The sequence below is a fragment of the Varanus komodoensis genome, unplaced genomic scaffold (genome assembly GCF_004798865.1).
Source record: "Varanus komodoensis strain SLA01 unplaced genomic scaffold, ASM479886v1 scaffold4, whole genome shotgun sequence".
Classification (NCBI taxonomy): Eukaryota; Metazoa; Chordata; class Lepidosauria; order Squamata; family Varanidae; genus Varanus; species Varanus komodoensis.
This window is the reverse complement of record NW_025335941.1, coordinates 53,515,558-53,587,646: the sequence shown is the minus strand read 5'-3', so window position 1 is coordinate 53,587,646 and position 72,089 is coordinate 53,515,558. Positions and strand designations below refer to the sequence as shown.

At 43.1% G+C, this 72,089-nt stretch overlaps 2 protein-coding genes across 2 annotated transcripts in view; one reads left to right on the top strand and one right to left on the bottom strand.

Moving 5' to 3' along the window:
• ARHGAP42 (Rho GTPase activating protein 42) overlaps positions 1–189 on the top strand; it is a 117,544-nt gene extending 117,355 nt beyond the window's left edge. The window contains exon 23 of the mRNA XM_044441823.1: positions 1–189. This exon is cut by the window's left edge and continues 3,019 nt beyond it. The gene's annotated coding sequence lies outside the window, so the exon portion shown is untranslated.
• Positions 190–14,164: 13,975 nt separating this feature from the next.
• On the bottom strand, positions 14,165–68,706 carry PGR (progesterone receptor). The gene is made up of 7 exons (XM_044442175.1): positions 68,297–68,706; positions 52,165–52,281; positions 23,773–24,078; positions 21,269–21,413; positions 18,135–18,265; positions 16,765–16,922; positions 14,165–15,033 (listed from the first exon to the last, which is right to left on the bottom strand). Exons 1-7 carry the CDS (start codon positions 68,475–68,477, stop codon positions 14,878–14,880), a joined length of 1,194 nt encoding a protein of 397 aa, XP_044298110.1. The 5' UTR covers positions 68,478–68,706; the 3' UTR covers positions 14,165–14,877.
• Between the last annotated feature and the right edge of the window lie 3,383 nt (positions 68,707–72,089).

Below are 72,089 nucleotides of genomic sequence, written 5' to 3'. Positions count from 1 at the left end.
TTTTGTTTATTTTGTAGTGTGCCTTTTTGTTAATTCTCTGCACTCTGTACATACGTATATGTAAATAATAACCATCATGTAATTCCTGGAACATTTTGCTACTACTATTATCTGTGTCATAATTTTACATTAAGAATATAAGAAGTATTTAAATGAATTAAAAATACCTATTGTCTTTTTGATGTTGCATTCATGTGTTCTATTATTTCATTGCAGAAAACAAGAACTGCTCATAGTTTATTCAGGATGAGACCCTCTCTTTGGACTAACAGGCAGGATGGTTTTGATTCAAATCAAATTGATTTAAATTACTAGTCAGTAAGACTAGATGTAATCGCGATTTTCTACATAATCTGCATGCATGCATGCCTTACCCATAGGTAGAGGAACTTCACTGAAGTATTCCCAAACTGGGCATCTTTTATCACCTGCTGCCCTTATGTTTTCTCCTCCAGGGAAAGAACAATATGATAAACCTCAAAAAGATCCAAAGACTTGTACAGTATTCTTAAAGGTTTCACTTTTATTTTTACTGCTTGCCCCTCCTCCTTACATTTCTTGTGCAGATCTGTTCCACTCCCAACAATCTTCTTCTATACATTGAATTTTTTGAAACTTAGCACTTAAAAAGTAGATTCTGTGTACATAGATTTGCAAAGAAGCAATGGAATTAACTCTGTATAATTATTTTGTAACATTTTTGCTAGAAGAAGAGGCGTATTATCTCTGTAGACACGGCAATTCACAGTTTTGAGAACTGTAAAACCAAGCATCTGCAATAATATCTTCTAGACAAAAAAAATGCCCAGAAACCCCTGGATGAGCATGACTTTGTGAATGAATTAATGGAATTCATTTACCAAAATATATAAAGATGGCATGAATATACAGCCTCATCTTACATAATTAAAAACTAATCCTTATTTCAGTGATGATTAACCTTTTGACTATAGTGTATCTTAAACAGATTTTCCCCCAAAAAAGCATTTTACTAAAAAATCCTATTAGGATCAAAAACATCTGTTCTATTTTTTAATCAGATTTTATTTTTTAATTAGATTTTTATCTACCCTGCTGACCGGTTTTCTCTAATAATTACTAAAGCAGCTTTGCAGGCCCAAACGTTCCAGATCTTAAGACTGCCTCCAGGTCTTAGACTAGCACCAGGTCGAATGTTTTAACATAGAAAGAGATGTTAATGCAAGAGTGCAGACCCTTTTAGCATGAGGGCCAAATTCCATTTTGGAAAAGCTCTCAGGACAGGCAAATGGTGCAAGGCTAAAATAGCAAATATACCAGCATATTTAAGTTACTGTCAATTATGAAACCTTGGGAGAGGCATTTCAGCCTTTGAGACTGGGAAACAATAGCACAAAGCCAGGGAAATCTCCAAGCAATGTACCAGGCAAACAGGCCAGCTCTAAACTTGGACTGTGCTTCTGCACCTCCATGCTAAATGTACACAGGGTCCAGCCCCAGATCATCTGGAACCTTACAGACTCCAAACCAGCCCAGCAATTAATAGGTAGCCAATGCTAAGTCAGAACAAATTAAATGCAGTATAACCAGCAACTTAGACCTGCTGCAAAATAGGTTGCTGTGTTATAGAATCATCAGATCATAGAATGGTAGAGTTGGAAGAGCTCATCAGGTCTAACCCCTGGTCAGTGCAGCGCTCCCAAGTTAAACCAGCCCTCTCAGCTGTCCAGCTTCATCCTGAATGCTTCTGGTGTGGGGGAGCCGCAGCCTCCCTAGACCTTTGGTTCAATTGTCGAACTGCTCTAACTTCCTTCTGAACCTCCTGAAGTTCTCGAATAGGAACTCTGAATAAAGTGCATTCCAATAGTCGCGCTGCAGAGTTATGGAGGAATGAGCCTCATCCCCACAAACAGCCACTGCCGGTTGGGTTGCAGCCATCTACCTAATATAGCTATGACAGAACAAGCCTTTGACAAATTATGGTGAGGTGTTGTCTGGAAGAATTCCCAGAGTGCAAGCCTGCGGGGATATACAAATGTTACAAATGTTATACACTTGGATATACAAATGTTACACACTTGGTTGCTCTCCAGAGGTAATATTATCTATGCCAATTCTACTGATCACCCATGTCCCATCCTAGAATTGCTCTTCAGATCACCAAAGGGAATGCAGAGAAGCCACCAGGACTGACTACCTCAGGCACCTGGCATGATGTCTCTTGTTTTTCCTGCAGCAGCTACCAAAATAAGTAGATCAGCACTTGGATTCTACATGGAATGAATGAAATGAACCCGATTTCACTGCTTTGTTTCACTTCCATATAAGTAGAGGGCTTATTGTGTGGATGATCTATAAACAGGAGTAAAAAAAATACAAATGCTTTGAGTTGCTTTGTAGCTCATTCAAGGAACTAAGGAGAGGAATGCATACAGAATTTCCCCCCCAAAATAAAACAAATTAGTCACACCAGTTACTTTTCAGCCTTATTTGGAGGACCAGCATCGGCTGTACTGATAACATACTGTAGAATGTAGCACTTGGAAGGGTTTCTTTTAAGAAAATCTAGAATATTTGGTTGAGTGAAAGGCTGCATAACACCAAGGCTACAAGTATTAAATTATTACCTTTGGTTGAGATGAAGATTAAACCTGCTGATGCTGAAAGCAGACAACGTAACAGCTGTAGCTGTGTTACAGTGGGTGTGCTTTTTTATGCAATCTAGCACGATCCTCATCCTCAGTTAAAAAGTTCTGTGGTAACACCTAATGTGAAGGGCATCTCACAATACTGACTAAATGAACAAATAGTCTGATCTAGTAAAAGGGCAGCTTGCTATGATCCTACACTAGAAACACCTAAAAGTTCTCTATAAATAACTGAAGGCTTATTCTAGCCTTTCACTAGAGTTGGGTGGGCTCAAATAGCTTCTGGTTACATACTAGAGTTAGAAGGAGAGTGGAATCTCTCCCTTACCCTAAAATGACTTTTGGAGGAGTTCTGATCATACTCTGTAAACAACTTTGTACACTTCTATTGTCCTTAATGTTAACCCTGCTGGTTGGGACTTGTGGAAGCTGTAATCCAAAACATCTTGGGGGACTTGGTTTGGAAAGGCAACTGGGTAAGTTAAGGAATGGACCTACATTGAAAAGCAGTGCTGCTTGGGTCCCTCCCTGTCAACATGTTGCCCAGACAAATGACATGAATTTGTTCCACTATCTAGTAGAGAAAGGGGGAACCTTATGTATCCCACTAAAGGTAGGGATACAACACCGTCTCCCAACCTTGTGACTTTCAAATTGGCTGGTGTTGATGGGAGCTGAAGTCCAAGGCATCTGGAGGTCATCAGGTTGGGGATACTGTGCAAAAGGACCCTAACCAATATAGAGGGTTGAAATAGCTTGTTGCCCTAGGACTTTGAAGAGCGTGCCTTGCAGCATTTGGAAACTCTCCTCCGCCTTTGTGCTCATCTATACATGGATCCAGTAATACAAATGGTAGCTTGACTGTCTTTGCACTGAAAACAATGTTTTAAATTATTTTGTGCTAGCGTCAAGAAACTGCCTCTCTGTTGTCCATACAGCAGCATATTCAGATCTGTAACAGACTTAGCAGGAGACCCTTTGCTAAAGATCATGGTGTACTTTTTACTATAAACAGTAAATGATTCTGGGGAGCCTTCTGTGACCTTTGCTGTCTGTACAGAAAGGAATATATTTTTAATTCTCTTTGGAAGCTTTTTGGGGGCTGAGAAAATCTGCCAGTAGAACCAAGAAGTTAATTAGTTTGATTTACACAGTTGGAGTATATTTCTCATGCCATTATCTGCAATGTATTTGGTGTCTCCTTATAAGGAACTAGAGTTCAGCATGGGAAAAAGAAAAATACATCTATTTCTGCTGTTCATATGTCCTTGCTTTTTGTTCTGTAAGAAAGAGCCTCTTACAATAGATCCACAATTGAAAATACTATATCTTGTCTTGGAATCCTTTCCAGGAAGGAAGTTCCAAGTAAATAGATGTTGTACATGCTGGTTTTTGTTTATTCTTAGAAATTATTAGCAACATAAACAAATTTAAGCAAAGACCACAGCCAATATAAGGAGTGCAATGGATTTAGTTTCTCAACTAGGAAGTGATCATGCAGAAAACATTGTTTTGAGTAAATCCATCTGTCTTTCATAGGGTGGCATTTAAAAATTTCTGCAGTAGGTCAGCCATCACATATTTATTGTAAGAGTACATTTTTATTATGAGAGGAACATGCTTGATAAATAACCACATCATCTGGTGTCACATGAATTGAAATGTTCTGACTTGACTTGCATGATAATAAACCAGCTTGGAGAGGTCGTTAACTTGCAGAGTAATGTGAAGGGAACCTGCCATCCCTGGATAGATAACAGTGAGGTGCAGTGATAAAAAGCAACAACTTACCATTTGGTAGACTGATGCAGAAGATTGAGATAAGCAGAGAGTTTGCAGTCATAGAGGAAGCCCTCTGTGTGGGTCCAGTTTGGATGTTTCTGTGACTTATGGATAACCAAGCCACTTAATGAGAAAGTGCATAATACGGGGAATTAATTTGTATGGGGTTAGCCGTATGAGGTGAGACTGAGGGAACTGGGTCTTTTCAGCCTGGAGAAGAAGAGACTCTGAAAGAATCTGTTGGTGACATACAGGTATGTGAGGGGATGTCACAGAGGTGGGTAAAGACCTGCTCTCCCCTGCAGAGGAAGGCAGGAGGTGCTCCAGCAGAGCCAAGCTCAATGAACCAAGGTTCAATTTGGATGCCAGAAAGTACTTCCTGATGGTCAGGACCCCAAGGGCTTCCACAGGAAGTGGTTGAGGTCCCATCAATGAGGGTGTTCAAGGATAGGCTAGACATGCACATGGTAGGCATATCGTGAGTGGAGCTGGCTAGAGCTGGGGGTCAGACTAGATGGCCCGGGAGTCCTCTTCTGACTCACTCTGTTTCTGTGTTTCATTGCAAGCCCTTGCCGTAGCCCAAGAATAGCTGAGGGTTCAGGACTGGAAGAGTGAAAAGAAAATGCATCCAAGCAAAAGTCTATCTACACCCCAGATTCAGTGATTATTTCCTCCCTACCCTCTTCCCTGCAGACATCTATCTCACTGACTTTCATTTATTTTTGGACGCAGTTGATTCATCCTTGAAAATGATCTTCAGTTCTTGTTTCCATGGTTGCTCAAATGGGAACCCATAACAAATATCCCCAAAATGTTATGCTGGGAGCAGTAGGATCCATGTGCAGCTAGGGCCACATATGTGGGTCAATTTGCAAGATTTAATACTCACCTCATGTGCTACTTTTATTGTTATTTTTTGTGGAATAGAAGGAGCACACAGCTCTGTCACGTACAGGTAGTTATAAACAGGGTACAGTGATCCAATTGCTGCATATGCTGTCTCATAGGGATGAGAGCAGATCAGTCCAGTTCATGAAGGTCTGTCAAAGAGGTCTTCATGCCAGACTTCCCAAAAACATCTGGATAGATGGAACTTCAGTCTGATCTACCAGGGTTTTCTTACTGAGAGGAGTGTGGATTCAGGACCAGAGATGGGGCTTGTTGGAGAAGGAATGGTTCTAGGCCAGGCAGTTTAGTTTTTCAGGCAATCTTGGGACTAAGAATGGCTTTTGGTTGGAAATGAACCATCCCTTAAACAAGTTAAGGGAGTGGCTGTGTGTTTGCTTTTATGGCTTTCCCATGACTGAAGTATGACAAGTAGAACTTTCTTTAACACCGAACTGGTGTCCTGGGGAAAGATTCCCTAGCTCTGTTCCTATATCAGTGTAAAAGTCTGAACAACTCAGCCAGCAAAAATTTGGCCCTTCTTCCTGCAGCCCTAACTCAGGGACGGGTCTCTCGAAAGATCACATAGCTTACAAGTGGCACCTGTAACAAAAGGTTGCACTATAAAGAGCTACTGCTCACAGTTCTAGATAGCAGGCTGTGTGTTTCCCCAGGATATTCCATTCCTTTCTTCCTCTCCCCAGCACCCATTTTCAGCCCTGGACTTGTGTTCTCAAAGCTGCCGGATACCTGGCTTTTGTGCATAGATTGTATCATTTTGGCTATGTAAGGATCCACCCTTGTCAAATGAGTTTGCTGTTCAGTCATCAGATCCTAGGAGGAGAAAGATGGTGGACAGCTCAGCTCTTAAAGCCTAAAGGCAACATCTAACACAGACTTGCTGTTTGTCAGAAGGAAGATCTGGCTTAGAGGATTAGGTGGTTGCCTTGCAATTAGCTGAGCAGATGGAAACAACGATTCAATATCCTACTGAATTTGTCCAGCATTCCAACTGTGCGGTGTAGCAAAATCCACTTCCATTAAAGAATAGATCTTTCAGCAAATGAGCAGCTTTTTAAAGGGGACCAGCAACATATCAGGTAACAAAAATAATGTATTTAATAATAATAAACTAGCCCTGCATTATGCACTTGTTCAAACCAAAACAAAAGCTCTCACCTTTCCTTCATTTTTTTTTAATGTTCATTTCCCTGTCTCCTATTTATGACAAAGGATTGGTTGTTTCACTTAAAGAATTCTAACCAGTTACCTTAGCTGTCAGTCACTGTCTAACACCACTAAAAAGCTAGCACAAAAACTGTAAAGAAAGGAAACAGTCCTTTTTTCTTGTGTTCATACAATTATCACATTGCACATACGGATATTTCAGTAGCTCTTTTTCTGATTTCTTAACATTGTTCAGTCAGCCAGAAAAACTTCCTTTTGGTTTGTCCCTCATAATAATCTGGATTATTGAAATGAATAAACCATGGAGCAGCTTCTGAATACCATTATGAAACTCCAGCTGGTTTCAGAATACTGCAGCCAGATTGTTAACTGAATTAACTGATTACTTTGAAGCTTTACAGAGAAAAGTCAAGAACTCTGGGGCTCAGGCAGTTTTCAGTTCTTGGAAGAGGAATAGACAGAGAAAGAAAAATGCTCCGGCTGAATGCCTGCCTACAAAGGTGGTGGCAGTGTAAGAGGTTTGGATTGTGGGGCCAGTCCCTAGAAGATGGACTACTGGCAAAGGGTTGGGTTGCACCTTACTAGGACTGGAACGAATGTGTTTGGCCACAGCAAGGAGACGTTTATCAGGAGGGCTTCAAACTGAATCCTACAGGGCAGGGAGAAATACACCTGGGCATAACAACAGAGAACAGTTTATGTACCACAACAGAGAGAGCAGCTCTATTAACGCCCATTAATGGTCTTCCAAAAAAAATGTAGGAGGAAAGCTATAGTATAAAGCACACAGTCTTCAATGTCCATATACTAATGCCCAGCATATGGGAACTTGCACTATTGATACAAGAGGGTGAATATGACCTAATAGGTGTAACCAAAACTTAGTGGGAGGACTCCCATGGCTGCAATTCTCAATTGAAGCATATAACTTGTTCAAGAAGAACAGAAGGAACAGAAAGGGAGGCAGAGTGGGACTGTATGTTAAAAATGCATACCTCTGCACAGAAATACAGAAGGATGAGTTTAGTAGCCCCATCAAGCACATCTGGATTAATATAAATGGAGCAGGAATAAAAGGAACATGGTGGCTGAAGTCTATTACTGACCATCCAATCGAGGAGGAGATGAGGATGAAACTTTTGAAAAGCAAATTGCCAGTTTTTCAAGGGGGCATGATGCTATAGTTATGGGGGACTTCAATTTCCCCGATATCTATTGGGAGACAAATTCTGCCAAATGCAGCCCTCCAAGGAATTCCTAACATGTTGCTGACAATGTCTTCCAACAGCAGACAGTTGGAAGGAACTAGAGGAGCAGCTATCCTTGACTTGAGTCTAACCAGCAGGGAAGACCTCGTGGACAAAGTGGCAGCTATGTGAACTCTGGGGGAAAATGACCAGGCCGCACTTGAATTCTAAAGGAAGCAAAAGCCAAATGTTGCCAAACACGTGCCCAGGATTTTAGGAAAGCCTATTTCAATACATTCAGAACAATGATAAGCAATGCCCCATGGCAAGCAGCTCTAATGAGAAAAGGAGTCCAAGAGGAGTGGGGGATTTGTATGAAAGGAAATTCTAAAGGCACGATGACAATTCCAAAAAGGAAAAAGAGTAGAAGACAACAGTAGAAACCTATATGACTTCACAAAAGGCTTAGAGATGATCTGAAAACGAAAAGGACATGTAAAGAAAGTGAAAGGAAGACCAGGCTATAAAGGAAGAATGAAAGCAGGTAGCACAGAAATGCAGGGGTGGCACCAAGAAGGCTAAAGTTAGGAATGAACTGAGGTTAGTGATGAATACTCAAAGCAACAAGAACAGCCTTCCTCAGATACATCCATAATAAAAGACAGAAGAAAGAAAATGGGGTTCAGCTACTTAATATGGATGGCAAAAGATTACTACTTTGGCTGAGCCTTCCAAAAGAAGGTTCATGACATTTCTGCCAAAGGGGAAGTGCAAGCTGAAGGAGCAGGGGCGGAAGCTCAAATGGTCAATTGGGTTGAAGGAGTTCGAATCTCCAGGGCCCAATGAACTCCATCCCAAAGTCAGAAAGTAGCTTGTGGAAGCACTCTCAGAACCACTTTCAATTACCTTTGAGAAATCATGGAGGACAGAGGAGGTGCCTGATGACTGGAGAAGGGCTAATGTTGTCCCTACCTTCAAGAAAGGAAAGAAAAAGAAGAAACTGTGAACTACCAACTAGTCACTCTGACATCAATCCCTGGCAAAATTCTGGGACTTATTATAAAGCAGTCAGTCTGCAAACACCTTGAAAACAATGTAGATTGTTAGACGCCAACATGGATTTTGTAAGAACAAAACCTGCCAAACTAATCTGATTTCATTTTTTGATTGGGTAACCTCTCTGATGGACTGTGGGAATACTGTGGACATAATATATCTTGACTTCAACAAAACTTTTGAAAAAGTGAGCCACGATATCCTGGTTAGCAATCTAGATAAACATGGGGTAGATGGAACAATGATCAGGTGGATCCACATTTGACTACAGAATCAAACTGAAAGAGCGCTCATCAATGGCACCTCCTCAAACTGCGGGGAGGTAGCAAGTGGGGTTCAATCCTGGGCCCAGTGCTCTTCAAGATTTTCACTCATGATTTGGATAAGGAAGTGCAGGAAATGATAATCAGATTTGCAGATGACACAAAACTGGGTGGGATAACTAATACCCTGCAAGAAAGAAAGAAAGAAGATGCAAAGTGACCTTTCTTGATAGGTTGGAGTGCTAGTCTGAAAACAAAGAATGAAAATCAATAGGGACAAATGCAGGGTTCTGCACTAGGGAGGAGAAACCACATGCAGCTTACAAGATGGGGAGTACTTGGCTCAACAGTACTGCAAGGGAGAAGGATCTTGGAATTGTTGCAGACTGCAAGCTGAACAGGATGTGATGCTATTTTAGGCTGCATTAATAGAAGTGTCACGTCCAATTCCCATGAAGTAGTAGTTGCCCTTTACTCAGCACTAGTTAAGCCTGGAGTACTGTGTACGGTTCTGGGCATCACAGTTTAAGAAAGATGCAGACAAGCTGGAATGGGTTCAGAGGAGGGCAACAAGGATGATCCAGGGACTGGAAACAAAGCTCTGCAAGGGGAGATAGAAAGAACTGGGCATGTTAAGGGAAGATATGTCACCATCCTTCAAGTACTTGAAAGGTTGTCACAAAATGGAAGGCCATAATCTCTTCTTCATCATCCCAAAGTTCAGAACACAGAATAATGGGCTCAAATTACAGGAAGTCCAGTTCTGTAACAAGAACTTCCTGTTAGAGCAGTACAACAATGGAAGTTGTGGGCTCTTCCCCCACACTAGAGGTATTCTAGATGCAACTGGACAGCCCTCTGGGAGTCCTGGAGTCCTGCACTGAGCAGAGATTGGCTCTGATGGCCCCTTCCAACTCTAATATTCTATGATTCTAAGATTCCACTGAACTGAACAGATTTACTATTGTTTTAAATTCTCTGGTTCCTTATTTGTTTCTGAAAGCAATTCAAACTGCTGATGCTAGAATATTAGGAAGAGCCTAAATGGCGTGAGGCATCAGAGAATTGAAGGATGTTCTCCTACATGAACCTATTAGTCTTCTGTGCCCATCATAGGGCCAGCTCCATATGCCTTCAAAGAAGATAAAACTACCACTGGCTACTAGTCATGATACTTATATAGTCTTCCATACCTTTCCTGCTGGGCACTATCCTTGGAGACCCTAGCTTAGACCCAGATTTACATTGGATTAACTGTACCAGTGGAAGTGAACTTTCTTTCCAAGGCAATCCTTCTAGCCCCTGAAGATGCTGGTGAGCTGTGTTATGGAGGGAAGGTGGTTCCCCAGAAAAAGAGGGACCTTCTTGGAGATCTTGGATCTGATCCATTCACTCAATGCCTACTTTGGGGCATCTTGATCTTCTGATAGTCCTTAACCTAGAATGTCTTCCTGCATTTGTAAAAACCGATTGATGGTAGACGGGCTTTATTTGAGCCTTTGTTTTATTTTATGTTTGTTTTAATTATTTTATTTTGAACTTTTTTAAAGGAAAAATTGATACATAGGCAACCTTGAATGGCTGATGCTATCAATATTAAAACCTTCCACTCTGGCTGGAAAACATGTAATTCGTAAATTTTGGAGATGGCAAACTGTGGCCTTCTCGATGTTGCCTTCAACTCCCATTCAAAGAAGTTTTCAGCTGGCCCCTTTGAGCATGTTTTTGCATTTGCAAAGTGCCCAATGGAAACCTCTTCATCTGTATCTGATGTGTCTCTGAAACAAAAGTGCTGTTTTCAGAGGCAACCTTATAAAATGCAAATACTAAATCAGGCTCAACCATCTTCACATCTTCAATCCAGGGTATTCATTCATAGAGATGATCAGAAGCATTCACATGTCAGTGTTGACTAGACAGCACATAACAATAACAGCAGGACAACTTCCTACACTTCTGGATAAGAAATAGCACCCTCTTAGCTTAGTAGGGGATACTGGGACAATGGCCATCTCTTCACCTAACCTTCCTCACAGGGATGTTGTTAGAAGGAAGGAGGAACTGAGTTCCTTTCAGCAGATGATGCTGATGGTTCATAGCACATAAAGCACAAAATGTGCTCTGTATCATCATAGCAAAGAACACATATGTAACAGGATTGTGCAAGAAAAATATGACATCTTTCAGTGGTTCCAGATTTCTCCTGGGTCGTCCCTCAGCTGGCAGCAATATTTTAAATGTTCTGCCATCTACCCTGAGCCAGGTTCAAAATGTCACAATGAATTAACTGAATAAAAAACTATAGCACAGAAATTAAAAATATCACATGTTGACATGACTTTTACTTTAGGTATGCTTTATTTTTCTCCTTGCTGTCCTGTTGCTGCCAGAAAACAGTTGGATCATTTAAAAAAAAATCAGCTCACTTACCAAATCTAATCAAAGAGTGCACAAAACTTCATGAAGATAACCAAATCTGCCTCTTCATAGCAGATGGACTAACAGCCATGACACATAATTCAAAGGTTTTAGCTGTGTGGATTATTACACCTCTGTAAAACACTGGTTGCACATCAGTTGGTTCAAAATCTTTAACTCAATTAGCATCTCAGCTTCTCCCACTGGAAATGTCAATTCAGTTTCTTGTGTCATTACAAAATGATTCAACATGTCATATTTGTTTCTTAAAAATATAAAAGATGTTCCTAGTCATATAAAAATCTGGCAGTATTTAATGAAGACCAACAGCCTTACAGTGAGACATAGAAAAACAATGCTTAAAAATAATATATATGTGTTATGCATACTCTTTGCTGGTTGCTCTTCCTGTTGAATCTTCTTATAAAAAAGGGTGACCTATTCAGCTGAAAAGGGACCTTCCTTTATATTCATTCCTTGCAGACTCGGGTATAATGTGAATAGCATGTAAGTCCCATGACTACAGCAATGCTGGATGGGGCTTGTGGGAATCATAGTCAAAAACCAATTTCCCTACTCCTACAGCAGGTTTCTCTGAGCTAGACAAACCAGTGTTCTGACTCCACAGAAAGGCAGGTATGTGTTTATTTGGCAGCTACAACACACCCATCATGGCCTGCAATTCAAGCTGCTCTGAAAGACTGGAGCAGGAACACGAAATGAGTTGGAAGGTACAAGGAAAAATGGTGACAGCATTTTAGAGAAGCGACTCCTCTTTCCACATTTCCTTGTAACCATCCGTGCTATGGGGCCAAATTCGACTCGATTCCGAGAACCCCGGGCATGGTAGTTCCAAAAATAGCAGGAAGAAACTTACATCTGCAAAAGGGCTCCAGGCAAGCAACAAGCCCGCCTTCAACAACCTCAAAATAATGTGACCCCCCCCCCCACTCTGCTGTTCAAGGGGAGGGGGGAGAACTGAATTCCAGACAAACCCTGTGCTTGCAGCTGGGTCACCCTGACACAAAGCTGCTCAGGCCAATCCATCTAATATGACTGGCAGGATTTCTGTGCATTACGGAGCTATGCAAAGCTGGGAGGCTTTGGTGATTGGGTTCGCATCAAGTCTCCTCTTCGCCAGAGGAATGAGAAACGCGCTGCTTGCCAAGGAGAAGTGTTCCACTTAAAAACAAGAGTGACTCCCTCCCCTGCAGCCGTGCAGCACCGAGAGCTAGTCTGCTGTCATGGGTACGGTGGGGCTGAAGCCATGGAGATCTGACTCAAATTCCTTCGCAAGTGTGAAGCTCCCCTTGGGGATCAACACCGACTACCTCCAGGGTTGCTCTGAGGAACCCGTGCACGTTAGCCAGGGCTTTGAACAGGAAACCTGGGCTAAAATGCAATCAAATGCAGAGTGGCAGATCTCTGTAGGAGATACCATCGTATTAGATATTCATACCCATAATTCCTCTGTCCACGGATGCTTCTCGTGACATCTGAAGCAGTACTCCAGGTCTACCCACTCTGCAAATCACAGTGCCAGCCCCTGGTATTGGGCCGAGGAGCGCCCCTCTTGGCACCCACCAGGTCCTTGCCCCACACTTTTTTCCAACTGGGACACTGGTTTGGTACCACCCTGCAGTGCCCTCTTACTTAGGTTTTCCCTTCGGGAGCTCAGCCCTGGTCTCTGACTTGTACATAGTTTTTGGACACGCTGCTTCTCTTTAGCCTTACCAGTTGACAGCTGACTTCTGGGAAATCCCTATGCCTGGTCATTTCCACTGTAGAATCATAGAACAGTAGAGCTGGAAGGGGGCAGAAGGGGCCAGAGGGCCACTGGCTCCAACCCCCTGCTCAGTGCAGGACTCCAGGTTAAACCATCCTTCTCAGATGGCTGTCCAGTTGCATCTTGAATATCTCCAGTATGGAACAGTCCACATCCTCCCTCCACTGCTGTGCTCTAACAGGATTCTTTTTCTGATATCTAGCTGGAATCTGGATTCCTCCAAATTGGACCCATTATTCTGTGTCCTGCATGGAATGGACAAGCTCACCTTCCATGCCAGCCATTTTGGAGGACCCACAGCACTCAACATTCAGAAGATGTTGGGGACCCATGAATAGCAGCAGAGCTTTTTCCACTGCCCTGGCACTGGTAAAATAACCGGCTGCGTATAATTTGGCAGGCACCAACACAGTCTTCCTTCTGATGCTGGAAAGGCTAGGCTGTTCAAAAAGGCTTTCAACTGACTGTTGTTGTGAGGATAAGATTCAGAGGAGGAGGAGAATTGTTTAAGCTGCTTTGAATTCCTTGGAAAAAAGGCAGGATATAAATATAATAAATAAAAGTCCAACCCAAGCAATAGGAAGTTGCACCTATCCCATTGCTGAACCATTAAAGTTATGGGAAGAAAGGCCTTTTTCTCATATAAAACATAACTAAATCCTAGCTGGAAATAGGAATAAGTGTGCTTTATTTCACTGAAAGCCTTACAAGGAACTTCTCAGGGTCTATACTGCACATTGGGTGGACCTAAGGCTATCCCAGGGAGGTGTCTCAATCAAATTCAAGGGACCATACCTTAGAGAATAGCCCCCTTATCAATCGTCTGTCTGCCTGTCTGCCTGTCTGTCTGTCTGTCTGTCTGTCTGTCAGTGCCACCATGGATTCCAGCCAGTATAAACACAATGGAAGCCAAGACTTCTTTAAGTCTCACATCTGAAATGCCCTCATGGCTTCTCAAAGGCACTGTGAAACTTCTACCCATTTTTGCAATTTTATTACAAGACAAATGGAAAAGTAAAAGGAACATCCCCCATGCTTAGAAGACAATTTGCTTTTTAATTTCACCATATTCTTTGATATTTATATACATATACACATACAGCGCAAACCCACACTCACGTCTCTTAAAAGCAAAGGCATTACTCCATTGCAGAAATTTAAAAATGACTTATATGAAGGAAAAATGTACAAAGCAAGTTCCTCTTCTTCAAGAAAAAGAAAAACAAAACTGATCACGAATGTATTCCTCAGCAGAAATTCAGAAATTCAATCAGGCCTATTATAAAACATTTCTTATGACAAGTATTGGTCATGCTTTTTTAAAAAAAGAATGGTTGTAAAGGAATTAAGATGTTCAGCATATGAAGGACACTGCACAGCTTTTAAGGGTTGGTAGTCCCAGGTTGGAGCTACACTTTGGCTGCAATCCTGTATTCCCACTTTCCTGGAAGTAGGCCCCACTGAAATCAATCTCCCTTTCTTTTTAATAGACAGACATATAGATTACATAGCTAGTGAACTTATGAATAAATTGGTTTCAGTGGGTCTACAGTAAGTATGGCTAAGTCGAGAACCAATCCATAAACTGGTAAAGATGTGAACTGGAACAGAGATTGTTAAAGGCCTGACACAGCAAAATCCCATTTTTAAAAAAAAAGCACATGTGTGTGTTGTGTCTACAAATTTCACTTTTTGTGAAAAAGAAGAGGTTTCACCATTCCTGCTAGAATCTTGGGAAGCTGCGCAGCAATCACTTCTGACATCATCTCCGGAAATTCAACACTCAGTGTACGGGACTGCAGAAATGTGTTCAAACAGTATAGGTGGAGTTGTTTCACCAGCTGTATTTTTGAAAAAAAAAATACACGAAATTACAGAAGTCCCATACATGATGAGATAGTCCCCTAATTATGCATTCTGCCCATGCGTTATCTTGACACTTGTCAGGAATAACAGACAACTGCCCCCTTCTGGTGCTGGGCAGAACTGCAGCCTGTCCGTAACCTGTTCTGAAGGCCATACAGCTTCCTCGTGTGTTTCATTCCTGAATTGCAGCTGGCAAAGTTCAGCTCTGCACTGACTCTGCTCCCACTTTACCTCCCCAGGCCGGGCACTGGATTCTTCCGGGCAGGAAGGAGTATTAAACGGGCCTCCTATGGAAACTGAGCCTGGCTTGAGCAACCAAGGTCCACCTGAGCTCCGGTGTCCCTTGCCCTTCCGGTCTTGCTTTTGGTCCTGGCCCCAGCCTGCTCTTTGGCTTACTCGCCAACCCTGAGCCAGCCCCAGTTCTCAGTTCCTGGATCTTGACTCCCTCCACACTGCTGCTTGTGGCCCAGCCATGGTGGCGGCCATGAAACACTGAGCTCTGTGGGCTGCACCATTTCTTCCCACTCCTGCAGTTTCCCCTTTTCCTTCCCAGTCAACGATCTGGCCAAAGGGGTTAGCCTGGGAGGCTGTGCATGTGCAGTGTGTGATTGAGAGCTGTGTACTAACAGAACAATGAGGGGTGAAGGCAACAGGGAGAATTTTGTGGTGGCTGTTAAGCCTTCCTGATAATGTGAGAATGAGGCACACAAGCACCCCAGTTATGGAGCGACTTCCCCTCTGAGGCCTGTGGGGCACCAACTTTAGTATCCTTTCAGCATCAGGTTAAGAATGTCCTCTATTGAAGGGCATTTAATCAGTCATTTAGGGGCTTTGTTAGTTGCTTTGTTTGATCACTTCTTGGTAATTATTAATGTGTTTTAATCTGGCTTTACTTTTTGCATGATGACTTTTTAATATGTTTTGAATGTTATTTTTGCATTAAGCTCGGCCAGAGCTCAAGCGGACTCTGGGGGATGGTGGAGGACAAGAAGGCCTGAAGGAATGTTGTCTATGTGGTCACAGTGGGTCAGACATGAATTCGCAAATAGCAACAACAACAATTTTGTATTTTGTAAATTCCAGTTCCCAGATGGCATTGAAATTAATTAATCAATACAACAGCGTCAAAACTGAGGCACAAGGTATAAATGTTTGCCTTTAAAAGCACAGAAATCTTCCTTATAGTGGGTCATACCTTTGGTCCATTTAGCTCCATACTGACTACCCAGATTAGCAGCATCTCTCCATACCTGGAGATGTTAGGAACTGCATACAGGACACAAGCATCAAAGCATATGCTCCACCACTGTGCCATGAGGTTCTTCTCCAATATTTTGGACTATACATTTAAATAACAGAAGCCGCTAAATATGGAAGTAGACTCTGGTTCTGTCCTTTTCATAGCATGCGTTCCTGCATTTTTGGGCACCTCTGCTGCCCCCTCCTTCCCTACTGGTCCTTAGCTTAGCCCCAACGGTGGCATACTTTCAAATGGGAAGGCCATTCTCCCATACACAGAGCCAGCAGCTTCAATGCTGCCCAGGAATCTGTTTTTCCAGCTACCCTAAAAAAGCAACCGTCTAGGAGATGAAGGTAGCCTTGGAGTCCACCGGTGCGCCACCACTGTCTGCACAGTCCAATGTGCCTTTGTGTCTAAGAATCTCGTCCTGCCCATTGTATGATAAGGACCAGTCTGACAAACTTACATCATGCATGGAGTCCATGAGCTTTGTCAGCTGGTAGAAGCGCTGGGAACTGGCCACCATGCCTTTCTGCCGCAGCCCGATCGCCTTGACAAGCTCTCTAATGTAACTTGCTCTCATTTCATCGAACTGGTTTTGGCTCCTCAGACCTTCCAAAGGAACTGTGAAAAATAAAACAGCCCAACATGCAGTGATTTGCTCTGCAGCTTGCTGTGTGCAGCCCTGGGCTCGCTGTTCACCTAGACCAGTGATGGCGAACCTTTGAGACCGAGTGCCCCAACTGCAACCCAAAACCCACTTATTTATCGCAAAGTGTCAACACTACAATAAAACCTGAAAACTGAGGTTTTCGGTTAGAAAAAACAACTCACAGCCAGTCCAAGCAAGTGTGTGTGTGTGTGTGTGTGTGTATCCTTAGCAGTGCACTGACTGGCCATGTGGAAGCTCAGACGAGTCGCAGCTAATGAGTCACGGCCACGTGCCGTCATTGCCTGGCGCCGCTACTCCTTTCCGAGCATGAGCATGGCCACTATGTGCGCTGTTATCCGATGCTCAGCTGCTGGGGCAATGCTGGGGCACCTTGGCTCGCGTGCTGACAGGGAGGGCTCTGTGTGCCCGCCGTGGCACATGTACCATACGTTCACCACCACTGACCTAGACCTACTGGGCGCTGCCCAGGGTCCAGACTCTCCTGGTTGGGAGAGTCTCTCTTAGACTGCTTCCCCTTCTCCTGGGTGTCCCACCCCCAGCACACCACACAGCAGTAGCTTGCCATGCTCTTGGGCATTTCTTGCTACCTGTTTGTCTTGCATCAGGGTGCCAGGGATTGAACCTAAGGAGCTACTGCATGCAAGGTACGCTCTCTGCCCCTGCAAAGTGTTCTGGATATTGTAGCCACGGACTTTGATTGATAGATTATATTTATATCCCACCTTTCTCCCTGCCAAAGAACTCAAGGTGGCTTTCATAATTCACCCCTCCAGCAACAACCACCCTGTGAGGCAGAATCTGCGACTGGCCCAAAGACTCCCAGACAGCTCCACGACCAAGCGGGGACTAGAACCCAGAGTGTCTGAGCTCCCATCCTGCACTCTTGGCCACACAACACCACACTGGCTCTCAGTTCCTTTGGTGAGATGCAAAAACGCCCATCTCCTTGTTGCGTGTTGCATAAGGGAACATACTTAGCTCCACACACCTTTGTATGAAGAAGCTGAAGCCAAAGCAGGAGAAACTAGCAGAAAGAGAAGAGGAAGAGACGGTAGCAGTGGGAGAAAAAGCAGCGGCCACATCAGAAAGCGAAGAAGGAGCAGGAGCAAGAACAGTGGCTGCAGCAGTGGTGCCAGCGGCAAGAGGAGGAGAAGGCCTCTTACTTGTATTGAGGAGCAGCAAGGCTTTCATGCAGAGGAACTCCTCGCTGCTTACTTGCAGCTTGACAAACTCTTGCGGTATTTGCCACATGGAGAGGCACAGTGAATAGAACGACGATTCTTTCATCCTCTGCCTTACACACCCCCAAAAAATGAAAGACAAAAGTTAAATAAATACCAAATCTGTGAGGCTTTAGGAACAGTACAATTACTAGTTTTCTTACTGCCGCATGAGTACGACACCACACAGCATTTTTTTTTATGTTGACCCATCGAGATGTTGTGCCACCCATGGAAAAAAGGGTGCTCAGTGAACAGTTAGAGCGCCATGTTGCCATGGTCCTCCTTTGCATCGGTGCCAAGGTGAAAACTTGGTCACTTTGACCCCAGCTTTTTTAAAGCTGTGGTTATTTTATGCTGGAAATTTTCACTACCCATTGTTTTTTGGATTGCTATAATTTATTTATTTTTATTTATTTATTTAAAACATTTCTATGCCGCCCCATTTGCTGAAGCCTCGGGGCGGCTCACAACATAAATTAAAATATAATACATTAAAAATATAAAACAAATTAACAATATAAAATAAGTTGCCCTGGCCAGATAAAATAAGCAAATAATATTAACAATTAAAATGACGTTTAAATAAAAAGGTCTTCGCCTGGCGCCAAAAAACAAATAACGACGGCGCCAGGCGGACCTCTCTGGGGAGTGCATTCCATAGATTGGGCGCCACCGCAGAGAAAGCCCTCCTCTGAGTACCTACCCTCCTAATTTCTTTCACGGAGGGTTCCCAAAGAAGGGCCTCTCCCGCAGATCTCAAGGGGCGGGCGGGCGTATATGGATGTAAGCGCTCCTTCAGGTAACCAGGACCCAAGCCGTTTAGGGCTTTATAGGTCATCACCAACACCTTGAATTGGGCCCGGACTTCAATGGGAAGCCAGTGAAGCTGACGGAGGACTGGAGTCATGTGAACATAACGCCCAGTCCCCGTCAGCAGCCTGGCAGCTCTATTTTGAACCAATTGAAGTATCCGGACCATCTTCAAGGGCAGCCCCACGTAGAACGCGTTACAGAAGTCAAGGCAGGAAGTCACCAACACGTGTATCACTGTCGCCAGGCAGTCGTTCTCCAGGTAGGGGTGCAGCTGATGGATCAGCCGAAGCTGAAGGAAAGCGCTCCTCGCCACTGCTGTCACCTGAGCTTCCAATGAAAGCTCTGGGTCGAGGAGCACTCCCGGAGAGCACTCCCAGAGAAAATTTCTCTTTATATATATATATATATAATGCAAATTACTCTGAAAGCCACAATTGAAGGTTTTCTCCTAAACAACACTGGAGAATTGTAGCAAAGCACAACAGCAGGAAAAAATACAGTCATTAGAATCAGAGCATGGCCAGCCCCTCCAACTTCACCACCACTTGTACAGGACTATTCCCCCTCTCTAAAAGGAAGGAATTATGGAGAACTGGAGGTACAACAGCAAATTAATGCAGGTGATACTTTGGAAAACTCAAAGACACTCATGTGCTAAGTATTTACTGCTGGTTTTTTCACTGGCAGGCAATTCATCTATCCAAAAATAGCATCTTCTGTATATTCTGATAGTGTATCCCTTCATCTCCAGTACAGTCTGTCAGATGAAGAACAATTTGCTGAAAGACACTGTAATGGGTGGGAAGCCCCTCCCTCCCTCTCGGCAGCCATTTTTACACTGCTGCCGGAGGCGAGCAGAGAAGCAGCTGCTAACAGCATCCTGATTGTCATTCTGGTGCTTTCTGTTCCAAGAAGAAAGCTCAGCTGTCATCAATCCTCTGGTCCCCTGCACCAGTATTGAGACAAAACCTGAACAGATGGTTCAGCCGCAAGTCCTCTCCTCTCCTCCCTGCCCTGTGCGAGGCTACTGCAGAGAAAGCTGCATGAATGGCCCCAGAGGATCAGGCAGGCTGTTGCTTCATGAAATTGTTATGTGGGCTGCCTGGTGATGCAAGGACTTTTCATGAATGAGCCCTGGGCCTTTTTTACTCCCAACCTTGCAAGTGTCTATGCAGAGGGAAGGCCCAGGACTATAACGGGACTTTATTTTATTTATTTTTCAATTTATATCCTGCCTTTTTCCTACAAAGGGCTCAAGGCAGCTTACATCATTCTCCTCCTCCATCTTCTCCCCACAACAACAGCCCGGTGAGGTAGGTTGGGCTGAGAGTCTGTGCCTGGCCCAAAGTCACCCAGTTGGCTCCACGGCTGAGCGGGGACTCGAACCCGGGTCGTCTGAGTCCCAGTCCCATGCTCTTAACCACTACACCACACTGGCTCTCCAAGGAAGTTGTGCATAGAATGCAGACTGGCTCACAGATTGACTAGATGACTAGGCTGATCTGCCTACTGCCAAAACCACAGCACAGGTGATTTAAAAATACTGAAGAAAATGTGAGGTATCTTGAAATTACAAAAGAGGAAGGAAAAATACAGCCACTAGAATCAGAGCATGGCCAACACCCCTCCGACCTCCCACCACTTGTACAGGGCTATTCCTCCTCTCTAAAAGGAAGGAATTATGGAGAGCTATATAAGCCACCTTGGGCTCCTTGAAAGAGGAAGAAGGTGGAATATAATTTCCGTAATAATATTTTAGGAGTGCTTTGGAGAAACAGAACGTATTTGTAGAAACATCAAGAATCACATTACTCTTTTGTAGAAGAGGCTACAAAGAGTTGTTCTTTTTATTGTTTTAAGCTTTTCCTGTAAATCTCCTTACCTCTGCTAATTCAGAAAAGCTCCCTTTAGAATGTAGGCATGCTTAGGAAGGACGGACACCAAAAAGAAAATCAAACATGTTCTCCCTTAATTATCAGTTCATCTATTCAACTTGGTTTCCTCTAATTAATCAAACAGGTTATTAAGCAGTTAGCAAGCGGTGTGTGGAAACCCACATTTTTGTCCAGAATTATGCCACTGATAATGGCTTGGCCTCCCTCAATTTATCTGATTCTCAGAAAACAACTTTTGAATGCTGGAAACTAGTTTATTTTCATGACAATGAAATGTAGTGCCATTGAGACTTGCAGGGTTTAATGTGTGCTTTTTCCAGAAATCAAGAGCATGTAAGAGTTGGAAGGCTGGAAACCTCAGCTTACTCATTGAGTATTAAATCAGGTGCAAAGTACAGCATCTGACCACTGACGTGCTTGTAGGACCTCCATCCCATGGCGAACACCATCAAACTCATCCATGAATACTGGATAAGGGTTATCTGATCATCAATATGTAAGTTCCGGAACCCTGAAAAGCAGGCAATAAAAGACGTGAGGTTGACGATATGAATTAAGAATGCACTATACTTCTGGACTGATATGCAAGGCAGGTGGGCTGTATTTGGCTTGGTTGGAAACCAGTTTCTTCATGGAGGGCCAACTGCATGTCCTATGGAAAGAAGCCAGGCTGGATATTATAACACACAGGAAAGTGGTTTCTACCAAGGGGCATGACTTTCGACCATGTACCTTATGATGTAGATACATGTTTGGAGGAGTCAGAAAGGCTGCACACCTCAGCGAAGTCACAGTCAGTACTATGGACACAATTCCCCGAGAGATGCTGCTTGTTTCATCCATGTACCTGAGTGCATGATTATAGGCCCTGAAAAGGGAGTTGCTACCTCCTCGCACATGGACACCCACGCACTCTTCCCAGCCCTGTTTGGAGATGTCCAGGACTGAATCTGGGACCTTCTGCAGGCACACCATGTGCTCTGTCCCTGAACTGCAGCCAACCCCATCAGACACCTTGAGGACATCAACGTGCAGCTCACATGTTCTCATAAGCAAAGAGGCAAATAAATGAAGTCCAGTCTGTGAGCCTGTCCCAAAATACATGTTTTGCTTGGTTTTTCCTCCAGGAGCAGAGTTCTCTTGTGGATCTCAAGCCTAGCTTTCATCATGGAACTCACATATTGTCTTAGCAGACTAGTTATCTTCAAACTTAAATGTGAATCAAAAGATTCTTATGATAGGAAATCACTAGGAGAAGTGTTCCACAGCTTGGGCATCTCAAATACTGTGTGAACCAGCAATGATATGTACTGCATTAAAATATTTCCATCAGAGTAAGCTCACACACCACAGAGCACTGCACATCCCAAGGCAATGCCCAGCCCCTAGGGAAGGACCACAGCTCAGAGGCAGAAGTCCATGCAAACAGACCAGATTCAGTCCTAACCGTCTCCATGTAGGAATTGCTCTTAAGTTGCAGCACTGCTGAAGACCTTCCTCAAAGATACTGGAGAAAAGATGGGCTGGAATGGAACAACCAAGCGCCATGCTTTTGTTTCCCATGAAAGAGGGTTACTGTTCATTTATTTCATTTCTATACTGCCCCATTGCTGAAGCACTCTTAGCACTTTGCAACAATTCACAGGATGCAATCCAATTACAGTACAGAATACAACCTCATAAAAAACAACAACAATGTAATATTTCATTTTAAAAATTAAAAATATTTAAGGAATTCGAATAATTGAAAAAGTTAATGCAGCAGTTAAAAATAGCAGATATAAATCCTCTCCTTATATCCCAGTAAGAGCCATTCAAAGTTATTAAAAGCCTTGGCATAGAGGACAGTCTTAATGCAGTGCCAGGTGGGTCCCAGTGGGGAGACTGCTGCAAAATGGGGGGGGGGAATGGGGCTGCCACTAAGAAGACCCTCCTCCTTGTAGCCACCAACCAAACCTCCCTCAGAGGAAGGTCTCAGGTGTTGAGTGTAGTGATGGTAAATTTAAGACAGGAAAGGTGCTTTGACAGGTTTTCAAAAACTTTGATTTTGTACAAGCTGCGGCTGCTCAACAGGCCTCAATGGCAACCCCACATATAGTGTGTTGCCCTCATCTAACTTGGAGGTGATCAGATCATAAGCTACTGAAATCTGGCTGTCCTCTTCAAGACAGGGGCATGACTAGGCCACCAGCCAAGACTTCTAAAAGGCACTCTGTTCCACTGATGTCATAGTTCCTGAGCCGCGCATGATATTACACACCACTGTAAAATTTAGTATGTATCCACATTACCAAATAACTGAGTAGTGATGGCTGATCTTTGTGCCTATTTTCAAACACTGTCTCTGGCTTAAACATTGAGGAGCTCCTAATGCAGAGAAAGATGGACAAAATGCCAAGAGCGTACCAGCTGAATCCATGCTAGAAGCACAGATTTGGAAGTAAAGATCACCGAGTTCAAGCACCTTCTGATGCAGGAAATGCACAATTACTACATCCCTTATAGGTAGCAATCTGTTCACAGACCTCAAATGCCCCCCACCTTCCAAAAAGGTCTATTTCACCTAAAAGCAGCTCATACTAGCTGGAAGATCTCCCTAGTGTTGGTTTGGATCCTACCTTCTGGAGGGATAGGAAAAAACAGACCTGCTCCATGTGCTATGTGAGAACCTGTCAAATATTTGAAGATGACTATCACATTGCCTCTTCTAAAGGCTAGACATACTGAATTCCTTCAACCTTTCCTCATAGGATGTTGGTTCCAGGCCCATCTCCATCTTCGTCACCCTCCCCTGAACACATAACTCCAGCTGAGGTCAGTCCAAAGCAGAACAGAGTGCTGCCATTACCCCAGTCAAAAGATCCTATTACCTGGTAATGACTTGGACCACTTGACTACGCAGAGAAGCTGCCTCTCACACAGTTGATTAAGGCTGGTCAACAAAGCACTTGGCGTTTCTGGTTGTGTGTTGTCGTAACCTGCATAGACAACTTCTGGCTCAATGCCTTGCAAGACACTGCTCAGTGGAGGGATAAACTGGACCTCTTGACTTGGAGAAAAAGACAGTCTCTGTGCCAGGGCTTGGCTGTCACTTGGAGGGGCTGCTGGCTGCTGGAGGGCCACGACGTCCAATGCTCTCAGAACTTTGACCTTATTAAACTTTTTAAACTTGCGACCTGCAACCCAAGCACACAAATCTTAGTGGCAGGTAACATGAGCACAAAAGCAGTAAATCCTTCATTATATAACAAGGGCAACTCGGTATAATATTCAAGCTATGTGTCTTTTAAGACTTGTCCAGGAGAAATGTGGACGTGTAAACTAACTCAGTCTAGACATTCTAGCCTGGAACCAAGAGTGGACACCGCTGCTGTTTAGGCACAGCTTGGTATGAGTTCATCCACAGGACCAAAACTTTCATGCTGCTACAGACACCTTCTTCAAGCTCCCACTGTAACTTGGGAGTGGGGAGGGAAGGGATGAAAGAGCTGCTACTGCAGCCTTCATGAGGCCTTGCAGAAGCTCTAGGTGAGTATGTTCCAAAACGATCTGGAGTCTCCTGTCCATCACCTGACTTGCACATGTTCGCTCTGTCGCTGGAACTAAATACATTCAAGGATCACTAACATGACACCCAGTTAGCGCCATGGACCACATCCTCTCTATGGCATTTTTTGATTATCTAGGTTGTAGTAAGCAAGGTTTTCCCCACAACACACATAGAAAATTAATGAAAAACATAAAAAGTTGACTCTTGTAGCACTGTGGAGCAGCAAAAGGGGAAAATCTAGTTTGTTTGCAAGCTAAAATTCACCTTTTTTGACTCAGAGGGCCACCCACAGGGGCTGCATGTTGCACACCAGTGATCTAGGTTTTTAGTCTCCTCAACTGCCTCAAAGAGAGTCACAACAATCATTACTGTAACCATTCCTCGACCTTCACATGGTGTAGAAAGCTGCGTCCGCTGTCACTTTTTTTGTATGAATGTATACAGACTGCTATGGGAGAAATAATTTGCATCAAGGATCAACTGATCAGCCATCATTTTCATTTCTGGAAACACCAATAGTGTTTCTGCAGCCAGGGTCCATGTCCTGACAAGTCACGGAACAGTTCTCGCATACCTGAAAGGGGTGGGGAGCAACAGTTTTGCGCAAGAGGTTTTACGGAATGGAGAAAGACGCACAATAGCCAACCTGAGAGCAATTGAGTGGGAAAATATAATGAGCACTAATTAGAGTAAACTGATGTACAATCGGCATCCAATCTTTGCTTTGAAAAGGGAATGCAATTAGTGCTGTTTTAACTGGATGGATACCACATATAGAGGGATACAATTCACATTAGCTAGACCAGGTGGATGCAACAATAGCAATCAGCTTTTTATCCCTTGCAGTTGGCAACAGCAGGTACTCAGGCCAGGCCACTGGGCTCATTAGGCTGCAGTTCTAACTACATTTTCCTGAGAGTAAACCCCAGTGAAAATGGTGGTCTTTACTTCTGAGTAAACCCTGTACTGTGAGTGGAAAACAGATTGCGATCATGCTAGCATCCAAACTGCACGTGGGATAACATGAAAAATGACAAACTGGAAAGTTTGCTTGACTTGCGTCCAGGTGCTCTTCCTTGGTCTTTGCCACATGGTCTTTATTCCCTGGCTGACTCCACTAAAAACAACTCAATCCTGGAAGCTTAATTAATGGCTAGTGCTGGATAGCAGGGTAGGATGCAAGCCAAGTGATACGCACTCAGACAAAGTTATTCTGAAACAGGTTTTGCTTTTCTTTAAAAGGTTTAGTAAGGTAATAACTTACTAAGCTTCTGGCTTTCTCAGTTCAGGTTCTCCAGTCTGAATCCATTTCAGGCCTTCATCCCATCTTCTCTTGGCAATAGTGTTCTAATTCCAGTCCTGGCCCTCTCACCCCTTCTCCTCTTTCCTCTCCGTTACAGGGATAGGAAACCTGTTTCAGCCAAAGGGCCGCGTTGGCTCTGCGCAAGCACTTTGGGGGCCACATCCCAGAAGTCTGCAGGGGCATCCACAGAAAGGCGCATCCCTATTGCTTGTGCATGGCCCCAATCCATAATTGTGGCCCATACCTATCGTATATACTGGGGGAGACATAACGGCCAGTGTGTGGAGAGGCTGGCCTCCCTGCTGCCATGCCGCTCAGCAAAGTGGGGCTGCTTTGAAGCCAGGGAGCCCCTGTGAGCCAATGTCTCTTGCCCCCTGGCTTTCCTGATGAGTCCAGGCTTCACCTGATACCACCAGAGCCACTCCTCATAGACCTGACCCACCTTTCCTGTCTCAAAGCAGGTAGAAGCTTCATGCAGTGGAAGGGTTTTTGGGGGATTCTTATGGGCTGGTAGGAAAGAGCCTTGAAGGCCACATTTGGCCAGTGAGATGGAGGTTCCCTGGCCCTGCACCTACTACTTTCTGGCTTCACATTATACTCATGCTCCCTCTCATCCCCCTGGACAATCAGGAAGGAAGAAAAGTCTTGGTTTCGATTTCCATATTTTGGTAAATTCCTGGCTGAAGATCTGACTCTCCTCTAAGCTCACTTCTCCCCTTAATTGCTAGTTTGCAGCACATAACTTTTAACCTTCCTGGCATTTTTTAAAACCAACCTCGGCAAAACAACCCCTAAAATGAAACCCAGTACAGAATGTCTGACAGAATCATTTCTTTACAGCAAATATATGTCAGAAAGTATGCAGCATGCATGCAGCAATGAGGAAACACCACAGAAATAACAGGAAAGGGTTACCACATCCCTATTCCACAAAAGACATTTGAGATTGATTTATCTCACTAGTGGTGGTGGTGAAAAAGCAACAAAATAATTTATAAGGTTTGTTAGTCATAAATTCTTCATTTTTAAGTCTGCTTTAGATTTGTTTTTCCACCAGCCTCCTTTTGTCATATGCCCCCCCACCCCCTACCCAGCAGCCAAGACTTTGGAAAAAGTTGGAAATGGAGGAACCAGGTCGTGCCAGGCAATTCATCGTAAATGGACAAGCTTCTTCAAAGAATGTCTCCCTGCATGAGCAGGTGAAAAATGTTTGCCAATTTGTTATTTCCTGACAGAAAAACCATAATTCTGCTTCCAAGGTCACTCTGCCCCTGTAGTTTTCTAAAGCGGAGTGCTCTCTGTCCTCTTCAGAAAGTGAGCATGCAGGCTACAAGAACAAAGCAAAGGTGATACATCAAGATTTCAATGAGGAATTTGAAGTAACATCTTTAAAAAAAGAACTCACTTGCAAATCTAATTTGACTTGACACTCACACAAACATAAGATGCCACCTTGCTAGGACACCTGTAAGTTTACAGGAAAGCTGAAAGGACCTGAGAGTAGCATTAAAAAAAAGTATGGACACGATCCAGCACTTCTAATGAGAATTGAACTAATCATCCTCATGGAATCAGTGAGATATAAAAGTACTGAGCTGGATTGAGCCCTATCTTGCACTTATTTTTGCAAATTTAAGCTGTGTGAATGATTTGGCCAAAATAAAGTATCTCTAGGTGTTGAAGAAGGATCCAAAAAAATATAGCTGTCTGTCTAGCTGTGTGCACGTGATACCAGGAATGTATCCTTAGATAGTTGGGAAGCTAAAACATACATAAACACCATTCACTGTCTTAATCCTTTTAGCAAAGCTACCAAGTCGCTGAATGACAGCAGGGGGACTAGAGTCTGGCCCCATCCCACTGTTCAAACAGCTAAACAGCCTTGGTTCTTTAGACACCTTCCTGCATTCAACCCCTGCTGCTACCCACATGCTTTGTTCAATCAAAGCCACAGAGATGAGAGCACAAAGATTTCTTAAAAGAATGAAGGTCATGTTGGGGCCAGTCCTAAGATGGAGTCCTGCACTGTCCTACCCTGGGAACTGTCTTCTCCTGTCAGAAGCATCTTCTGTGACCCCCATGCACCACTAGTTCTTTTAGTCCTTCTCAGGGATTTGCTGATGAAGTTATGTTTCAATGTTGGGTGATACATATTGGACAGATACACAGAGAGGAACAGTATGAGTCTTGGGATATAATGCATTCCTCACTAGTGAAACCTCCTAAATGTGTTAACCACCAATTATGGTTCCATACAATCAATCCTGGAACAGTTGGGTAGGAGAGAAGAAGACTTCAGACTGGAAACAGACCTCTGCACCCTATCAAGAGGTAGGAGTCACCTGAATCTCCAACCTGCAGGATGGGTCCCACTTTCAAGAGTTCATGGACTTGGGTTGTAGCCTAGTGGAGCCAGTGGATTTCTTTACCCAGTGAATGCAATGGGGGCCTGAAACCTCCACCACTGGATGTAATCATCTGGAAACCCCTAATTAATATGGCTTAGCTAAATCTAGATCAGTAGAAGTTTAGCCTTACAGTTTTATCTATTTTCATCACTATCTCTGAGTCATTGTCAAAACTTTTCATGCTTGGTAATGGTTGTGTTTTCATGCTGTACTGTTTGTTGAAGAAATAACAACAACAATTAAAATGAGGAGGGGAAGGGAAGTCTCATAGCAGATGGGTCAGGAGCAAGACCAAGAGAGCAGAGTACTGTGTTTTGTCTGGCTGGCTTCCCACTCTCTAAAATCTACAGCTTCTGCAAAGTTTGCAATACTATACTAATATTATTTCTAAAAAGCAAACAGCCTTCTCCTCCATTATCATGTACAGATAGATCCATAAGCTAGCAACCATCCCAAAATCTTTCTCCTACATACATAGGAATGGATAGGAAAGATGATGCATTTGTCTTCCCTTTGCACAAGCTTGCTCCTTCTCAGACATTCCTGCCATTTGATGCTCTCAGGATAGGAAGCAGCCGTCTACCACATCTGATGATTAGTCTGTAGATGTCCAGGCAGCTGGCAGTGGCTCTCCAGGGTTTTCACTGGAAGCTTTTCTCAGCCTTGCTTGGAGATTCCAGGGACTGAACCCATAATCTTTTGATTGCCTTGCTCGGCCTTTATGACATTGGGAATGAGATGGGGAGCACAATCATGTTGATTCTCCTTGATCTCCTGGTGGCTTTCAATAGCATCAACTCTTGTATCCCTCTAGGATGATCACTTGATTTGAGAGTGGAGGTACTGCCCTGCAGTGGTTTCTTACGTACTTGGATGGTCAGCACAAGAAGCTTGCAGAATATGGCCTGGCCTCATGAATTCTCCACTATGGGGTTCCACAGAGGATGGTTTTGTCTTCCATGCTATTCCACATCCATATGAAACAGCAGGATGTGGTCATCTGGAGTTTTGGAGGGTGTTATATGCAAATGGCATGCGGCTGTATTTTGCCTTTTCTTGTGTTCATTAGGTGAGGTTGTACATGTGCTAGATTGGTGCCTGAGACTGAGATGGTTCTTCTCGGATGGTTCTTCTCACCCACCCAATGGAGGGGGCTCAACCTGTTCTGGGCAGGGTTCCACTTCCCTGGAAGGAGCAGGTTCACAGCTTGGGGTTACTCCTGAAGTCATCCTTGCCACTAGGTGGCCTTATTAGCCTCGAGTGCTTTCTACCACCTGCATCCTTATTTGGACAGGGTTAACCTGGCTTACAGTATCTATACTTAGCTGACCTTCAAGTTAGATTAGTACAATGAGTTCTATGTGGGACTACCTCTGAAGAGGGTTCAGAACATGCAACTTTTCCAAAATGTGATGACCAAATCAGTCATACGGACCAGAAGGTCCAAGCGTATAACAACAATTCTAATCTACTTGCACTGGCCAGCTGGATGTTTCCAAGTTCAATTCAAGGTGCTGGCTTTAACTTATAATGCCTTATATGGCTTAGGATGGCAATACCTGATGAAGTACCTCTCCTAGCATGAACCACTCATAATCTAAGGCCTTCCTCTGAGTGCCTCTGCAAAGGAAGCTTGGAAGATGGTAACAAAGGACAGGATCTTCCTAATGTTGACCCCCAATTTTGGAATGATCTCCCCTAAAAGGCTTGCTTGGCACCAATACTGTTCTTTTTGTGCTAGATTAAAACTCTTCTCTACTCTCAGGCATTCGTAGCATATGATGAGGTTTTTAACTGGGTACCTAGAATTTCTTATCGTTAAATGTCAAAATTCAGGGCTGTGTATCTCCTTTGTCCATTTTTATGTTTGAATCTCAGTGGTTTTCATATTAAGCATGATATTGGATGTTTAAGCTTTCTCATCTTTGTAAACCTAAGTCCTTTGGTTATTGAGCAATATAAAAATGTAATGAATAAAATGAAAATGAAACGAAATGAAACAAAACGCTGTACATGTGTTCTACCAGGGAGCTATTGGCACTGTAAACTCTGTGGGAGGGTACCAGACTTATTTTCCATTCTATTTAGCCCAGCTAGCCACAAAAAATAGATGAGATGTGCAAATGTAGCCTTTAACACCTTTCGGGGGGCTGTAATTTGAATGCATTATGGCATCTACAACCAACATGGAAAAACAACATTAATTTTACCTTTATTTTGTTCAAAATGTTTTAGGCCACCTTTTTGGGCAGGGGGCCAGCTCATCAAAATACTGGAGGGTGGACAATGAAGCCAAATGACAATAACACCATTCTGGAGCCCAGCAAAGGCAGATCTCAAAAAAATGAAGAAGCAGCAAGCTTGTACTGAAGCAGACCTGTTAACCTTGCCTCTCAACCTGTGACTCTTTCCAGGTCCCCTTAAGGGACACACTTCTCCAGGTCCATAGCAGATTCTCACCCTGGCTGATTAAATATGAAAGGGATACCTGAGAATTCCATAATGTGTGTAAGGTACGCACATGCAACAATAGGATAATGATTTTTGTCATAGGCAGCACCCTCAGTTAGGAAGATATTTTAAATACAACAAGCTTTGCTTAATTTTACTTTCAGCCCTTGATCTGACACTGTCTGGGTGCCCCACTACACACAGGCAGCTTCTGAACAAAAAGAGTTATCTCTTTCATTTCAAAGGAAGAGGACAGGTATGACTCTAAATCCCTTGACTTATGAAGACCTCGCTCTTCCACTACAGTAGCTAGAAAAGGCCTTGCAGATCTCTATTAGGATCAGCTGGGCTGAGCAAGGAGTTTTTTGGGGTTCCCATTTCCCTTTGTGTTTTGCTCACCTGGACACTGCCTAAGGCATCACAGGGCATAAGAAACATTAGCTGATTTAAAATCCTGTGTAATTATGAACTGATCAACTTTGCAGGGGGGAGAAGGAGCTCACCTCATTGGTGCCTTTGTTCACTAATGATATTACAATGACCTCATGGGCAAAGCCATTGTCTCTGGGCAGCAGCGGAACAATCTTGCTCACGATCCCGAGCACTTTTATTTGCAAAGTAAACTGGTGACAGCGCTGACAAGGCGCCAGCTAACAAGAAGTGCAGGAATGCAACTGCTACAAGCAGCCGGAAAGAACGCTTAATGATCACGCTACAAATGCAAATTGGAACACAAACACCCCATTAAACAAACACACTTCACACCATTATTTGAAGTGTTATTAGGGTGAGAGCCAGTGTGGGGTAGTGGTTAAGAGCGTGGGACTGGGACTCAGACGATCCGGGTTCTAGTCCCTGCTCGGCCATGGAGCCAACTGGGTGACTTTGGGCCAGGCACAGACTCTCAGCCCAACCTACCTCACAGGGTTGTTGTTGTGGGGATAAGATGGAGGAGGAGAATGATGTAAGCTGTCTTGAGCCCTTTGTAGGAAAAAGGCAGGATATCAATCAATCAATCAGTAAAAATAAATGCTGCTGCCAGTGTAGCACTCATTGTCTGAAAGAAAGCTCAGCCTTTAGTTGAAAGCTTAGCCTGTGCAAAGAGGCTATACGAAATTTGACCCTAGGCAGCTGGTTGTATTCACCAGAACCACAGCTTTGCCCTTGGCTCATGCAGCAACTCTGGAACGCAGCTCAGGTTCAGGAATGATGCCCTGGTCCCCTTCCCAGCTCCAAACCGTCAACTGACTGTTCTCATCCAGTGGCTGAGCAGGCCCATAACCTCTCCAGACGTTGCTTTGACTCTAGTTGCTGGGCCCACTGGGCAGAGAAGGGAGGCCCTTCTGTTTCTCCTTCCCACATCCAGAACCCATGAAACTAAGTGTGTGCTGCCAAGTGAGGCTTTTATAGTAGCACAGCTCTGCCTGATTCACCGAATTTGATGGTGGGCTCCATACAACACCATCCCCCATGTGGACCCTTCTGTGCTTCCCAGCCCTTTGAGAAAGAAACAGAACAGCCATTCAACACCTTCTAATCAAGCCCTCTGGCTGTGAGCAACCAAAACAAGGTTTTCATTCTTTCAACATCACACACACACACACACAAAAATTCACAAACACAAGTCTCCACAAGTTGCTTAGGCTAGAGGAGACATGGAAGTGAACGCAGGAAAGGAACCATTCCCAATGGCTTTCCGGGCACTATAGCCCCACCTGGGCACTCCATGTGTTTGTTGAGTTAACAACTGGGAGGCAGCAAGGGTTCCATGCTAGGACCAAAGGCCACTCTCATTGTCTTGCCCCTCGGTAGTTGGCGGAATCGCTTTTGCAGTGGGGAGCGCTCTGCACCCAGCCAGGTTCTGCGCAAGAGCTAGAATTCCGAGAAGCCCGGGAGGGAGGCTGCAGGGAGCCTGCCTGTGCGAAAAGAGCTCCCCACTGGCGCAATCATCCCTCCACATCACCAAGGATAGAGGGGGCTAACTGAGCAGGGCAGCTTTTGTCTTCCCAGCCCAGCCCAGCCCACCCTGTGAGCTAATGAAACACCTGACTGGAACACTGCAACAGGGTTTCTGTCACCTGTCAAGTGCAATAGTTAGAAAAGGAGCTTCTGATGGCTAGTGACCACCCCTGGACCTTCAATTATGGGGTGCCATAAGGGTAGAAGCAACATGGCCTGGAGAAGAAAGGAGGGAGAAAATGACTTTGCTTAAAGGAGACTGCAACGATCCATTGGCACACGATGTGCATGTCTGTGTCACTTTGCCCCAGCTGTTTCTGTTGCATCCCTCGGTTGCTTTTTTATCTCCAGAAAAGGAAGTCCAGCAGCTGGTCTGTTTCCTTTTGCAGGGAACAAAGAAACTGGGAGATGGGGTGGGTGGAGCTGGAGAGGACAGCACCCTGCATCTCCCACTAGCCTGTCCCCCAAGTCCACACGACCCTGTGCAGGCTTATTACAAGGGGCAAAGTTACACCCTGTTGCACAACCTGGGCCACTGGGGGCACAGCTGGAGAATGAACAGCTAGGAACCAGTTCCTCATACGTGCGCATTGTGGATCGAAAGGCAGCTTCCAGCTTTTAAGAGGGGCAAATGTTTGAAAGAATCTCAGCACAGTTGCGGCAGGAAATGCCACTCAGATAATGCTGAACTGATAGATCGTGTGTGTGGGTGTTTAATGTGGCAACTTTGTAGTGACTCTTTGGACTCAGGAGATTTTTCCTCTTCAATTTAGAGAGATGGAAAACATTAAAGGTCCAAATATAGGTATTTCATACTATATTAAATAGTATTTAAATATGCAATTACTAATAACAGCCTGTTAAGCAATTATTTATTTCCATATTATTATATTTGGCCTGTTTTTTTCTTGATTGCTGATATTATCATTTATATTCCACTTTCTTCCTCTTGCAAGATGGGTTACATAGTTCTCCTGTCCACAAGAGGCATTTCTCTGCCTATTACTTTGATATATTTGCAAAAATTCCATCGCCTATTGAGCAACAACATATAATTTATGGGTTATTTTTATTCATTATATAAACCATGCCAATTGGTGGTTATTTGGCTGCTGGATCTCCCCCAAAGAGCTTTGGCTATGCGGGAGAATAGAAATAATTCCTCCTCGTCCTCCTCTTCACCTCTACAGTTCCAAGGGCTATAGGCATTTGGAGATGAGTGTTCTTTCAGGCAGGGAGGAAGAAGTAAACCTCCTGCAACTTCTCTCACTGATGGATGAACCAGGTTAGTCATCCCTTGACTTGATATTACTGCTGTAAAATAGGCAGTGAAGCTCCCAGTGGCCTTTGGTTCCCCAATCTACAGGAAAAGGCTAGTTCTCTATGTTAGAATAGATCCATCTGCATTTCTTGAACTTTTTCTCTCTATCACTTTCCTTTCCTAGCTCCCTCTGGATAATGTAGATTACGAGTAATTATGCCCCATAATTAATTCTACAGCAACTCTTGCCTTAAAAGACAACACTGAAACTCCCAAATGGGTGGTCAACAAAATAAATTCAGTCCCAAGATTTTAAAACCGATGTCTAAGTTCACTTCCGAATATAACTTTTATTAAGCTGCATCAAGCAGATGTACTTGTGACTTATTGAAACAGGTTGTGTCCCACCCTTTGAAAACGCAAAGAGGGCAACAGGATAAAGCCAGCCATGGCAATGTTAAAATTTAACAGCCTGGGAGTCCTGGAAAAACAGTTCTCAAGCCACGAGTATAATAATGGCAGTACAACAGCCTTAATGTCTTCCATTACAAGCCATCTCTGCAAGCTGTAAGCTCAGCTAAATGAGGCCACTCTGTGTCATCTGTAGAGCCCCAGAATGGCAAAGAATCACAAACAAGACCTGACCTTTACTAGGTGAATGCAATTAATGTGCACTGTTTTTGTTGCCTAAATAAACCTCTGCAAGGAAGCATGAATGGCCACAGGAAGCTGCCCCTGAAATGCAAAAAGCAGCTTTTCAGAGAAGTTCATTTATTCATTTGCTTGTTTTGTCCAGGCTATGGCAAGGAGAGGAACAAGTAAGTGCTGCCCTTCACATCTGCACACATGGCGGAGGCTGTAAGACAACCCCCTCAGACTGCCGCAGAGGAGAGACCACAGGAACCTAACAGACAAATTTTCTTCCACAGGGTTAGGGAGCATCCCCAAACAGCCAGCACTGGGCAGAGTATGAGACTGAGACCATTCAGATGTGCACTGTAACCCAAACGCAGGCCCTCTTGCTCAAAAGGGTCATTTCTTCACCTCTCCCTATTTGCATCACCCAAACTCTTTTTGCAGTGGTGAGGAGGAGGGGTCGCACTCAGATCTGTTGCTTTGCTTGCCGTCTGTACCACACTGCACTCAAGGTGGGCTTACTGCGGCTCAGGCTGCCCCCCCACCCCTGTCTCCAACCCAATCAAGCTGCTCATGGGTCTATTTCCCTCCTATAGCTTCATTAGCTGAGAAGTTTTCCCTGCCCTCTTCCTATATGCCTAACACACCACTCCGCTTGTTCCCTCTTGCATGCCTATTTCTTGCCTCAGCATACCATAGAATCAAGGTTAAAGATTCTAACAGACATAGACAAGGACCCTGGTAACACACTTGTAGATCTACTACTAGAATTGGTATCTGACTACAGCACTTTGCCTTCCCTGCTGCCCTTGTTATAATTACAATATTACATGTATCTGAGCATGACAAGTCATCTCTCCAATTAACTTACAATTCTAAATTCATCTCCAGGTTGCACTGTTAGGGTTCATTGCAAAAATGATACCAAAACAATATAAAGAAACTTAGGCTGCACTGCTAAATATATCCATATCACAGAGCAAGTCCCAAGGGAAGGCACGTTTCAATAAATGTTCCCAATAAATGTTCCCAAGGGAAGGCACGTTCACGTCCATATATGCCCGCCCACCCCTTGAGATCTGCGGGAGAGGCCCTTCTCCAGGAACCCTCCGTGAAGGAAATTAGGAGGGTGAGTACCCAGAGGAGGGCTTTCTCTGCGGTGGCGCCCAATCTATGGAATGCGCTCCCCAGAGAGGTCCGCCTGGTGCCGTCGTTATTTGTTTTTCAGCGCCAGGCGAAGACCTTTTTATTCAAATGTTATTTTAATTGTTAATATTATTTATTCATTTTATTCTTTGGCCAGGGCGACTTAATTTATATTGTTAATTTATATTGTTAATTTATATTATTCAATTTTGAAGTTTATTTATGGTTGTGAGCCGCCCCGAGGCTTCGGCGAATGGGGCGCCATAGAAGTCTCCTAAATAAATAAATAAATAAATAATGAATAAACACAGATAGGGTTGCATTATAAATGCGCTCCCCAGAGAGGTCCGCCTGGCGCCATAGTTATATGTTTTTTGGTGCCAGGCCAAGACCTTTTTATTTAAATGGCATTTTAATTGTTAGCTTATTTATTGATTTTATATCTTTGGCCAGGGCGTTTCCAATTATATTGTTTTTATATGATGATATGTATTTATTTATTGTTGTAAGCCGCCCCGAGGCTTCGGCGAATAGGGCAGCATAGAAGTTTACTACACAATAAATAAATAAATAAAATCAAAGATCCTTAACTAATTGCTGAGTCTTTAAGGTGCAAACAGTTGGCATGGCTGGATCGGACAGGAGTCTCACCAATGACTGGATCAGTTCTGTGAAGGGGCTCCGGAAGACCAGCCCTGCTGTAGGTGGCAGAGTTGGCTCAGAAGGGGTGACCCCAAGGGGAAGGACTGCTCCTTCGGGTTGCCACTTCAGGGCATCACATGATCACATGCCCCCACCCCCCAGCAAGTTAGTTGCCAATAGAGTTACCAAGTTTCTGTGTGAGATGTCTTTACCTGCCCATCACTGGCCTTTACTGTTGTGTTCCAGCCAGGTAGTCATATGTGACAGTCTTCTGAAGTATGACCATTTGACCTTGAAGTTCCCCCTTTTGCCTTTTCTTCATCCCTACAGTTCATTTCCCTCCCTGATCCCTCTGCAGGTTCTTGGTGAATGGGCTCCTGGACCCTCTGGCCTGGTTGTGCGGGTTAATGCTGGGTCAGTTCCTACCAAAACCTCAGTCAGCCATCATAGGATAGGATGAGATCATGGGTGCAGGAACTGCCCTGGAGCCATCATGGAGGCCTGTGCATAAACTAGGGGCCGCAGACATGACCCACCTTTGCTATCTGGTTACTTGGTTCAGCACCTGGCCAGGCCAGAGGGTCAGACAGGTGGTGAGTTACTGTAGCACACAAAAGTTCAGTTTCATTCACCAGGAGCCTTACCCAAGCTGTTCCTCCACTACTCTGTCTTGTTGTTGCTATTATACTGTTGTTGCTATTAAATTATGCTATTTAGGTTGCTATACCTAAAGGAACTCCTGCATCCATATTTGCCCTCCCGCCCCTTGAGATCGGCGGCAGAGGCCCTTCTCTGGGAACCCTCCATGAAAGATATTAGGAGGGTGAGTACCCAGAGGAGGGCTTTCTCTGCGGTGGCGCCCAGTCTATGGAATGCACTCCCCAGAGAGGTCCACTTGGCGCTGTCGTTACTTGTTTTTCGGCGCCAGGCCAAGACCTTTTTATTTAACCGATATTTTAATAATAGTTGATTTTATTTATTGGTTTTAAATATTGAGCCAGAATGTATCTAGATTTTATATGTATGTATTTATATGTATTTATTTATGACGTTGGAAGCCGTCCCGAGGCTCATGCAAATGGGATGGCATACAAAAATTCCAAATAAATAAATATTGTATTGTTTTTAAAACTGCATTTTAAATGTGATTTTAATCATGATTTTATTGTATGGAAACCAGTTAGGGATTTTTCGTAATGTTTAATATCTAGGAATAGTACAAATTAACAAACAAACAATCAGTCCACCCCGCCAAAAGCCAGTATAGATAATTTCTTACCGTTCTTCTGGAAAATGAGCAACTTGTGTTTTGGCAGGTCTTCAAGGGGAAAGAATTCTACAACTATAACCTAACTTCTCAGGACTCGTCTCGGCATGCTTTTGCCATCCAAGCAGATGAAATAAATAATAGGATAAACAGCTGATCTTAGCAATCATGATTCTGCATACTGGAGAAGGTTTCAAAGGCTGGAGCAAACTACATGGGATTAATGTTGCTATAAGCCCTGGGCAGTACTTAGAGAATAGGAACCAGAAGCCAGAGCGTCATTCCTTCCAGCGCCTCAAGCTAATAAGATGCAGTTACAAAACTCATTGTCGAAGGCACAGTATAATGAAGGATTGATACACTTGCATCCCATTACAGCAGACAATTATTTCCCCCTTGTCCCAACAGGATATTATAAATGCTTGTAGAAATTATTCTCAATGCTACTCATGCTAGGAAATCAAATTGTGCACTCTCTCTCACACACACAAACCTCCCCTCTAAATGAAGACCCAGTGTGGTGTAGTGTGTAAGGGTGTGGCACAAGGACTCAGATGATCCGGGTTCGAGTCCCCACTCAGCCCTGGAGCTCACTGGGTGACTCTGGGCCAGTCACAGACTCTCAGCCCAGCCTACCTCACTGGGCTGTTGTTCTAAGGATAAAACTGAGAGGTAGAAGAGAATTATGTGAGCCAGCTTGAGTTCCTTGAAAGGAAAAAAGGTAGCACATAAATATAAATAGATAAATAAGTGGTACTTGGAAAAAAAAATCACTGATTTTTTTCCATAGTCGAAATATGAAAGAAAGTGCTCAGAATGACCAGTTGATGTTGTATAATGGGGAAAGGCCTTCCTAGCCATCTAACCTGGCTGAAAAAGTCAAATGGCTAACCTGCAGCACCAGTGTGGTCGTGATTGGAGAGGCAGACTGAAACTAGGAAGACCTGGTTTCGAACAGCCACTTGGGTGTAAGGTTCACTGCGTGACTTTTTTCACTGAACTCTGTCACAAGCTTGTTGTGATGCTAAAATGGAGAAGAGGGGGATGATGCTGTATGTCACCTTTGGATCCTTGCAGGAAAGGTGGAATATAAGAAATGAATAAGTTAAAGGGGAATTGCTGCTTTTGTTTTGTAGGGAGCTCGTGGTTATCATTCGAAACACTTCTTTGTTCAATGATATCAAATGATGTTTTAGCAACACATATATATGGTACTCCCCCCCCCTTTTTTTAGTGTTTGTCTATTATAAAATCATGACAAGAATTATGGACCTAGAACAGAAGGAAAAGGGACAAAACAGATGCCAAAAACAAATGCAATATCGAAATTTTTCTGCAAAATGAATACAGACAAGTTTAATACGCAGGGCCATAGTGACATCTGCCTAAACTGCACAAGCTGTTGAGACCTCTGTTGTTTGTTTTTTACTGCTTGAATGGTAGAATGGTGCACACTAGATATGGAAAAAAACCCAAAGAAACCACCCTAATGACTCAGAATAAAAACTTATCTTGCTTTAAGTAAGAGTCTCCCATCTACACCATATGGCAGGTACAGATAACAGAACAATTATTCCAAGTGATACATCTTCATTCATGGCCATCTAGTGAAGAGGTAACCTTCTGTCCATGCCTTTATTGAGCTTATGGGAAAAGATGCTCCGTCAAAGATCATTAAGGGCTAGATACTTGCAGATTGTTTTTTGATGGCTGGACTCAACTAGCTATGGAACACCTACCAGACAGAATGGAGATAGAGTTCAAGAGCTTTGTTTCTATGTGCTCAGAACAGAGCGGAGAGGCAGGAAACCCTGCAGATACCAATGTAACCCTGCCCATACACATGGACACACACCACCTTTCTTGGAGCTCACCCAGGTAGCTTTGTGTGTGAGTGCTTGTGTGTGAGAGAGGGAGAAAAAGAAAGCCAGGCAGGTAGTCTATGGGTGAGGAGTCACAGTGAGAAGGAGAGAGATGGGGAGACTGTACTTGTTGATATAGGAAGGTAGGAGAGAAGACTGGCTGTGAAATAGGTCTCTGCTGGTGCTAACGGCTCTGGGTTCAAATACACTGTTCAGTGCATTTTGTGGCTCAGATCCCACCTGTACCTCTTTCCTCTCTCCTTTCCTCTCCCCTTCAGGCTTTCTTTTCTGTTCCCAAGAGTGTTAGAGTCCCTGAGGTTTCTAATCTGCCTTCTTTGCCCTCTTGCACTGACAAACGCTTCCAATAGTAGGCTGAGTAATTTTACACTCCTAAACTGGCTCCTCCTGCCCCAAGAGAATCCCTCTAATTTCCCCACAATCCAAAGTTCTTTCCACTGGCTTTAAAGGATGTAAGCGATGTGCAACTGCTTCACCAAGTTATTTTCCCCCAAGTAGTAAGTCTACATTTTAAATTCTTGCTTGCAGTTAATAAATTCTCCCTTGCTCAAAGAAGCTTGCTGGTATGCATGCACTATTTGGGTTCCCCCTTTATCAAAGATGCTCTACTGCCAAAGTTTAGAGTTCATTGAAACAGATGCACGTCTAGAGAAACTGTTTCTCTGTACACATTATCAAGAAAAACACATTTGGTAACCTTTCCTTCGTTGTATTGTGTCTTTTAGATTGTAGGTCTACAGGCAGAAAATCCCTTGTTTCTAGTACGTATACAGCACTTAGTACATGTTAGGTACAATATTATAATATTTAAAATATAATTGCATCAATATCATCCAGGCAGTAATGCAAACCAGGCAGCTGAATCTGGACTAGGCTTATCAAGGTTCAAGCAAAGAATGGGCTTCTTTGAGCTAGTTATAATTGCCCTGCCTAACCTACCTCGTAGGATTATTGTGTGAATAAAAGGGAAAAGAACTTACTGTTTCGGCATGAGTCTTTGCTTTCAAGACAAATAAGTTCCAAAGAGGTTTTCAAAAATATGGTATACAATAAAACCAGTCAATTAAAGGGTGAGTAAAATAAATCAAACCTTATTAAAGTATCCAGGAACAGCTGTCAATACTAGAAGTCAGAGAAATGTCTAGGCAGTCATGGCTTTCTTTCCTGGAGGCAAAAGCTCTGCAGCTGAAGTACCCTCAGAGGCTGCTCACTCTACACTAGCTCTTCCACATGGTGGGCACCACAAACAAGAAGACCCACCTCTGTACCACACACAGAAGAAGAAAGGCTCTCAGAGAACCTGGTCCTGAGCAGCTCAGGACCACCAAGAACACCTAAGCATGGCAACCATGCAGAGTTTTCCAGAGAAGAGGTAATTTGTTCCTTGGTGCTGAAGCTGCATTGCTTGGGTCACTGTGGCCAAGGTATACCTGGCTAGGAATGGTCACAGCTGGTGTACCAGCCTATGTGGGTACTGGCTTGTATCATTCTGAGCGCCATGGAGGAATGGCAGGAAATGTGAATTCTTCTTTTTGTACTTTCACACTTTAAGAAGCATTGCTACTAGTTGCCCAGGCAATCTGTACACAAAGCTTATGTTAGAAATTAAAGCAATAATGTGCAATTTTCTAATGGAGATGTGTCTATGATTATCACCACTGGAGGGGTGAAATACTGATGAGTCAGTGTGTTGCAGTGGGTAAGAGTGTGGGACTGGGACTCAGGCGATCTGGGTTCTGGTCCCTGCTCAGTCATGGAGAGCACTGGGTAGCTTTGGCCCAGTCACAGACTCTCAGCCCAACCTACCTCACTGGCTTGTTTTGGGGATAAGATTGGGAGAAGAAGTATGTGAACTTCCTTGAGTTCCTTGAAAGGAAAAAGGCAGCATATAATTATAACAACAACAACAACATCATCATCATCCCACAGAACTATCCTACCATTAATCCCCAGTGGGTAGAAATGCATGAGACATTCACTATCAGGGAACATGAGCCATTTTTCCACAAACTTTTCCTCTGGTCCAAAAGTCAAATTGCCAACTCACAACAATATATGGCAAAGTCCAATGTCCTATTCTTGGATTTAGTCCAGACTTACTTGAAAACAAAGATAGAAAAGAGAAAATGCAAGAAAAACCCCTCAACTTATTTAATGAGCATTTGCTGTCTCTTCACCAGTACAAGATACAGGTGGTCTACATCCCATATGCTTCTTAGAGAGAGACCTTGACTGGCCCAGAAGCAGAAAAAGTCTGCATGTCAGGGTTATTGATGGTGATTATTGATGTGCAGATTCTTCACAAGGGTGGAGTGGCACGCACCATTTATTCAATTATATGAGTTATAAAATATAACTATAAATTATAAAATTAAGTACAGCATAAATAATCTCATCCATGGAAAATAAAAACATTCTCAAACACCAGCAATGTTTTAAAACAAGTGAAAAACAATTTTTAAATGAACTGATTTAACTATTACTACTACTACTACTGCTAGTACTAATTTAATTTATAGGCTGTAAATTACTATTATATTTAATATTATTGCTATTTATTCCTCTTGTATACCCCTCATAGTCAAAGTTCTTTGACCGGTTTATAAACATGCAAGTATGCAATGTATAGAGAATCACATTTATCCCCTGCACTGTTCTACACAGCAGATGAGTTCACAGCGGGTTGAAGAGCGCAAGAGTTGAGCGGTCTCCTTGTAAGTATTCTGCTCCTTTCCTCCAGGTTGCATTCCAGGGGACTGTGCAAGTAGAAACCATTCTCTCTCAGACAGCCCCAACTGCAAGGTGATTTCAGCTCACTGCAGCTCTCACAGAGTCCCATTACACAAACAGGGCTCAGATGAAGTGAGGCAGCACCACGGGTGGAACCATCCTAGCCAACAGCTTGGGGACAAACCTCTCCAGCTGCCAGAAAAATTGGCCACTTTGTGCCTTCATGGTAAGGGAGTAACTTCTGCTGCCAGTGGCACTCATCGTAAAGCTACAGGTCAAGAGCAGCACAGAGCTCCCTGCCTGCTGGGACTCACCTAGGGCGAGCTGCATCTCCTGGATTCAGACAACACAACAACCCACTGTGGGTGGCGATCCTAGAACAGCTCCTGAGCACTGCACGGTGAAGAGCCCCTACTCACATGACATGGCATGACAACCCACCTACCAGAACAAAAAAGAGCAGCTGTCATATTGTCGGAACGAGGGGCCTCTTTTCATGCAGCATTTCTGAGTACTGTGTCCTCGAAATAAGGAATTTGCAACAATGGCAGTATTTGTCCAAATACCACTTGCAGAAAAACCTATTAAAATCCCATTAAACATCTGTATTTGAAAGCACAATGCTCTTTAAACATGTGAACTGTTTTTCCTCCTCTTGTTCAGAATTGCTATCATTTCCTTTAATAACAAAATAACTTTTCAGAGCTAAGACTGCTGCTCGCATTATTAACTCATTTTTTAAACATATGCAAAGGAGGTCTTTAGTAACCCATTCATAAAGCCTTGTTTTCATTATCTTTGACATGCTATGATTCTCAAGTGTGACTACATTGCAATTTTAAGTAAACAAAACATATGAAAACATGTTAATCATTCAGGTTTTTAATCAGGTTATTGAAATTACATTTTCCCAAAGTTTTACATCACATAGCTCAGTAATAATTACAGTTACACTCAATTAAATACAATTTTGAAATTAAATATGAATCTCATGTGTTAGTTGAAAAATGATTATTTATTCCATGAGGAAACTTTATTTTCTTTATCAACATATCTTCAAACCAATGCAGAGAAGAAGAATGGAAGAGTAGCTGTGATATGATAACCATCAAAGGTATAAGTCAAAGAAAAAAATGAAAGATTTTGCATCCCTTTCTCCATAAATCTGTCCATCCATCCATCCATCCATCTTGCATACTGTAGTCCTATGTTTCCAGCATGATTTCTAGATCAAAACTTGGTGGTACAGAATCTGCTCAGAGATTAGGTTACAGAGAGTTTTCAGACTCTTTCTCCATAGGGCAAAACCAAACTACTGGACATATTAGAAAAGGAGTGTTTTTTCCCTACTCATTTTTCGCACACTGAAAAAGTACAACATTGCACTGATTCAACAGTGCAAAAGGCACAGTTTATCAGTGCTGCAGACAATGGCACAAGTGATATCAACAGAAGCTGTGCCACCCAAAATACCTGGTGGGCAGCAAAAAGCAACCCATTTCTCCAAGTCTTCTGCTCCCAGTGGTCTGCAAAGATGAGCTGCTTTTCTCTTCCCAGCAGACATTTTTGGGCTGAGGCCTCCTTTGAACTCCCTTTTGATTTCACTGTGCCATGTTTTTAAAATATAGGTTGGATCCAAGATGTGTCTTTTGTGGATGGATGCGAACAGAAGGTGCCTTCATCTGATCTGGGGAGGATTCTTCTACCTGGTATCACAGCCCATCCCTCTCACCAACATCTCTGACCCTCTTTGTAGCATGGATGGAGATGGCTGGAGCAGCTGCCATGGGAAGGAGAGGGTGGGGAAATCCATTTCTGCCAGCCCAGTTGCTGGGGAGTTGGATCAAAAGAACCATGAACAAAAGGACAAGGAGAGCATGCAACCACATAGTTGGTTCGATAGCATTTCCAGGCATCTGCAACCTTCCGAAAGAGCCTTTGGCTGAAAAGGATGAACACTCATGCGATGCTCTCAAAGGACGCATTATATAGCCTCTTAATGAGCAGAAGAAGATCTCCACATACAGATGAGCACTTTTAGATTCAGTCCACAGTTCCGCTAAATTTGATGAAGACTTGAACATTGGCACTATTCCCAAGAAATCCCAAGATAGCTTGGAACATCTGCATAAGCTCACAGGTGACATGCCCTTGCACTGACACAGCTGTCAAATATTCCAGTCAAACCACTTATTTCCTGATTTCCCGGCTACTAGATCACACAAGAATGTTTATAAACCTTGAACTACATTTAACACATACTTAAAACAAATCATGGCAGACCAGCAGACTCTTGTATGTTTTTCCAAAGAGAAGAAAAATGGTTTGCTCTTAGTTGTAAATCTCTCTTTATTTTGTTTTCTCTGAGTAAGAGGAAGCATTACAGTAATCCAGGGCCACAAATTGGATTGTAAAGCATGGTTTCTGAATCTCAACTTGCATCAACTGTGCTTCTTGTACATCTGAACTGAGAATTCTGGCTTAACCCTAGTTTAATGGGAAAAAGATGGACCAGTGAACTACAGACTGGTTAGTCTGCAATCAATCCCTGGAAAAAAAATCTTAAGCAAATTCTTAAAAAAAAAAATCCATCTGCAAGCAGCTTGAAGAAAATGCAGTGATTAATAGAAGCAGCATGGATTTATCAAAATTAAATCCTGTCAGACTAATTTAACCTCATTTTTTACTGGGTAACCTCCCAAATGGACAGCAGAAATACTGTGGATATAATCTACCTTAACTTTAGAAAAGCTTTTGCATAGTGCCCTACAACATCCTAATTAGCAAACTAGCTAAAATAGTCTAGATGGAACAGCTGTCAGGTGAATCCACAGTTGGCTACAGAATTGGACTGAAACTGTGCTTATCAATGGCACCTTCTCAAACCAGGGACAGGTAATGAGGAGCATACTGCAAGGTTCAGTCCTAGACCCGGTGCTCTTCATCATATTTACTAATAATTTAGATGACAGAATACAAGGATAATCAGATCTGCAGATAATGCAAAACTGGGTGGAATAGCAAACACTCCTGAAGACAGAACGAAGATTCAGGGCAATCTTGATAAGCTTGAACACAGAACTGAAAGCAACAGAATGAGATTCAACAGAGACAAATGCCAAGTTCTTCACCTAGGAAAAGGAACTGAAATAGAAAAAAACCTTGGAGTAATTGTAGATAACAGGCTAAATATGAGCCAAAACTGTGATGCAGCTGCCAAAGGGGCAAATGTTATTTAGATGCATTAATAGAAGTATTACTTCCAAATCACAAGAAGTAATAGTTCCCCTATATTCTTCACTAGTCAGACCTCATCTAGAATACTATGTCCAGTACTGGGCACCAAGATATAAGAAAGATTCAGAAAACCTAGAAAGGGTCCAGAGGAAAGCAACAAAAACGAACCAGGGTTTGGAAACACTGCCCTGTGAGGAGAGACTAAGAGAACTGGGTATGTGCAGCCTTGTGAAGAGAAGGATGAGGGGAACATGATATCACTCTCTAAGTACCTCAAGCACCTTGTCACAAAGAGAAAGGTCAAGATCTCTTCTCAGTGATACCAGAGTATAGGACACAGAATAATCAGCTCAAGTTGCAACAACCCAGGTTCAGGCTGGACATCAGGAAAAGCTTCCTCACTGTCAGAGCAATACAACAGTGGAACCAGTTGCCTAAAGAGGTGGTGGGCTCTCCCACAGTAGAGACATCCAAAAAGAAACTGGACGGTCATCTGAGTGGGATGGTATAACATAGTGTCCTGAAGCAGCAGAGGGATGGACCGATGGCCTTCTGGCCCCTTCCAACCCTACTATTCTATGAGTCTTGCACTGGCTACTGTGACACAACAAAGGAACAGTTCAAAAGTGAAGCTGCCAAGAGAGCAGTGAGACACTTTTGTTAGCGCTTTCAGAGATTTCTCCCTCCCATTCTCTCTGCTGAGCAAAAGGCTCATTCCTCACTTTTCAAGTAGTCACTCTCTGGTTCAGCCCCCAGCTTCACAGCATCTTTGCAAAGATTGCTGTTGTTTTTAAACAAGCGCAAAAACTAATGAAAAATGCATGTAAAGCCATTTCTTTGATCTTTGCAAGAGACACCCGAAGTCCCACAGATGCAACTAAAGTGTGATCTGAAAGCCGTCACCATCCTACTTCTTGATAATCTCTTGCATTTGCAACAAGTCATGCCCTGCACAAATCTAGACTTTTAAATGCACCAAGGATCCAAGCAGTTGCCATCCCTGTTCTTGCGCTTGTTCAACTTTGCATTAGGAAAAAACCTCCAGTTTCATTTGCTGCATTTACAGGCTCTCCTTCCTCTCCAGGAATGATTCTCACTTCAACCATTCCTATTCTAAACATTCTTTCCATTCCCCCCTGCCCCGCCCCACCATTCTTTACATTGCAGGGCCTCTGATCAGGCTCTGGACCACAGCAAGGGACAATATTTACCCTTTTCTCTTATGCAATGTCCACAGTGACTCCACCTTCCTTAAGCACTGGAGGCAAAAGAAAATGGGAGTATGTGCTCAGCTATGGCTATGGAAACAAAGCTGCTCTTCTGTTTGAATGTAGCAACAGAGGCTGCCTAAATACCTAAGCTTGGAAACATTCCAGCATATAACCAAGAATGGTAGCCACAACAAAAACAAACATGGAATAAACATGGAATAATAGGACACGGAATAATCAATTCAAGTTGTGACAACCCCGATTCAGGCTGGACATCAGGAAAAGCTTGCTCACTGTCAGAGCAATACGATGGGAACCAGCTGCCTGGAGAGGTGGTGGGCTCTCCCACACTAGACACATTCAAGAGGAAACTGGACAGTCATCTGAGTGGGATGGAGTAACTTGGTGTCCTGCAACAGCAGGATGTTGGACTTGATGGCCTTCATGGCCCCTTCCAACTCTACTATTCTATGATTTTAAGATAATTGTATGAGAACACCTACCTCTTCCATGGCTAACCTATGTTCACTAATAAAGATTTAAACCTGGACCAGGAATCACAATAAGTAGGGAACTAGAGAAAAACTTTAGTCTAGCCTCTTTGAAGCACAATGAAATTATTGCTATTATCCTCATCATCACCATTGTCATCATGATAACCACCAACAACCCCAACACTGCCTTGAGTACATGATGTTTTATGAAGTATGAATGATGGCTCCCTGCCTGAGGAGCTTGTGCTCTAAAATTTGGCAGGCAGAAAAAAGGGAGGAGAATAGGCAAGAAAGAGTAAAGCAATATGCAGTGGTTTACAGTACGCTGAGTCATAATAAGGGATGGGAATAATATAGATTCCCAACCTGGGGTTCAAACCAGGACATTCTGGAGCACACAAAAAAGAATGAATAATGGCGAGAAAAGGCACGTATGTCAACAGTGTAGGACAAGATACAAATCAGAAGTTGTGAAATTAATTGAATGCTATGATGAGTTGCAGAGTGAGTTTTCATTATTGAACCTCAAGAAAAGCCCTGTTCCTTGTTATTTTGTGCTGAGGATTCCCTCCCTAAACCATGTGTTGCAAACATGCCACTGCAGAACATGTGCTTGGTCGTGCCCCCACAACAGGCTCAGCTTTCACTCCCCTCCACTTCATGAACATTCAAGTGCTGTTGTACCAGGTACAGTGTGTATTAAGTGGGCACCTCCTTTGAGCAGTGTTCAATGAGTTTTTCCTCTATGTTTCTTTTCTTTGTCATCATTTTTAGATTTAAATTAATTCCTATGACAAACATTTTGCTAATATAAAAGGTACAAGTTATGGAAATGGGCCACCAAGGGGAATGCAAGTGAAAAAAGGTTGGGAACGCCTGATATGGATGATCCACTAGAAGCCAAGCTCCATGAGTACACCTCTTTGAGCATATGTAATTTTAATTTAAAGATGATTAAGGATGGCTGCGGGGCATTTGAAGAACTCTCAGGTGAGTGAAACCGGGCCTTCTGGCAAAAGATTAAAATCTTCAAATAAACTTTCTACACCTGATGCCAATTGGAGCTTAAACCATGGGCAGGCCCAACATATTACTGAATTTAACCAGTATCATGGGTTAGCCTTTTGAAATTGCACTTTGGTAATCACCACTGGTTTTAGTTCAAGAAAAGATAGGCAAGTTGTTTCCTGCAGCCTCTTGGAAAGAGAAGAAGATGGAAAAGAAAACAGTCTGGGATTGTTCTTATACCTCTGACTGTGGGATCCCAATCAGTGTAGCAAAGGGTAGAGGGAGATACAGGGTTGTGAGGAAGGCCAGGTAAGGAGAACATGGCCCAGAGATCTTACAACTGAGTGGTTTTCTGGTCTTCCATGAGTCCACAAGTCTGGTGGTCACCTTATGAGCCTGCCCACAGGTCTACAGATGTTGCCTTACAATGCCAGATCACTCCCCATTCATGAGTTTATGGTGGATAAGGCAGCCAATCTGGCATGTATAATCAAGACCAGGGTAGGTGAAAAGGGAGAATTTGACCTATCCCAACTCTGCCTACCAGGCTACTTGGTACAGCAGCATCAGGAAAGACAGGAGGGCTGGGGAGAGGGTATTACCATGGTCTATAAAAACTCTCTCTCTTGCTCCAAGTTCCCTGGCTGGGTGGCAAGGCAGTTCCAGGGTAATATCTCTTGCATCCACCAGGATTTCAGACTCCAATTTTGCCACATTGACTTTGATGAGGTTTCTAGAACATAGTCTGTTTTTTTTTTATTTTTCCTGGATGACATTCTGATGGTTAAGATCAAGGGTGCTGACAAGGGGCTTGGAGCTTGGTCCAGCAGCCACATATGGACTGGATCCTTGCCCCTTTGGCTTATCAACGCCAGCAAGGAAGGAACAGCCAGCTGGACCAGCCAGGTGGTCAATGCTCCTTCACATGAGGGAGAAGTCCCATGCCATTGCAAAGCAGCTGTGGTGAGGCCACCCCACAAGAAACCCTCTCTAGAGCCAGAAGATCCAAACAATTTTAGGTAGGTGGCAAATTACCCCTTCCTGGGCACAGTGCTTTAGCTGGGGGTAGTCCAGCTTCAGGAACTCTTGGATGAGCCTGCTTATCTGGATCTATTTGAGTTAGGTTTTAGACCAGTTTTTAGTTTAGAAACAGCTCTGTGATGACCTGTATCATGAGAGACCAAAAGAGTGTGACCAGACTCCGGAACCACTTGGTTGCTTTTGATGCCATCAACCACAACATCTTCCTGAGGGGCCTGTACTGGCTGTCAGGGGTCTGCATCTACTTGGATAGGCTACAGAAGGTGATGCTTGGGAAGTACTGCTCCGCACTGTGGATTCTTCACCATGCAGTCCCTCAAGGGTTGGTTTTATCCCCCATACTATTTAACAATGCAACTCCTGAGTGGCTTCATCCACAGTTTTGAGTTTGCTGCCATCGGTATGCTCTAAGTCTTCTTTTCAGCATCAGCAGATGAGGCTATAGAGATGCTGAATGGGGCCTGGAGGCACCATTAAACTGCATGAGGGATTACAACCCAAAGATCATTCCAGAAAAGACTAGATGCTGTTGGTGGTCCATTCTTCTGACCGGAGAATGTTCTGCTTGCTAAGAGTTGCACCTCCCTTGAAGAAGCAGGTTTGTAGTTTGGGGTTGTGCCTGAATCCATTTTTGTCCTTGCAATTCAGGTGGCTTAACTGGCAAAGAGTGCCTTCTACCATCTATGGCCCAGCAGTGCCCCTCTCATTTTGACTGCCAACAAACCACTGAGTACAAGATACTTCAACTGAGCTGAAGCTAGATCCCCGGAGTTTGAATGGGAACCTGGGGCTGCAGTCCTATTCTCACATACACGGAACCCAGTCCGACTGAATGCAGTGGGCTCCACGTCCAAGGAAACATGCATAGAACTGCACTGCTAAAAGACTTGACTTTGTTCCAGACTTAAGATCATGCAACTAGAGTAACAGAAATGGACTTCCACTTGCTTTCCACCTGGCAGCTACCACAAGCGTCGTGAACATGATACAAGGAGGGCCAGAGAGCCCCGCCCCACCCCCACCACATAAACAAAGTCAGGCAGACTCCTTCCATCAATGAAAGTAATTTCTGGACTCAGCCCATTGAAGGTTATAGTATGTTGAACATCCAAGGTACATGAGAACTTGGCCTGTTCCCCATAGAGGAAGCAAGCAGAGGGACACTAAAACATTTCCTACCAGGCCTTTTTTCAGCCCAAAGTCTGATGATTCTCCTGCAATTCTTCCAAGCCTGGAGAACAGCAAATACCTTGACAAGCTTTGAGAAGGTCAGGGTATCTCACAAACTTGTCCTGACTTCCAAAAGGCTCCGAAAAAGCAAGCTGGGTCACTGCCTTCTCTGTCTTGCTCATGGCAATGCTGGCAAGATCATTTCCCTTTCTCTGCTCAGCTTAGAAGAGTACCAGAACAAACTAGTACTGAGCTGATGAGGCATATACAGGCCTTCAGGGGTAGTATAATAAAATCTGCACTTAATTTATTTTTGCCAGTTGAAGGAGGAACAAAATAATAGCCTCTCAATAAAGTAATCACACTGTTGGCAGAAATGCCCTGCTTGATAAAAGCCCTGGCTTAACTTCTCTCCAGTCAGAAAGCTTTTTAGTTAAGAATCCAGTAAGATGGCGAGTCAGCGTGGCACAGAGGTTGGACTGGGACTCAGGAGATCCAGGTTCTAGTCCCCACCCAGCCTGGAAGCATACCGGGTGATTTGGAGTTAGGCATAGATTTTCAGCCTAACCTACTTCACAGGGTTTGTAGTTGGGAGGATAAAATGGAGAGGAGGAGGAGATTGTAAATGTTGGGAGCAGGAAGGATGGCAAGCTGGGGCAAATGTTCCCATGGAACATTCCCATGGATGCATCCCAGGCAGTGATGCAGATTCAAATGATGAAAAGAGTCTCAGTGAGATTGGGGAGCAGGATTTGGCTCAAGGTCCTGGGATACAACAGGGGAGGAATGGAGGTGATTTGCCCTGGGAATGGAACAGACAAACAGGCTAAGGATTGTACCACTGGAAGATCTGATCCATAAGTCTCTTCTCATTAATTAAGAATTCAAGTATGATTTAAATGTTAATCGAGTAGTCCAATTCTGTGCCTGGGAGTTAAGGGAACTATGTAAAATATGTGGCCAGACAACATCTCCAAGCATCTAAATCATGAGATTCTGTCTTTGCTTCAGATATCAATGGAATATGATGGAACACAGCATGATTAATCAGATATATTTGTTTGCATTCCATTAGAGCTGCAAGATTTAACCGATCTATACAAATGAATGAGGACTCCCGACCACAACCACAGACACACTTAGTGAACAATCCTACAGAGATGCCCATAAGCCACAAAACCTGGAGGCACACAGACATCCAAGGCAGAGTAGAAGCAGCAGCAGAGGTGATGCTCACCTTCCTGTTCACCCCACCTGCCATTTCCACGAGAGGGTCTTTGTACCCATCTAGATGAAGTGACTGAGAGAGGCAGAAAGGCAGCTGGAGCAGCTGCAGATTACTTTCCTCCCCAGCCTTGAAACTCCCCCTTTGTCCCTCCCCAAAGTCATTTTCTCAACCTTGGAATGCAGCTATAGAGGAGAGTCATTGAGTTCCAATTCCCAGCTCAAATCTGGAAATATGAACAATCCTCTGACCATTTAGACAACACTGAGGGTTCACTCCTCAGCTCAGAATGCACATGAAATAAATCACAGGACTGAATGCATCTTTTTGCCCTTCATACGGGCCTGCAAAAAGTGAGGCCATTCATCCAGTTCCTTTCTAGGAGCTGCACCAACAACTAGGTCAGGGAAACCCCAGAGCCAGTTTGAATGACATCACTGAGGGTGCTGAGGGCAGCCCTTGGCTAAGCAAAGTGTCTGCCACTGTGCCAAGCAAAAGGCAAGGCGTGAGCCGCAAGAGGCAACTGCTGTGCGCATCGGCACAGGCAAGGAAGCAAGAATCAGGGGCTGCCTTTGGATCATAAGCAATAGGTGGGCCTGCAGTGCATTGTTAACTGTTCTCCTCCTGCATTCGAGGCACCTACCTCCAAGAACCATGCCGGCTTGGCAGCACTTCCTCAAGCGGCAAGCAGGGCAGTTCTTCCGACGGATTTTATCCACAATGCAGTCATTCCGGCCAGCACATAAATAGTTATGTTGACCTGCAAGAAAGAAACAAAGAGGAAATGGATACTATGCCACGAAGCCATTTAACGCTCAGCTTGAACAACTAGTCAGAACCGGAGCATTTTCCAGCCCAAGTTCAGAAGTTCAAAATCCCATTGATTCCTGCAGGAAAGAAACCAGTAACATACTTGGCACTCTTACCAAAATTAATGGGATATACATTAAAATCCTATGCAAGCTCAGTCAGAAGGAAGTCCCACTGACTGAGTTCAGTGTTGCTTACACCTAAGAAAGGAATGTCTCAGTGAACTCATAAAGCATCTCTCTTAGGCACTCTCCAAGAACATAGATTATAAAATCCATAGAAAGAAAGAAAAAAAAAGCAGAAGGGTTAAAGAAAAGAAAAACGCAAGGAGGTAAGAATTTCTGTCCATCCAAAGGTGCAATTCAGTGGTAAACACATGGGTTGATTGTAGCATCACCAAGAAAGTCAGGAAACATCCTGGAAAGCTGCTACCAGCCAGAGTCAACAATGCAGGTCTAGCTGGACCAAGGGTCTGAGTCAGTATGAGCCAGCTTCCTATGTTTCTGCAATTACAAGTCCCTCCCCACCTCCACGCTGCCCTAAAATCATTTCCCCCACCCTGCAAACTGTTTCACCCCTCCCCTTTTGTTTCACTTGGGGGGGGGGAGGAGTGCATCAGTCCCCAGATGCAGCCAGACTTGCAAACTGAAAGGAAGGGGGACCAGTCCTAAATTAATTGTACCCCACATTATGATACAAAACATGAACACAATCTCTAATGGAAAGGATTAATCAACTTCAATCGCACCCTTCCAATCCTTTTTATTTATTTATTCATTTGTTTGTTTGTTTAATTTTGGGGGGTGAGGATGGCAGGTGTAAAAGAGCTATGCCTGATATATCCTTTTGCCTGCAAGCTCAACAGTAATTTCTCCAAGAACTGGAGGGTATATTTATTCTGGAAACAAACCAGGTATTACCAAAATTAAATCCTCTTTAGTTACTGCTGCTTCTTCTCAGCTGGGTAGTGAAATATATCTTGGTAGTGGCTTTATCAGCTACAGTATGCAAGGGCTTGTTTTTTTGCTTTTCTTTTATGAAACAAAGCTTTGGAGGCTAACGGTGCAGCCTTTAAACAGACCAGTCTCTGTTTTCCTTGCATTGGGTCATATTAAAACAGGAACAAACCAATCTGTTCCTGTTTAACATGACTCAATAGATGAGAAACTGGTATCTTATGGACTTTAACAATGCAAGGGTCACCATGACATTAGCAAAGTGTTATTACGATCAGTCAGTTGTTATTGGTGAACTGCTCTGCTATGGACGTAGACCTTGGGTGTATTTTTGAACAGATCCTTTGCAGCAAACACTTGCCCACGTTGCAAAGGGAGAGAGCTATGTTTAACTATGGCAGCAAAAAGACGTAAATCTGCACAAAAGGCAGACCTTTATTTGTGATTACTAACATTTTAATGACAGCATGGTGTAGGGTGATTTTAAATGATTATTTAAGGCCAGTCATTAACTATCAGCCTAACCTCTCCCACAGCATTGCTGTGAGGTCAAAATGCAGAGATGGGGATCCCAACGGAGGTGCTTTTCTTGAGAGTCTTTCACTGAGCAGGGCCTTATTGGTCCCATCCAACCCTACTATTCCATGAGTCTATGAAACTTGCAGTGCTTCAGCCTTCCCTGAGCTGGTGCCCTCCAGAGAGGTTCACACTGTAACTTCCATCATCCCCTACCAACATGGGGAAGGAAGGTGTAGGATGGGAGCTGTAATGCAACACATTCAGTTGGAAAAAGCTGCAATAAATAAATACTTAGTTCCCAAAGGTATATTCCCAAGGTAGGGGACATGAAACTAAACAATCTTAATCTAGTTGGAGAGGGATCCCATCCATATTGAAAACATGCAAGAAGCAAACACCTACCCTTGGAGAAGAGGTCAGGTTATGCATCCAGATGTTCCATGTGGTGCAACACGTTACTGGAGTGGACCACTTCAGACTGTAGATGGGGCATCATATTCAAACTGTCTTAAAAAAAATTCTCTCTGCATACACATAAATTATCCTGCAGGGAGAAATTTCTAACCTAACTTTCTCTGATGTGGCAATTCTGAATGTTCAGAGAGTATATTTTCAGAAAGGAATACCCAAAAGGCTGTCTCAAGTACCACTGCGGCCTCAAGTGGTATATTCTGGCAACACAATATCACATGAGGATCTGGACTGTATCCTTTGTCTCCCCAGATCCTCTTTGCAAACACAGCAAACTCTTTGCAACAGTAATTTAGACTGCAGTCTTGTATATACTCACTTGCTAGTAAGTCCTACTCAACTCAGTGAGCCTTACTTCTGAATGAAAATGAATGAGACTGCACTCTGCAGTGTCTGTGCTGCATTAGATCTCATTTGGAATAAATTAGTAAGAAATTATTTCTTCCATTTAGATGTTAATTTTAAAGTGCTCTTTTTAGCCCCTGCAGACATCTACATGAACAACTTGAATAGGGTTGAGATAAACATGCATTAAAAATCTTGAGCTAAATATTTGTACTTCTGGACTGCAAAAACTAGGAGATGTTGTCAGTTGCTTGACCCTTGCATCTGAATTCCACTATCTCTCTGAAGGACAAAATGCATGACTAATAGAAGGAAAATATGCAAGACATTTGCCTAAATTCAGAATTAGGAAACAATATTGATCTGGCCAAAAACCATCTGTACAGTTTTTGTAGCCTGAATATGTTGTTATATTCCATCCATTCATCCATCTATCTATTCTGGCTGAACTCTAACTGGGATTAGTTTGAAACATATGTACACAATACAGTTATTCCAATATTCTGGTATTGTTCCTGGTTGTGTTCTGAATTCCATGGAACAGTTCCTTTTAAGGATTGCCACTAGACACCTACTTTGTTTAGGGTATGATCTTATGCATGTATAGACAGAAAAAAGACCTACAATCCCTAACATGTAGGCCATCTGAAAATGAAGGTTCAATTCTATAAGCAAAGCAAACAAAACTGAGCTAAATTAACCAATGGATGAGTCTGTTGCCTAGCACACAATCCAGTAACCCATGGTTTCAGATTCTGATTTGAAAGTAGAATTAAATCATCATTTATGGCTTGGATGTCATGTGAATGTGATTTAAGAAGCCAGTATAGGGTCATACATGCAAGGAGAAGAGAGAAAGGAAGAGTCCATGGCTCATTGTCAAGTAGACAACCCACAGCTTCAGATGCTGGTTGGTAAGTAGAAATTAAACCACAGTTTCCCATTTTGGATGTCACAATAGACTGCGATTTAACAAGCAAAACAAATCAGAGGGTGCATTCTCCATCCAATGAACTATAACCCAATTAACCAGGCTAGTATGAAAATACAGTTTGCATTGTAAGATAATGTATTCATTATACAGACATGTTTGAACAAGTTTCAGAAAACACAAGTAAGCTAAGAGATCATATTCCATACTATTCCTACATCTGACAACAGTTAAAAACACCTTCTTTAAGGGTAGAGATACAGTACGTCTGATTAAAGCTTTCAAAGGTGGTTACAGCAACAGTCAGATGAAAGCTGAATTGCCCCAGTGGCAAGGATGCAACAGTAATATATCACTGTATTGGGAAATCCACTTTAATAAGGCCCTATTCTTTCCGAGCAGCATGACTGATGGCTTGTACTTGGAGAATTAGGAAGACTGATGAAGGAATGCAATCTGAACATACTAACCAATATAAGCTTTGGGTTAAAGCACAGGCATTCACACATTCATGCACACAAAATGCCAGGACCAAGTCCTGCCACTGTTTAAACCTGAGATGGGGAACCTCTGACCTTCAGGCCAGATGTGGCCCCAGAGATCCTCCATCCAACATGCAAGCTTCTTCTGTTGGTCTCATCCATTTTCCCTCTACCTCAAGGGGCCAAAGGGAACTCCTAATAATTTATTTTTAATGCATCTGTTGTGAGTATTGGAGCTCAGGCAAGGAGCTCTCTTGGTGAGACCACCAACAGCGTGAAACAACTGTTCAGAAACCTCTCTCCCACCTTTCCTCAAAGAAAAACTACATGTTCTTCAAATCCCAACTGGGTTATTTAACTCAGTGTCAGTGTGCATGGCCCAATTTGTATTGAAAGCATGGCACTCCAAGAAGTTCTCCAAGTCCAACAGATACAATCACACTGCAAGAACATTCTGCTTGGAATTGTTTTTGCAAGACCCTGTACTCCTTTAGCTCTATACATTATGCCCAGATCCTTTCCACATTGTGGCAAAGTGGGGCAGGATTTTCTGCTGTCATCACACAGATGTTTTCACATATCAAGCAAGCACTGCAAGCTTCTTTTTGGAAAACAGGGCAAGAATTGCATGAGCCGAGTTGCTTAAATAATGGCGCACCCACTTGTTACACAAAGCCCTATCATATGCTGGAAGGTGGGGCTTCTTATACTTCCACCACACGAAAAGAGGGACTGACAAACGTAGGCTGTAAATCAGAACTTACACAGATGAAAGCTTGCATCATGTGTGAAATGGCAGCATTTATCATTTGGTGGACAGCAATATGAAACATGAGAATCCAATGCTTTGGATTCATTTCAGATCAAGGAAGCTCCAGAAAGGAGGCCTCACTAGAGCTGCTTTCACTGACTGACCAAGACTGGGAGCCATGAAGAAGACTTTCCGGGGCTGCTGTATCTATTCTAGAAATGCTGGAACTGATAACAGCATGACCTTATAGAGGCAGTGTATTATAGTGGTTAGTCCCAACCTGGCCATGAAACTCACAGAGTGACTTTAGGCAAATCACTCACTGCCAGCCTAACCTACCTCACGGGGTTATTGCTGTGAAGATAAAATGCAGTGGACTGCAGAACCTGCCTCAGATTCTCCACAACAGGAAAAAGGCAGAATATATATATACAATGCAAAGAGGGAGAAGAAAACACTTTCCTACAACTTGCAAGGGCATGAGGACTTTGACCAACAAGAACTCTCCCAGGTTCTCTATCTTAGTAAGCTAGGGAGAAGGAGGCATGAAGAGAAATTGTGGCAGGTACTGAAACTGAGGATTCCCCAAATCATTTCTGCACAGTCTTGACCATTGCTAAAAATAAGCAATGGTCTGGCTCACATTCAAGGGGAAGGAAATAGCACTTCGATTTAAAGAAGCAAGGTGTTAAAAGATTTCTAAATGTAAATAAGAATACAAATCAAAAATAGTCACACATGGGGTTCCAGCTGGGCTTAGTGAATACTAAGCTGGAAACCTGGGGCTGTGTTTTTCCAACAGCTACAATATGCTGTGCTCCAAAAGGCAGATTATTGCTCTGCTACCCAGTCCAGGTTAGTGCCACATAGTAAACAATGTATCTGTCTAACTTAAACCACAGCCTCTATGGTGCATGCAAAGGTAAAGAGCAGGCAAGCAAAATCAAATTAACAGCTGATATAACTTGAGCAAACAGAGCAGGAGGTTTGGCAAATAACTGGATTAACTGTAGAAACAAACCAGATTAAGGCAGCATTAATCACAAGACACATGGCAATTCTGCTTCAAAAGTAGGTGACCCTGGGATCCAGAAATTTATTTTCTGTAGAAAAAGTGCCAGGGATCCAGCCCTGCCTAATCCTCATACATAATCTTATAGTGTGCATCTGGCTGTGTTATTGTTGGTCAAGTTGGTCAGGATGGGATGAAAGGGAAACCTGTACATAGCCAAAATTTTATCACTATTATAATTGGTACCATTGTGATTGCTATTATTGCTAGCTCTATCTTTATTTAAAATGCTAAATAGTTTGGGATGAGTTATCGGATGAACTGGATGCACCTCTACAAAACTATCTAAGTCTTATACCTGGCCTTAGAAGTCCTGCTTGTGTTAATAGGCCTTAACATCAGGCATATTAAGCCAGCAGTCATAGACCCTTGTTTGATGCAGTGCCTTCCCTAAGTTGCTAGCATGACCACAACCTTCCAATTCTTAATATGAGCCTTGAAGGTCAGCTAATTCCAAGCTGCTTTTAACCAATCCTTGGCATGCTCTATGCTGAATTATACTAGATTATTTATTTGTGTGTGTGTGTTGGATTGCAAGAACTGACTTGCAAGAGTTCACCAGAATTCTGTGTACAAATTTGAAAATAAACAAATAAATATTTCTCTGCATATTCTGAAAGAGCTTTCAGAGCTAAGACCAGTTCAATATTATTTCCTTCTAGACTTATGGCACTTTGAAGACTAATGAATTTACCGCAGCAGAATCTTTCATAGAATGAAGTTCATCAGACTTTAGTCCCTGAGAACTTCTGCCATAATAAGTATTTTTAAAGTTACCACAAAACTCTTGCTTTTGCTGCAACACACTTAACATATTTCTGAGAGCACTGATCTCAAATCTTTTCCAGAGATACAAAGGTATCAAATTCTGGTATAGTCAATGGTCACAGGATCACTTGGTAACATGAGCTCTGAGCCTGAGTTCTAAAGATAGTACCAGCACTAAGAAAATACTTCAACATAGCAGCTCTCCAAGCAAGAGCCATAATGTTCGCAAACTTCTTGTCATCGTGAAGATCCAAATGACTGCACAGCAAGCCACCAAACCAATCATGGACTCCCTTTTTTCCAGTACTGGGGTCACCTTGATCAGCTCTTATCCCCAGGAGCCATTCCAGCATGCTTCTCAGAAGAAGAGGACAAGCACATCCATTCTATGGCCTTTCCAGAAGGCCACCCTCGTGAGGGATCCCCCTCCCTCAGCTGCATCTCCAGGAGCCGGTCCAGCCAGTTGTAACACAGGAAGTCAAGAGGGAAAGCAGGGCGGTTCCACCAGCCCTGCCAAAACTTAATTTTTCCCTCTTCTCATCCCAAATGTCTTGTGGATCGTGGCTTTTTAGATCCCCGACTTCCACTGATTATATTGTAATATTACAATATAATATAATAGCTATAGCTATAATAGCTATATAATATAATAGCTATAGCATGAGAGAGAATTATAATATAATAGCTATAGCATGAGAGAGAATTATTTTAAATACACAAATAAATGTGTTCCACAGTGAATCCCATGGAGGTACCCTGTGAGATTCAACACTCAAACCACCATGCCATGCTGGCTTTCTGGTTGTAGCTCACAACTTCTGGAGTGCACCATGTTGGGGAAAGTTGGTCTGCACTGGTAATCTTCGATTTACAGGGGAGTGCTCACTGCATAGTTCCTTAAGGATTTTTGTTTTATCCATGCTGGCTGGGATCTGCTGGAAGCTGCATGCCCTTTTTATGTTTCCTGATTCATATTAAGACCAAGGCATGCTGGGTGTGAGGGGTTATTATTATTATTACATTTTTATACTGCCCATAGCCAAAGGTCTCTAGGCAGTTGACAGCAATAATCATAGAATCATACACTCAAGTCATCCATCCCACTTCTGCCCAGGCCTGATCTTGCTTAGCTTCCAAGATTAGGCAGGATCAGGCACTTCAGGCTACATCCATTTTGTCCTGACATTCCACACCACCCTCATCTGAGTAGGGGATTTTAAATATGAAGATGATGAAGAAGAAGACAAAGAAGACAATGAAGACGAAGAAGAAGAGGAGGAGGAGGAGGTGGTAGAGGAGGAGGTTCATCATCATCGCTACCATAATCCTCACTGGAATCAACAGACTTTTTTTTCTTTTCTTAATTCCTCTCATGGGATTAACATGACTGGTGAGGTCCCACCCTCCTACATTCCTAGCCATCCCTATCACAATTACCACATCCTGCGATAGCCCCTTCCCCCATATTCAGGGTTCAGCCATTAGAAAAAATATTTGTGTTGTTTTGCTCATACATAAGTGCATGAATTAAAAAATAAGCTTTACTTTCACTTTTTGTTTGATTTACTAAAATGTAACTATTGATAAAAGTGAGCAGTGTTGCAAAGAAACTATGTCTCATTTAAGAGCAGTTTTCAGTAAAGCCACTGGAGTAGGAAGGAAGCAAGGAAATAATTCCAGAAACAACTCATTAGAAGGAACCATTTCAGTCATGCCAATGCCCTGTGGAAGCAGCAATCACTTTAAATTGCAACAAACAAAGAGAACTTGTTGAAGGCTGCAATCTTAAAATGAACTTTTCGAAATTGAATGGCACTTACTTCTCAGTCAAAATACCAATGATCTTGCCAGGCAGACAGATACTGCAAGATGTTTCTGGGCAATACAGCACAACATTAGATGCTATGGAGAACCAAAGTTTTAATTTCCTGCTGATCACAGACGACAAATGACTCCACCATAAGAAAAGCCCAGAGTATTCAAAGATCAGATCTATATACTTGAGGTGGGGGGAAAACTTTGTTAAAACAGCACATGGAGAAAATGGGGAAGAAGAACCAAAAAGGGGTCCAATACCATTATTGTTATTATTTTATTTCTGTACCACCCAATAACTTAAACTGTCTGAGTGGTTTTCAAATGGCACATAAAATACAGTCGAAATATAAAAGTACAGATGTCATAAAAAATGCACAACAAAATTTAAAAGACATTTAAAACCCCATTAAAAAAACTACACTACCTAACACAAATTAAACCACAAGACCTGTTAGACAGCTGACATAATGCCACAATATACTGTTTAAAGCTGATTAAACTCCCAATCAGAGGACAGTCCTAACTTGGTACTGGAAAGATGATAAAGTTGGTGCCAGGCAGGTCTCAGTGGGGACCTTTTTCCGGTCAAGGTCCCTTGTTGAAGGAGTCCACATTGTTAAGGGAAATCCAGGGTTTTACCAAAATCTATATGTGAACTTGAGTCTGCTTCAGTGCTGTACCGTTTGGCCAGGTACAGTGTTTGGCTTGCCCTGCCCTTTCTCCCTCTTGCAGTTTCCTTTCTAACGCAGAGTCCTCCATTTGCCTTCCCATCTCCCTTCTCTCTCTCCTGGACCATTCCCACTTCTCTTTTCCATTTTTCTGCTTCTTCTGCCTGCTCCTTGCTAGGACCTTCGTGGGCACTGGCACTGACTTGGATCAGAACAACTCAGCCAATGAGAGGAAGAAGGCAAGCGTCTCTGTGACAGACAGGCAGCCGCTCCACAGCTACCAGATCTGTTAGTCTTAATGCATAACAATACAGATGAAGGCAAGATCCACCTGCATGGAAAAACTGATAGGCGAGATGCAGGAACTAGTTTTGCTTGCAAATTCATTTCTATGCGCAGATTCTACCTGCAGCACTTATCTTACTATAGTTAAAAATAAAAATAAAATAACACCGCAGTCTACACAGTGGAAGGAGGATGGCAAGCAATGGGAGGTTTCGTCTCGAAAACATAGCTGTGTGCTTCAATTACAACCCATCCAATGCTCACTGAAATTCTGTAGCGTGCATTTTAGTGCACTCTAGCTAGATGGATACAGTGCTGGTTCTAACTCACAGCCATCATCAGTAATGGTCCTATTGCATAAATACAATCTATTGAAAAAACAGCCTCGAAACAAAACAGGAGGCAATTACTATTTCCTGTAATAGGAATTTGTGGCACCTAATTCTTCAAAAATCAAATAATAGCCCAGGCAGTTGTACCTTCTACCCTTCCTAAAATACCCTCCATGTGCTACAGTTAGCATTGTCCCAGTCTAGTTTTGACTGGGTTTCTCTATTTGGGTTTCTCTATTTGTTTTCTTCTATTTCCTCTCCTCCCTTTCTATTTATGGGAACTACTGGAATGAAGGATAGGGAAATGTGGACTGGGTACATGTGAAGTGCTAGAAGGTGGGATTGACCCAGGCTAAAACTATTATTCCCACTGTATGCCTGTTGCATAAAATTCCATATTTAAATACTAAATGGGGCATTATGGGAAATTACGTGTTTCTGGGCCATACAGGATGGCAACAGGGACTGCTGGTGTGGTATTGGTGATCAGAGTTGGACAGGGACTGGGAAGTCCAGGTTCTAGTTCCCATTCAGCCATGAAGCAAATTTGGTACCTTCGGCCAGTCAGTGACTCTCAGCCTAACCCACCTCACAGGGTAGTTGTGTGGGTAAAATGGAGAGGAGGAGGTATATGTAAGCCGTCTTGGGTTTCTTGCAGGGAAAAAGGTGGGCTAGGAATATAATAAATAAATAAAGGCAATCCTACACACATAGATATCTGGAAGAAGCAAGCACAGAGGGACTTCTTTCTGGTGAAATATGCAAAATAAGCAGCACTCAGGGAAGGACGTGACATGATAGAAGGGCCCTGCACATGCTGGGGAGGCCCAAACTTGCCCTGCTCACCTACTATGAAAAAGAAAGTGATCACATTGGAGTGGTAAAGACGCAGATATGAATGCTCTTAGTTGACTGCAGGGACAGCAACAGGTGGCCTTCCAGAGATGGTTGGACTGCAACCATCATCAGCCCACTACAGTGGCAATGTGGGCTAAGGCTGATGGGAGTTGTAGTCCAACATATCCTGGAGGGACATGTGTTGTCTACCCTGTTGTACTGCAGTTGAAAATCAGAAGAGCTGCTTCAGTACAAAGTATGGACCATGTAGAATTTCTCAGAAACAGATGAGCAAAAGGTTCAAATGGCTGGCTTCCAAAAGACACAAAAAACTGGAGTAGTTTTAAGAAGGGTATATATTCATGTACAGACACTGCAAGAAAACCCATTTAAATAAAATAAATGAATGCGTAAGGACTCACAAGCTTGTTTTCACAACAACCTCCATTCATGCATTTGCAGCCTCATATCTAGACCAAGGCTCTCAACAACATGCATGTCCTTGAGAGCTATTTGGAAGCTAAGGCAGAATGGGTGGGTGTTGGTTTAAAGTCAGATGATATCAGAGCATCAATTTCTGTACTCAGCCTGTACCATTTTCTGGGGACAACCCAAGTTTGTTGCTGTGAGTTATGAAGCACCAAATGGTTTGGCCCTGAGATAACAAGCACCTCCTCTTTGTTCCAACACAGTTTGCTGAGAGCACCCCGTTAACAATACCAATGTTATGCCAAGATAGGACGTTCATTCAGGCCTGGCTTGGGGAAACGCTCACTTTTGCAGAAATATTTTTTTCTTCCTTCCTACCAAAAAGAACCCCAAGGAGGACTAAGTGTGCTCAGTGAATGTGGGAGGCTGGCTGATTCTCATGGAGAAAATTTGAAAGCCACAGGGGAGAAACAATGGAATGGAGTACCGTAAAGAAGGAATACTCTGCACTTTATGGGAAGCCGTCATTGTCATAATCATCACCATCACCATCACCATCACCATCAGTATTATTGCTGTTGCTGCTGTATGGGGTGAGGTACCATTTTATGATTTGCTCTCCCTTTTTGCACATTGCTCACCTATTTGCTTCGCTTGGCATTACTCATCCACAGCTTTTGGAGATAAGAAGGGTTGATATCAAAATACTATTTAAATGTACTCCTACCTCTTCAAAATTTGCTTTTGTTCACCACTGATATAGACCATCATGGTTTAACTTTCACATTAACTAGGAGTGATGTATTAATTTAAGCAGTGAGCTTCAAAGGTTGCATCCTTAACACCTACAGTAGCTGTCTTGTAACAACCTAATTTACTCATAACCTAATCAGAAAATACATTTATGACTTAGCGACCTAACTGTCTTACACTAGAATGAGCATTCTTGACAGGTAGTACCCAGGAAATCACTTTACACATGAATTGCATAGCCATATGTTAGCCCAACCCTGGTCACTTAGCTCATCATGTCCTTAATTAAATTCCTGGCAGCCAAATTGTCCCTGCCTTTGGTTCTGTGCATCTTTGCCAACCTGAAGTCCTACACACAATTAAGCTGCTTAAATCTATTTGTTTCAATGGGATTTACACACAGCCATTCTATGCAGGACTGCAGACCACACTAAAATAGGCACAGTTCTGAGTTGTAGTAGGTACTTTGTCCATCTTTTTATGGAAGAAACTTCACCCCACACACATCCATAGTTTTTGTTTCTGTTTAAAACAAAGTTTGGGCAATTTGGTGTGATAGTTGCTAGGAAAGAAATTGTAGATGGGTTTACACAGCATGTCAAGCAGCCCTGCACGGTTGCCAGAGTTTTGCAGGGGATTTTAACATGACCTACTCAGCAGACAATCAAGTGGTTTCTATGCTATCATGGTTTCCATACTGCCTGATCTGTCCTCCTCCTGTTGGCATGTATCCCATCAACCACCACACCTGAAATTCAATCCCAAGGTGCATCATTCCCTGCCTGTGTTTTCTGCTTCCTCCTTGTTGGTTTGTACATAGAGGTTGGATGGCTAGAATGACTCCTGCAGTTGCCACTCTGTGGCAACTCTGTGGTAGTTGCACACCAGCACCATGGAAACCATGTTCTTGAGTTCAGAGAACACAGCAAGCCATGGTGGTACAGAGAAACCATAGAACACACTGTTGTTTCTTATTGTGGTTTCTGAAAATCAAACTTACCATGGTGAAACACCAGAACTGGATTCAGACAATACAACAGACTATCAATGGTAAAAAGCCACCATTGTTGAGTTATCTGAATGCATCCAAACTCTCACAAATGTACATTATAGGTACAACTGAGTGAAAGTGAAGAGCACATGCTTATCTTTTAAATCAGTAAACTTTAGTTATGGTTAGACTGACTGGGTCATGTATGCCTTATTTTGAGATTTCCATTGTTTGGTTCACAAAACTACTAATTTATTGGTTAAGAACAAACCACAGTTTTTTGTTAAATCACAACCAAGCAAATCTGGTTTGTTCAAACAAACACCACCATTTATCAACAGGGTATCAAACCAGGATCAAATTAAGGTTCAATAACCTGGCTTGATAATGAACTATGGTTTAAACAAACTATCATTTGTTCAATTTGGACATAGTAACAAACCTTTGTTTGTTCCTAAATAGGAATGGCAGCTTTAAATATCTTCTCGAATATGAAAACAGGGTCCAAAAACCCATGCCACTTCATGCACATAACAAACCATGGATCGTTGTTACACAGGAACCGGGCTAGTGTTGAAGTAGTGCTGGAACTTGGGGCCATTTAAAATGAATTAGCGGAATGATCAAGCAATATTTTGCAATATATTTGCTGCACTTGTGCTCTGACTTGTTGCTGTATTGTGAATATTAAGGTGAGCTAGACCCACAAATGGAGGTCACCTATTAACTATATCATGGGAGCTGAGGTTCCTCCTTCACACATTCAAACGCCACAGACTGTTTTCCTTGCAAAACATTTTCATTGCCTCCAAAAGCACAAACACCCAGACTGAATCTCTGTGCATGCACAAAGCAGTTTATTTATTTTATTTATTTATTTTTCGATTTATATCCTGCCTTTTTCCTACAAAGGGCTCAAGGCAGCTTACATCATTCTCCTCCTCCATCTTATCCCCACAGCAACCACCCTGTGAGGTAGGCTGGGCTGAGAGTCTGTGACTGGCCCAAAGTCACCCAGTTGGCTCCATGGCTGAGCGGGGACTAGAACCCAGATCGTCTGAGTCCCAGTCCCAGGCTCTTAGCCACTACACCACACTGGCTCCCAGTTTCTTGAAGCCAATCTAGTATTCAGCTCCAGGAACTCTCCTTATTGGCATGCCTAGACCCCTTCAGGAGGGGCCTTCTGAAAATGAGCATATCTTCTCTCTGCATGCCAGTCCTCTAATTGGGCCACTTTCTTCTGCTGAGGTCACGTCATGGGGCCAAGAGTCCTCTAATTGGGCCACTTTCTTCTGCTGAGGTCACGTCATGGGGCCATGGCTGCCTCATCTGTGTCTGAGAAACTCCCCTGCTCCAAGTCTCCTCCCACCAACTGTACAACTTGCCCATTCCCACAGGCTGCCTGCCCACCTGGTGAGTCTAGCCCTGAGATAAGCATCTCTGCTTCCCTCATCTCAGAGTGTCAGCTTGGCCCACACCCCGAGGCTCCTCCCAGTCCTGCTTCACATTCTGATTCTGATTCCACTGAAGTCCAGCCAGCAGACCTTGAGAAGGAGCGCCAAAAGCAGCCATCTCTCTCTCTCTCCCAACATTATAGTTTCGGTTGGTTGTTCTCACAATGAAATCCTATTTAAGCTGTTGCTACTGTTTGTTGTTGCTGCTTAACTTAGGTTCCATTCTGAGAAGGTGAGGGATCACCTTGCCACTGATTCCTTTCCCCGGTTCCTTCCAGTGCTGGCTGAGCCACTGCTGTTCATGTCCGAGCCGTTACCTGAACTTGCGGACACCAGCAGAGCTGCCTCCAGGGGTGCTCCTTGCAGGAGGCAACCCTGCCCCCTGGAGGAATGTGACAAAGCCCCAGAGGCCAAAGTCCCACATCTCTATTTTAAGACAATAATCTAAAATTTACTCCAGTGTAACTTGCAGTGACGTCATGCAAGAGAGCAGAACCAAGCCTTGAGACAAACAGTCAGCCCTAAAAAGATGTAAAGCACAAAGCATCTATACAGATGATTTTCCCATCATGTGCTGAGCACAGCTTTCCAACCTGCACCCCTCCATCTCACCAATCCTAAGCAGCAAGATTAATGACTATGCTGGATGGGGTGACAGAGATGCAATCTAGCACAACTGGAGGGTCCCAGACCACAGAAGACATTGCTGAACGGTAGTTTACAATAATATGCAAAGTCAGGGGTGAACCAAAGCAAGTCTCCAGCTCCCAGGATTCCCCATCCACACAGTCAAGATGAGGTCTGACACTTTCCATCTGCAGTTTGTCATAGCATCTGCAGGAATAAGCTCTCTTTCATGCTAACTATGTTTTATTTTAAACTAGCTAGCCTTAGAGCACAATTTCTGAAAATGGCTTGTTTAAAATATCCATAGTTAACGTAAACTGCAGTTCCCAGTTCAGATGTCACAAGTAGCTGTGATTAACTAAATGACACTGAATGCATTCACACTCCTCTTCTAGGTCGTGTGGGAAAAAGACAGTGAGAGTATGTGAGCCCAATGATCGATAGTCAGACATAATGCACAAAAGCCTGACTGAAGACAGCATGTCAAAGCAGTCAACAAAATGACTGTAAAATGCCAATCCCATGTCACAACCATTTACAAAGTGAAAGGTTGATGTAAGAGCAACAAAAGAGTCTTGGAGAACCACAAAAAAAATACAGTGTGTGTTTTTGGAGATTGCAGTTCAAGCTTCCTCTTCTTTTTGCATGTTATTGTACACATTTACTCTGAAGTCAAACTCACTAACCTTCTTCCCCAGCAAACATTTCAACCACTGGAGCTTCTGTTGTTAAAAAACCATTTCTAACGTTTCATTTAGATCTAAAGATTAAAAAAAATTCAGGAAGGTAACCGCGCTGTGTATATTTTGATATACAGCTTTGAGGAAACCAGTGCAGCTCATATGAGCTAGGTATTTGTTTAGGAACACAAACATAAGTTTTCAAATCAAGTTTGTACTTGGACCAAACTTGTATTCAAATCAAATTTGCATATATTTGCATCTGAACATAAAGCTTATTTCTGAAATCAGAGGCATACCTTCCAAGTTTTCAGATGACCCCTGCATATGCAAGGTCACAAACGCCATGTTAGAAGAGGCAGACGCCCTGTGAATAAACGGGGAAACCTCTTCTGAAATGGTGCTAACCATCTGCAGACTTCATAGGAAAGTGCACTAAAAATAAATGTCAAAACTCTCTGGTCTGATTAATAGGGTGCGCCTCTTTAATCAAGTCAGAGTTTTCTCATCAGTTGATCTAACCGATTAATCATTAAGAACTGCTGTAACCCACATGCTATATATACACAGTTGGTTCTTCATCAGCATTTTCTAAAGGAAAGCACCCTGGAAGCAACCGAACAAGATGCTTTCATATTTGATTGTTACAAAGAAAGCAATCCAGTTCTGTAAATTAAATGTTGGCATATATTTTCTCAAACACCCCTCAACTCCGAGCTAACAAGCCATTGTACATAACATTAAAGACTTAAAGCAATCTGGTGAATATTAGACAAGAAAAGCTACAGTGCTGTACCTTCCATGGCTCTCTTGAAGAAGACTTTGCAGCTTCCACAGGTGAGGACTCCATAGTGACAGCCAGAAGCTTCATCGCCACAGATAAGGCAAATCTTCTGGGGCAAAGATTCAAAGCCATATTGAGCGCTCTGGCCAGCTTCTGTATCAGACCTGAAGAAAGCAGGCAAGACGTGAAGCATCAACACAGAAGGCTTCCTGCCATGACAGAAGAAATGGCACACAAAACTTTATGAAGGAAAATTAACCCTCCCAAATAGAAATGTCAGAAAAACCTGTGAACTTTACCAGCCGTGAAGCTGTGCTCCCCCAGCACGACTGTGAAAGGAAGGCGTATCAGGCATGCGCACGAGCTGGCGCTGATGAAGCATCAGCAAATCTGTCTTTTCACAAGGGTGAAAAGGCCACCCCACTTCCATCACGTAAGAAGTAGAGGAAAGCCCCAAATTGGGAGAAAAATCACCCAAAAGGTGCGAGGAGGTGAAAGACCATAATTTAAAGGAACAATTCTATCACTGCATCAGTCCTGGCCCTAGAATTCTACTAAAGCGCCTGGAAAAGCCTTTGCCTTCTGCAGCTTGTGTTTGGTATATGCAGAAAATACATGCAATTTGCTAAGCACAGTTCTAACGGATGACTAGTTTTGACATGCAAGAGATCAATATGGCAAAATCATAAACCAGCAATTTATGGTGGGTGGACAAGAGATCCAGCTGCGGCACAAAACTAGCCCATCTGCAAACAATGGTCAGTGATCCTACTTTTGTGCACAATACAGAATTCTGTCCATGTTGTTGCAATGGACATGTCAGCCCCTTACAACATTAGACTGCACAAGGATGCTTGATCATGGCAATTTTCTATAAAAGAATCTGTAGAAACAATTTACCTGGCAGGAGAAGTTCTAGATTAGAACTCAGTTCATAGATCTGCATCTGGGAAGCTTTTGCCCCTAATGTGTGTGTTGTGAGGAGGAGCTCTGTGCTGCCAATTTCTCCCTCATGGACTATTTGCTTCACAGGATGCTACCTATTATGGATCTCTGAATGAAGCCTTGCTGTTTTTAAAATGCTAGAATAAGTGGTTAGGGAAGAGGATCCTAGATAAAACCCAGACCAGAATCGTTTTAATGCATTTGAAGGCACATGAACAGACACCGCAATGTTTTGTTTTTCCCTTCTGTGCATTCATACCAACACAGGACGTGACAGTATCAACTGTACAGAAACAAGCAGCATCTGCAACAAATCTTGGCAGGAATGCTTCTATTCAAGGTTTTCAACCAGCCAGCCAACAGCTGCCACAACTATGGGCTAAAGAGTTGAAGCCGACAATTTCACTTTTCCAATCAATATTCTGTAATCTCTAAGCATGGCTCAAAAATATCTGTGGCTGAATTTCACAGTCCTACTGCTTGCCAATGACCTGCCCACATGGATTAGCTAACTGATACTTCCATGGATGGGTTCTCTGCATAACCCAATCCAAGCGTGAAACTGGAATGGATTAACAGATTAATAAATAGATTAATAAAAGACGTTTGGAAAATGTATTCCAAAATGTGATGCTGTGCTCCACTTTGTTTTATTGTAAGACCATCCCAAGACCTTTTAGTAGTGGATGGTATCCAAAAGTTTTAAACAAACAAACAAACAAACAAATAAATGTAGTCTGCCTGGAGTTCTACCCTCATCCTCTTCAATATCCCAGTTGGGAATTTCCCACTTCCTTTCTCTTTTACCCAACCATGGATTGTTTGGTGGACTTCCAACTTTTGTACACTTTTTCCCTATACTAAAAGGTTGACATGTTTCTTTTTGTGGATGATTTGTTGCATTAAAAGCATTAAATTAACCTATACTGACATTGTGTACATCTTTTCTAATTTGAGCCTCCTAGACTTCTTCCTCTTGGCCCCATCTTTATTGGAAAGTTTCTCTGAAATGGAATTCGGCCTTCAGACCGAAAGAGTTTCCGATCCAGAGTTCATCATGATGGGAAAAGACTGCAAGGAGCCAGTTTCATACCCCCTGTTTCGAGTTGGCTCTTTTCAAACACCTCACTGTTAAGACTGACCACGGCTGACAAGTGGAATTTAATGGAAAATTGAAACAAGAGCTTCTGCTCTCCCCACTGAACTGCACCAGAGCCTGGGAGAGAGCAGAAGGGGGATCACATGAGCCCAAGATTGACCATGGCTTGCCCCCATCATGCTAAACCATGTTTTATCACAGCAGGTAAACCAGCTTATTGATTGGGTCTTTCCAGCTGGAGGACCTTGCTATAACAAACCAGAGAGCGGCAGAAGGTACAACTGCCCCAAAATGCTCACCACCCTCGTTCTTCCAGCTTCATAGAAGCAAAGTTTTGCACTAGCCTTCTCTCATCAGTAGCATATCACTTTGTTGAAGAATCCAGATTTTAGTTTGGGGGGAGGGGGGAGCAGACATACCAGTTTCAATGAAATAGCATCTAACTTGGAACAGAATAACATTTAGCTCTTCAGATTGGGGTTTGAGTATTGAAAAGTCAAGGGCTGCGTGCATCCTTCCAGCTCTCTTTGAATTTTGAAAGGTTATAGTTCATTCTAAAATCCTATAATCCTGTTTACAAGGCAAGGAATGAGGTGTTCTTGTTACCCTGTACACTAGTTCTACCTGTGTGTGCTGTATTTGTGTGTGCTACTTTTCTGTTCAATAGTTAAGGAATAGTTAAGGAATGGAATTATCATCCATCTTTGTTTGGAGGCTGGAATTATGTGCTGTAATATTCTATTATCACATGTAAGCAAATTTAATAGACGTTATTGTAGGTGCAGATGACATAAGGATTTTAAAGTATTGTGGATGCTGGAAAATGTCATAATAATGAATTATAGATAGTATTCTAGGAACCATTCTTGGGGGTTACATTTAGTACAATTTTATTATGTGAAAAGAAACAGCTTGAACATGTTTGTAAACACATATCTATACAGTTACCTCATCCTAACTTTTATGGATTACTCTTATTGTAGAAGCTGTAATATATCTATATCTATCTATATCTATCTATCTATCTATCTATATATGTATATATATATATAAACAAACAAACAAACTTAGGCTGCAACTTTACACAGCCTTAACTAACAGTAAGCCCCACTAAGAATAATAGTATTTACTTCTGAGTTAATATACAGAGGACTTCTTTGCATCTTCCCCATAAGGTGAGAGATTGCAACTGACTGAAGTAGCTATAATGGCCATTAGATGTAGCTATTAATGAACTGTGCTCCAAATTGGTGTTTAATCATTAACAACACAAGCCTACATTTGTCTACTCAGAAGTAAGTTCCTCCATGTTCAATGGCACTTGTTCAATCCCTCAGAAGCATTTTTTAAGGACTGCAGGCAGAAAGAACTAAAAGGAAGCAAAGAGATCCCTGCTATTATACTCTGAGATCTAGAAACCACCTTTATAGCGATCCATTCTGTGCCTGCCTTTGGCAGAAGATGAGCAGACAGGAAAAAAATCTGCAACATTGAAGGGGTGAATAAATAAGGCTGCCCATACCTTGTAAGGCTACAGGCTTTAAATGGTTGGTTAAGGTGGCCTTCCGAGTCGGTAAAAGGATCTCAGCTACCTCGAAGGTCCTTTGTTTCAGCTGCAGAAAAGCAGCTGTCTCCATGTAATAACCAGCTATATTGCTAAATGCAAAAATTAGTTGGGAAAGACAACTTCAGGGGGATCTTGCAATCCAAAGAGAGATGGAAGATTGTTAACATTAGGTCTGAGTTAAGGCAGGGGGCTTG

Bases quoted from the DNA above. Each gene is read 5' to 3' on its own strand.
- PGR (XM_044442175.1), bottom strand. From the start codon at position 68,477: ATGCTTCACGTCTTGCCTGCTTTCTTCAGGTCTGATACAGAAGCTGGC. The intron at 24,079-52,164 runs GTAGGTGCCTCG...CTTGGGTTGCAG, and splicing joins AGCCGGCATGGTTCTTGGAG to GTCGCAAGTTTAAAAAGTTT. The intron at 15,034-16,764 runs GTAAGTTTGTCA...TCAAAAATACAG, and splicing joins TCATGGACTCCATGCATGAT to CTGGTGAAACAACTCCACCT.